At 32.9% G+C, this 72089-nt stretch overlaps 4 protein-coding genes and 1 non-coding gene across 8 annotated transcripts; 2 read left to right on the forward strand and 3 right to left on the reverse strand.

The window, feature by feature from the left end:
• Positions 1–18952: 18952 nt before the first annotated feature.
• Positions 18953–25205, reverse strand: LOC113775124 (delta(14)-sterol reductase). Of its 2 annotated transcripts, XM_027319871.1 has the most exons (13): positions 24919–25203; positions 24672–24789; positions 24465–24535; positions 24332–24388; positions 23953–24044; positions 23050–23097; positions 22394–22514; positions 22259–22305; positions 21133–21214; positions 20050–20126; positions 19838–19957; positions 19352–19426; positions 18953–19270 (listed from the first exon to the last, which is right to left on the reverse strand). In XM_027319871.1, the coding sequence occupies exons 1-13, from the start codon at positions 24964–24966 to the stop codon at positions 19117–19119; spliced, it is 1110 nt and encodes a 369-aa protein (XP_027175672.1). In that variant the 5' UTR covers positions 24967–25203; the 3' UTR covers positions 18953–19116. The 2 variants fall into 2 exon arrangements, with proteins under 2 accessions (XP_027175672.1, XP_027175673.1); XM_027319872.1 differs by lacking the exon at positions 19838–19957 and having other exon boundaries at positions 24919–25205.
• A 1540-nt stretch (positions 25206–26745) lies between these two features.
• LOC113774520 (histone deacetylase HDT1) lies at positions 26746–30418 on the forward strand. Of its 2 annotated transcripts, none has more exons than XM_027319049.1 (10): positions 26746–26896; positions 27828–27898; positions 27979–28196; positions 28329–28351; positions 28443–28487; positions 28579–28784; positions 29437–29505; positions 29603–29693; positions 29820–29940; positions 30027–30418. In XM_027319049.1, exons 1-10 carry the CDS (start codon positions 26884–26886, stop codon positions 30088–30090), a joined length of 921 nt encoding a protein of 306 aa, XP_027174850.1. In that variant the 5' UTR covers positions 26746–26883; the 3' UTR covers positions 30091–30418. The 2 variants fall into 2 exon arrangements, with proteins under 2 accessions (XP_027174850.1, XP_027174851.1); XM_027319050.1 differs by having other exon boundaries at positions 28579–28769.
• Positions 30419–47906: 17488 nt separating this feature from the next.
• On the reverse strand, positions 47907–52313 carry LOC113775101 (splicing factor U2af small subunit B-like). Of its 2 annotated transcripts, none has more exons than XM_027319841.1 (5): positions 51887–52312; positions 51538–51619; positions 50329–50455; positions 49683–50227; positions 47907–48408 (listed from the first exon to the last, which is right to left on the reverse strand). In XM_027319841.1, the coding sequence occupies exons 1-4, from the start codon at positions 52208–52210 to the stop codon at positions 49684–49686; spliced, it is 1077 nt and encodes a 358-aa protein (XP_027175642.1). In that variant the 5' UTR covers positions 52211–52312; the 3' UTR covers positions 47907–48408; position 49683. The 2 variants fall into 2 exon arrangements, with proteins under 2 accessions (XP_027175642.1, XP_027175643.1); XM_027319842.1 differs by lacking the exon at positions 47907–48408 and adding an exon at positions 49103–49320 and having other exon boundaries at positions 51887–52313.
• A 121-nt stretch (positions 52314–52434) lies between these two features.
• Positions 52435–52517, forward strand: TRNAL-UAA. The gene has a single exon. It is a non-coding gene; the product is annotated as a tRNA-Leu (tRNA).
• Positions 52518–62831: 10314 nt separating this feature from the next.
• On the reverse strand, positions 62832–67916 carry LOC113774593 (enolase). Its single transcript, XM_027319154.1, has 17 exons — positions 67709–67916; positions 67280–67343; positions 66655–66719; positions 66522–66569; positions 66262–66348; positions 66107–66187; positions 65777–65878; positions 65614–65694; positions 65042–65116; positions 64888–64950; positions 64722–64799; positions 64056–64250; positions 63874–63924; positions 63694–63782; positions 63548–63599; positions 63400–63456; positions 62832–63216 (listed from the first exon to the last, which is right to left on the reverse strand). The coding sequence occupies exons 1-17, from the start codon at positions 67772–67774 to the stop codon at positions 63136–63138; spliced, it is 1335 nt and encodes a 444-aa protein (XP_027174955.1). The 5' UTR covers positions 67775–67916; the 3' UTR covers positions 62832–63135.
• Between the last annotated feature and the right edge of the window lie 4173 nt (positions 67917–72089).

Genomic DNA, 72089 nt, shown 5'->3' on the forward strand with positions numbered 1-72089 from the left:
CTCCAACAGTGGAACCGGCGGGTGAAGCGGCTTCACCTCGCCTAAACACGTGATTAAACTAATAAAACAGAGTTTCCCCACCTAAGCTTTGAAGATTATAAACAAATTTTTTTAAAAAATAAAACAGAAAAGAAAAAAAGAAAACGCCAGCGCTCGAGAGGGGCGTTATCGACGCCGTTTATGTATTTTACATTAGGTTGATCTCACCCGCCCTATTCTCGCGGTGCTGTTAAGTGACGCTGTTAGTGGTCCCTTTGTTAGTGGCGTACTCCTGCACGTTTTCCCACACAGAGAGTTTGGGATGCACACTGATTTTTTACTGCGTTCGGTGCTGTGAATTGATGAGCCACGTCAGACGGTGCTGGGCTTTGATTACGTACGCGTAACCGGTATTGGGGTGGGGTTAGCGTCTGAGGTTTATCAGTAGTCTTTAGTTGATCGTTTGGGATGACTTGATAGATGGGAGCGAGTTAGCGGTTTCATGGGATTTCTATTCAAAAATCGGTTATTCATCGAACATGGAGGGAAACAGGATCTTTTGCGCCCAACTACGGCTATGGTGGTATTCTGTGGGTCCTATATGGCTCGATTCATATTTTATGATTCATCGTGTTAAATTATTCAATTAGTATTATCATCGTTGTTGTTACTGTTATAGCAACTATTTCATTTTGACGGGAACAAACATATGAATTGCATGTGACTAATGCAACTAAACAAATAGTAAAAAATAAAATAAAATCAAAATTTAGAGTTCATTTGAATTGTTACTTTTTAGAGTTTTTATATTAAAAAAAATATATTATAAAAATTATTTGATATATGTGAGATAAAAATGTGATCGAAAAATAAGTTTACAAAAAATATAAAATTTTTTAGAGAAAACTTGCATTTCAAACAACTTTTTTTTTTTTAGTATCAATAGAAATGTTCAAATTCAAAACTTTTTACTTACACTCATTTTGTACCATCTAACATATCTTTTCGTTTATATTTCAAACAAGACCTTGATTTATTTTTTTTATCTTCGCATTTTCTCAATATACCTTCTCTGATTTCTTTGTTGGATAAATAAATCATAAACACTTGTTGTACAAATTCATTCCTATGAGCAATTAGGAAGATTTTTTGTATAGAGTGGAAGATTATTATAATGAAAAGCTTTGAAAAAAATTGAGGACCGCAAAAATTAGAGAAATTGGATAATATTTAAAAATGGCAGTCTAAGAATCTCGTGTGGCATTTTGGAGAATCTTCATGATTAAGGTTTTGTTTGCCAATTTGGGAAATTGGTCAAAAAAATTGGAAAAAGTAGAAGAAAAAGAGAAAAATGGATTTATTTTTGCTAATTGTTTGGTTTTGAGGGACACATGCAATTTGTGTGACCTTGAGTTTCCTATCAAGTTACTACTATCAAATGTTTTACATTGATCATATATTTAGATTATAGAATAAATCATATATGGTCACACGAGTAAGGGGCAAGACTGCTTGTAACAGTGAGCAACTGTCCTTAAACAATGTAATACCTTATTAACAAATTCTAATTCATTGTTAACTATTTGTACAAATATAAAGTGGGAATTTTGAGTTTTGATGTAAACATTTTTTTTATCATTTTTATTTTTGCCTTCATAGGGTTTAAATTTTATCTTGACTACAACTTATTTTCATTGTAAATACTAGAACATATCTTTCCAATATAACTATTCATATATATACAACAAAATTACTCTCTTAAGAAAAAAAAATCTTAAATGAGCAAAGTCATGTTCATTAATAAAAAATTCTATGTAAAATAAGTTTATATGAGAAACAATTTATTTTTAAATTGCACACATATTAGGTGTGCCTTTTACCACTAGTCATTATACTATTCAAGAGCATTTGTATAGATAATTATTCCCATCTCTTATCCATAACTATATACAAAAAGCATATTGGATACTTTGAAAATAAGCAAGCAAAATGGTAATTTTCCCCTTTTGGCTAAATTATCATTCATGACAACCATAAGTGCATGTCTTTCTAAATATGGTTTCTTTTTTATGCAAGTGTTAATGTGAGTACAAATAAGTCAAACTTAATCAAGTAGTTTGTGAGTTTACTAGGTCAAAACTTGAGTTCAAACTCGCATTGATTGCGTTTGAGTGGTTAAAATTACTTGAAAGTCAAGTTTGAATTTAATATATGAAGTTCTAAAGTTCATTGAATTTAATTGAACTTAATTAAGTTTCACATATATATGTATTTTTTATTTTTTATTTATGAATATGAAATGTTTATTTTGTCCCTTGTGTAAAATTATATAAAAATATAAATTTGTATTTCTTAAACTTGATTAAGCACGAAACAAGTTCAATTGGGTGTAATAAGCATGAACTCGAGTTTGAATTCGAGTAATGTAAAATAAAATCAAACTTGAGCTTGAGTTGAATTTTTAAAAGCTTGATGAGTTTAAGTTCACGCTCAAGTTCAAATTTTTTAATTTGAGTTTGATTCGACTAGATTACACTTCTAAGTGTTAATGTAGTAGGTTATATCTTACATGTCTTAATTGGTAACATCATGCTTATGTCGAACCATTTTATATATGAAAGAAATCCTTACAGGATCTGTGTTAGGGCCAAGGTATAATGTCATCTTCGAAATTGATTATTATCATTTTTGAGTGTGTAAATATACTAATAAATGCTAAATTGTGATGAGAATACCTAGCGCTTTGTTTGGATTCCTCAATTTTTGAAAAATAATTTTTTCATATACAATACTACAGTAATATACAAATAAAAATAATTTTAAAAATATTATATCCACACAATATATCAAAAATAACTCCAAATATATAAAAAAAATACATCACTATCCATCACTCTCTACCACTATGACCACTACTCCATACCTATGACCCTCTCTCTCTCTCTCTGCCCATCTTTCCTCCCTCTGTCCTCCTCCTCCCTCTCCTTCTTCTTTCTTCTTTTTTCTTTCCCTTTCCCCGCCCCTCAATTTCTTTTCCTTCCACTAACTGTAACCTTCCTAGTCATGATCAAATTTGATTGTAATCAGAAATCGCGATCAAGACTGTCGTGGTTAAAGTGGTGGCTAAAGTCGCAGCCACCACCTGCAAGCGGGAGAGGGGTTAGGGAGGAGAAGGGAGAGGAAAGAGAGAGAAGGGAGGAGAAGGAAGGGGAGGAACTAGAGGGAAGGAGGAGAGGAACGGAAAGGAGAGAAAGGGAGGAAAAGGAAGGGGGTGGTGGTGGTGGTGGGTCGTGTAAAATTACAAAAAAATATCTCAAAAAAATTATAAATTATAAATATACTCAAAAATATATTTTAAAAATATTTCTAAGAACAATTCAAAAAACATTTACAGTAAAAATTTTTCATATACACAGCTATAACAAAATTTTTGATAAATACTCCCAAAAACAACTAATCCAAACAGAGCCTAAATTTTTGCTTCTTGCCAACAGTAAAACTTCCTTAATGCTTGAAGTTTTGAACAGAGCCATTATTAGTAATTAGTAGTAGTATTATTTTTGGTGCTGTGATCGTTATTGTTTTTAGAGCATCTAATTTTCATTCTTGAGACTCTAGAAAGGCACCACTAAAGGATTATCGGTTTTCATACTTATGCGGAACATGAAATCCTGGATCTTGAATCTAACAATATATGCTTAACAATGTTGTTCATGAAACCTTTTACATTCTTTAAGTATGACTAAAATTAGTGTAGCTCTCTATTATTATTTCAGTATTTTATTTATTTCTTTATTTTCTAGTAATTTCCATGTTGTTGCTCAAACCGCGACGGTTGATACAAGGCCCCAGAACCGAACGCTTGGTTGGGACTTGGGCGCAAGTTATTGTCAATTTCAGGGTTTTTTCCGTTGTTTTCTTTCCTTAAATATTTTATTTGTTCCGTGCCCATAAATAGGCTGTAGCTCATGGTACTATAATGCTAGATAATTATGAGACTATTATCAATTTGTCAACTTTATTTCTTGAATGAGTTCAAATTTTTCTCTTTTTCCTTTGAAGCCTCTAACGGAAGAAGATCAGATGTGCTTTGCTTTTAAGTTGCTTTTTGTATCATATATTGCTATTACCTGAAAATTAATATTTTAAAGATGCATATTAAGAAAAAAAAAATAGCATTAGTTTTGAGAACAAAACCATGATATTGCATTAGTTTTGAGAACAAAGCCATGACATTGTTCTAGAGAGAAATGCATATAAATATTAGACAACTCAGAAAATGAGATGAACAGAAAAGTGGTTGTTTAGAATTATTACAATAACCAGGGTTATTTGGTTAACCTGGCTCAGTAAAGCAAAAATATCAAGCATGTCTAGCACTAATCAAATCCAGAAATGCGATGAATAAAAAGAAAGGATATCAAAAAGATAGGAAATGATACTTAGCTGGTCTTTTCGGACAATCGGCTACACTGGGAAATAATTCTAAAATTTATACATTTATTTTAAAAAAAATATCTTTTTTTTATAATGATTTAAAAACATTATCGTTACATGGAGGGATATGAATTTAACGTCTTCGACTCTCATATCTACTAATTTGTCGATAAACAACAAAAATATTTTGAGTGTTGACCTTTATTTTTTAAAAAATTTCTTATTGGTGTAACAACTGTCATTCCACTGTCGCCGCCGCCGCCAACCTTATCCAAAAGCCAATGAACAAAAAGTATCAAATTGTTTGTATACTAATAATTGCGGGACACTTCACACTCACACGTGTAATATTTTTGTGATTATATAGGTACGAGCTTTATAATTTAATATTAAAATTATTAACGATAGATATAAAAATTGTAAGTCAAACACTATACTTTTTTGGAGCTACTCCAACATTGTTGGAGACAATTGTCACCCGAAAGCCCACGTTTATTGACTTAATAAGCAAAAAATCTTGACATTTACAATAAAAAAAAAGGTTAATTAAACAATTATACATGTACCTCTGACTTAAAATTCATTAAAATTCTAATATTATGAGAGGACTGAATTGATTGGTAAGAGATGAGAGATTATAAGTAATATGTCTTGAATTTAAATTCTCTCACTAATAAAAAAATTTCAATCTTTGTCCAATATACAATAATGTATCCTGTATCCTGCTTAATCCGTTAAAACACACCGCTACTATCACCCGTTTAACGTAACGTAAGTAGCTGATCCTATATAAAGGGGAAAAAAAAAAAAAAGAGGAAACGATTAGCTGACAGTGTAAGTTAATAGTGTCGGTCACCTGTCCCCACCTGGTTCCTCGTGACTCGAGAAGCACCCGCCCTTTATCTTTTCTTTGACTCTCAATCCAAGGGTGAGTGAAACCGCGAATCTTTTCAGTTTTTTCACCACCCCAAAGTTTACTATTTTATAGCTTTTGGCAGGTATCTAATATCTAGCTTTTGGGGGTCGTCAGTTATGGATGGATGGATGGACGATAATGAAGCAACGCATGGCACCGCGATTTCTATGTGCTATGATGCGGCCTATGAGCCCTTTTCTTGCCACGTGTCTTCCATATGTGTCAGTTACAAACAATCTATTGTCATTTTCAGTCAAGGCAAAATTTATTGAAGTCTTTTGTTTTCTTAGTGTCTGTTTGATAACATAAAAAAGTGCTGAAACTGAATTCATTCAGACATTCAGATGTTTTGGGTGTTTAATAAATAAAAATTTTTCTGCTGAACTTATTAAGTGGTGCTGAATTTGTATGTATTTTTTTCAGCACAAGAATCATAACTGAATGCTTAGGGTCTGTTTGATAACATAAAAAAGTGCTGAATCTGAATTTTTTCAGACATTCAGATGTTTTGAGTGTTTGATAAATGAAAATCTATTTGCTGAATTTGTTAAGCAGTGCTGAACCTATGTGTATTTTTTTCAGCACAAGAATCCTAACTGAATGCTTAATTCTGATAAAAATCAATAGAATTACTTCAACTACCTTATCTTATCTACCAAATCTACCCTTGTTTGTTAATTATGTTCAAAATTCTTATCTAATTAAATAACATAATATTCTCTATCTAATGAATTTTAGTTTCTCTTTTCTCCCTTTTTAATGACTTTCACATCTTCTCCATACTCCTCATATAATATATTTCATCTTTTATATTAATTTGATTTAAAAATAAATATTGTCATTTTCATACCTAACAATTTTAAACTAATTAAATCATAGATTCTATTTCTTTTTTGAATGAAATGATATAAGGGTAAAATTGTCAAATTAAACTTATTAAGCATTCAGCTATAAATATTTATCAAACAGTATAAATAGGTTTAGCATTAAAATTCAGACATTCATATTTTTTTCAGTGTTTAAAATTCAGCAAATTAATTGTTTCAGTATTCAGATTTCAGAATTCAGACTTCAGAATTCAGATTCAGTTTTATCAAACGGAACCTTAATTTGATAAGAATCAAGAGATTTACTTCAACTACTTTATCTTATCTACCAAATCTATCCTTGTTTGTTAATTACATTCAAAATCCTTATCTAATTAAACAATCTGACATTCTATGTCTAATGGCTTTCTACTTCTATTTTCTCTCTATTTAATGACTTTTTTGCAATTTCTCCATGCTCCTCACATCTGTCTACTCTTATCTTTTTCCATCTTTCTACTATTTCATAATTTTGTCATTTTTTTCCTCCCAATTTTTTTTATTGCTACCGTACTCACCGATCTCAAATTCATTATTTCCAATTGATTATTTGTTGTTTTGCGTCAACATTTTTCCATTGAAGTAATTAAATTTCTATATAATTTGGTGTGAATTTAAAACTTGTTTATTGCAGCTTTCTTTTGCTTATATTTGGACTTTTCTTATCAAACTTTGATTTAAAAATATATTTGCACCGATATTTGGACTTTCCATAATATATTTCTTCTTTTATAGTACTTTGATTTAAATATAAATATTTTCATTTTCATACCTAACAATTTTAAGCTAATTAAATCATAGGTTCTATTTCCTTTTTGGATTAAAAGATAGAAGGGCAAAATTGTACAATTTAGCTTATTAAGCATTAAGTTATAAATGTTTATCAAACAGTATAAATATGTTCAGCATTAAGATTCAGATATTCATATATCTCTTTTCAGTGCTTAATATTCAGCAAATTAATTGTTTCAGTATTCAGAATTCAGAATTCAGAGTTCAGAATTCAGATTCAGTTTTATCAAACAGAGCCTTACGGTGAATTCATTTGACTGCGGATAAGGACCGGGGATAATCACAGGAAGTGGCCCTAAGGTTTGATATGTTTTACATTTTACCTCCTAATATTTTATTTTTCTCACTTTATCCCCTCCATCACTCCTACTTAGCAAATGGATTGTTCAAACATTGCAATTGACGAAAACACCTCCCATTTTAATCGCTAAATTTCTAACAAAAATGCCACTTTTCATGTTCTATAAAGAAGTGATTCCCAAAAGTTTTCTTGTATGTTTTGATCATTCGTCACATTAAAAGAATTTCTCTTTTTCATCCGTAACATTTTGCAACTACAACAAGAAAAAAAAAAGGTTTCACGTTTTTTCATGTTCATTTTCTTGCTCTTCGTTTAGATGTTATTCATCACATCATATGGAAGAACCAATCCAAGAAACCTGTAAATGTAATAAAATGGCATGCATCATTAAGAAGATCTTGACATTGAAAATTTTCGAAAGGAGATTTCTTGGATATTTAAATTAAAAATTTTGATTTTTACAATGGACTAATTATTGTTCGATTTGGTACTTTTTAGTAAAATAATTTGAAATATAATTTTTTTTAAGAATCATCATTCATGCGATTACTTCAAATGGATAAATCTGAAACTTTGCGCAAGAGAAAAGAAATATATGCTATATTCGACTTGAACTTGTGAACATTTATATCTACTAGGGGAAAAAGCCCGCGCCACGCGCGGGAGTTTAGTACCTGTAATTAAAGATAGTTAATAATTATTATTTGGTATTTTGTAGTATAAGAATTAAAGTATGACATTTTTATTACGTGATATTAAACAAAAAAATCATAAATTACATATTGAGTCAAAAAATATAATATGCAATGAAATATAATTATAAGATATGATCAACCATTTTGCGTTTAATTTGATAAAATAAAAGATATACTTATATCTGCTCATGCACTTTAGGGATATTAAAATTTGTTATTTAGTTTGAATTTGATCTTGATATGAGGGCAATCCACCACATTATCTTATCATATAAGTGAGATTTGAACAGTTAGCATACTTTAATAAATTATTGCCAGTGGAACTTCAGTTCTTACAAGCCAAATTCTTGAATTTATATTGATTCCAATGACATATCATCATGAAACCTCCACATTGACGAATCAATCAATTATGATTTATTGTATGATTTAGGACATATAGCAAAGCATCTCCTTCTCGATAGGGGTTACAATTACAAAACATCAATTTTTGACCTAGTTGCGAAAATATACAATAACTAACACACTAATCTAGACAAATAATTATCTCAAAAAACATCATAATCCACTCAATTCAAGAATTAAAAGTAATGAAGTACATACTTTTAAGTAGATAGTTAAACATATTGGGAAATCAAATTAAGTGAAAAATGCCTAAATGGAATCATCAATAAAGTAGCAAACAATTTGAAAATTACAGTAACTAATAGTTAAAACAACAAAAGAAGTAGATGCAATCTATAAATGAAAAAAATTATGATGATAAAATTATTTTAAACCAAAAATAACAATTAATAAATATGATCTCCTCCCTATCAAGTCTATCTAACATAGACAATTGAATTAAAACATTAAAAGAAGTATTGCACATACAACTTGCAAGATCACATATTTCTTACAACCAAAAAAGTAGATTAGCTAAAGAAAACATACCTATTGAGAAAGATGCTGCAAAATGGGAAAAAGGAGTAGCTAATATAGCAACATCCGAATTCAATAGACTATATGATTGTAATGGAACAAAGTTATAAGTAAATTAAATGAATTTGAATAGATGGGGATTACTATGACAACGGCCAAGAAACCAAACTTCTCTACTAATCAGCATTAATTGTGTCTTAACATCTATATATCATAAGTTTGCAAATAACTGATGAGAAAGGTTTTAAGAAATTAAGAGACTTGGATATCAATACAATTAAATGATTAGAAGGGTTTTTATGTAATTTTACTAAAACACAAGTTGATTTCAATTGTACCCAATGTTCAATCAAATATCGGTCACATGTTAAACTTACCCCTAGCTTTAAATATCTAAGAGGACATTTAAATAATTATTAAATAACCAAAATAGCTATAATGATTCATATTCAATACTCCAATTGCACTTTAAATACTCTCATATTCCCAAAATGGCCCCATCTTTGCGGTTGAAATCTTTGTCCTAAACTCATTCTTATATAGTATAAGGAATTCATTACTGTATTTTTTTAGAATAGTATTGTCCTTTTGATGTCAACAGTTTGCACCATTAGTAAATGTTTATTTTAACTATCAGTTAAGGAAATAAAGTGTGCGAAATAAAATATTAGGAGATAAACTATAAAATACACCATATCTCTCACTAAAGATAATAATTTAAAATTTAAATATTTAACTATATTTAATTTAAAAGTCAATAACACTTCTTTTACTATTAACGGCGAATTTCACTCGTAGGAATGATACCAAAAAAGAACCGTAAAATCTCTCAAAATTTCAAGCACTATATATATATATATATATTTTTGTAACAAGTTTATTTGCAAACTCGTTTATCCAATATCATTACAATTTACAATTCTTAAAAAGTCCAATCAAAGTTCGAGATGGTGCTTCACAGGTTCTATTTTACACCAATTTACTTTTAAGGTGCAAACAAGTTGGAATGCGACCTAAATAAATTTAGGTAGATTGTAAATTAATTGAAATAGGATATAAAAAATTTTAAAATAACCATTTTATATTGAAATGGTCTGAATTAAATGGTGACGTCCCGAATCCATAAAAATACAGCCAGGTTCTCACCAATGATGCAAGTGCACGTACTTCATAGAACTTCCTTTTATGAATTGCGTATATATTACCATCCTTCTGGCTTTTGACATCAAATAATTGTCTAAATGGCAAGTCCTCTCTCGCTTTTCTTGGTTTTAGTTGCGGTCATTCATCTTTGCGACATCAAATCAATAACCTGCGAATAAGGATTAGGCCCCCAACCAATCCCGTGACGTGGACTCTTATGACAATTATGCAATGCAACGCGATGGTTTGCGGCGCCGCAAATTTAAATTCAAATCTTGCACTTTACAGTTAAAAAATGTAAAGTTAAAAAATATAAATGATATGCAAATGCATACTTTTTTATCCCGGTCGACATTTTTTTTCATTCCTCTATATAACTCATTCGAATTTCTCTCTCTTTTTTTTTTTTTTTTTTTGTAAAGGATGATAGTATAAGTGTAGCTGTTTGTGTAGAAAATTGAAAAGAACCAGAATAGCCCTAAAACAAAAGAGAGAAATTGTAAATAATGGAGAACTCAAACGCATTACAGGTTTATGTTGTAAAGCGTAGGAATAAAATATCATGTAATTGATGATTTAATGAGTATATTCTCTTCTTTTTTTTTTATCGTTAACTCCCACTCTTACTTTTGTTCTAACACCTACATTAGGAGAGAGTCCAAAAGTCAATAGAAATTAAATAGAGAGAGAGGATCCTAACTCTAAATCAAAAGGGATGCGCTGCTACGCTCTTTTCGAATTTTATTGCAAATGCCGAAGTTTAAATTCATAAAAAGTGAAAAGCAATAAAAATTTGAAAAGCATGACGTGGCAGACCATTTTGGCTTTTACCAGAACTGCGGCCTACACTTGATTGGCTCGAACAAATATTGGTCGAGTTCGAAATTGACCCAGATTTGGTCCGCAATAGCATTGAAGACCAAAAAATCGCTGGCTTCGTTTGGATTCCTTGCTTTTGCTTCTGTTTTTGAAAAATTGTTTTTCACATTCCAAATGCTACAGTAAATGTGTATTTCAAAAACAATTCCAAAAACATCATATCCAAACAATATATCAAAAACAACTCCAAATATACATATTTAATATGTATATTTCAATTATGTATACTATATATATTATATTAATATAAATATATTTATTTCAATTATGTATAATATTATATATATTATATCAATTGAAATAAATATTATATATTTATATAAATACATTTATTTATATATATTTATATAAATTTATAAATATATTTATGCAATTTTGTTTTACAGAATATATTAATATATATTAAAGTGTATATTTCAATTACGTATATTATATATAAATTATATTAATATTAATGTAAATTATATATATTATATATTTATAATATTATATATTTATATATTTATTTATACATATTATAAATATTTTGCCGTATTTAAAATATATTTTTATATATTTATATAAATATTATATATTATATAAATTATATATAATATAAATATGTAATTATACATTTATATAAATATTAAATATTAAATAATTTATATATATAATACATTTATGTATATATATTTATGTAATTATACATTTATATATATTTATGTATATTTATAATATACATTTATATTATGTATTATGTATAATATATTACATTTATAATAGATTTATACATTTATATTAATATACATAATATTAATACATTTATACATAATATTAATATATATTTATAATATATTAATTTATACATTTATCTAATATTCATTTATAATTTATAAATTTATAATAATATACAATTATTACATTTATAATTATAATTATATTATGTATTATATATAATATAATACATTTATATATTTATATATAATTATTTAAATATATTTATTTATAAATATTTATAAATGTATTTTAAATGCATAAATGTATATAAATATTTAAACAATAAAAATTATAAATTATAAATAATACTAATTATACGTTTATACATAATATTAATACATTTATACATAATATTAATATTAATATATATTTATAAATTATAAATTATACATTTATACAATATTCATTTATAATATATATATATTAATTTTACATTTATACATTTATAAATATATTTATATTATGTATTATATATAATATAATACATTTATATATTTTTATATAATTATCTAAATATATTTTTTTATAAATATTTATAAATGTATTATAAATGCATAAATATATATAAATATTTAAACAATAAAAATTATAAATTATAAATAATATTAATTATACATTTATACATTTATATTAATACATTTATACATAATATTAATTTATATTTATAAATTATAAATTATAAATTTATATAAATTATTCATTTATACATTTATAAATATATTTATATTATGTATTATATATAATATAATACCTTTATATATTTATTTATAAATATATTATAAATGCATAAATGTATATAAATATAAAAATTATAAAATTATAAATTAAAAAATACACAAAAATATGTTTTAAAAATACCTCTAAAAATAATCCAAAAAACATCTACAGTAATTTTTTAATATAGTTTTTGAAAAATAACCCAAAAAACAACTAATTCAAACGGACTTGTATTTGAAAAACGAAATGCTACAGTACTGTTTTTGAAAAGCAATCCAAAAAACAGCTAATCCAAACGGACCCGTTAGTTTTTCAAATACCCATATTTGGATGGGAGTATTTTTCAAAAATTAGTTTTTTAAATATAATAAAATTTTTTAAAAAGTATTCTAAAAGATAATCTAAAAATTTGTTTAAATTTTTTTAAAATTTTAAAAAATATTTCAAAATATATTCTAGAAACTCTTCTACTTTTAAATATTTCAAAGTATTTTCTAAAAATATTCCAAAATATATTTTAAAAACTCTGTTACAGCAAAATTTTTCAAAAATACCAAAAAAAATAGCTAATCCAAACGGAGCCCGAAAAATTTCCTAACAAAGTAACAAAGAAGAGTTATGGAAACTGGTAAGTGGTAACAGTTTTAACTAATGGAACCACGACTTTCGTGCACAATCGTAGGTAGAAGACACAAAAAGTAAAAAGAGTATGGCTGACTATTACAGTACTTGTTTGCAGCCACACTTTTGTTTCTTTGGTCTTTGCAATTGGTCTACAACGTATTATGCACTTCAACCTACCTTCCTAACGACCGAGAAACCTTTCGTCCCAACACCAACCGTCACTTTGTTTGATAAGGAAAAAAAAAAGGAACAAAATGGAAAACGTTCTCACTTACAGTACAACTGAAAATCCTTACGTTCTTGTTCTGATCTTCTAAGTTCTAACACCGTACGAAGTCGTAGCCTTCTAATTTTTTTTTTCCTGTTTTTTGGGGTCCATGGGAGGGGTTGGAAGCTCATTAGCTGTTTACCAGTGTAGGGATTGCAACATCGGAGGGGTCTGAAAATTGGCATGTTTTGGAGCTTAAAGTTCGTCGGTAAATCGGACATGCTAAACAACGATTTGTGTCAATATCGGTGGTACAGATGAGTTAAAGAAAGAGTGTAGAGGGGACAGATGAACGGTGTTGTGTGGTCCTTCGATGATTTTAGGTCTTGGAAGTCGACTGCTCACCCGTTTCAGGTACGTGTTCGATGATTCTACACTTTTTTTTTTGTCCGTCCATACTGGCAAGTGCTTGTTTCCTTGGTGTTTTACTACTTTGCAATTCATCGAAGTGGTCAAAATTTTTGGGAGCCGTTCTTATTTGACAACTGTAGGTTCATACAAAGATAATAGAGAATTGTCACAATTTTGAAATGAAAAGGACAAGTTAACTAGGAATTTTGCCTGAAATGAACAATTATTTATCGAATAGAAAAAAAGGTTAACTAGGAAATTTGGTCTAAGTAACAACTGCCATCACCTTTGCTCATGTCATGAGTAATCTTCATTACTTTTTTTTCCCCTTAAAAAATCAATTTTTACAAACAACTTGCTTCAGTTTCTATTCTTTTATTTATGTGTTTTAGTGAAAATGCCCCCACATACTAAATCATTCAACTGGAGTTACTGTTGTTATTTTACGGTGTTCAATCGAAGCAAAGCTTTTCCAAAAAAAGTTGCCATCACGAAATTGACTTCAGGATATGCTCCAAAGAAAGAGAGTTGAAATCATGATTTAAATTCATGTTGCAGTGCAAGTTCTTCAAACGACATCATGTTCAAAGCTGCAGATCACATACTGGGATGTTAGCCGGTGCTCTTGTAGTGAGGGTAGAGGTCTCAACCAGACCTTTGGCGATGGCATTTATAGCAATGTGACCTGCAAATTGCTCTTTTAGTGCCAACGCTGTAAGCCATGTCACAAACATGTATGCTCTTAATCTTTTTGCTATTACCACTCTCGACTCTTGAGCGAATGTCAGGTTTCTTGAGGGTTTAGACGTTCTATATTAAATATCTGCTGTTTAAATGGATGGAGGGTGTTTTAGACATAGTAATGTTTCCTTGGTGTATTACTTTGCAATTCATCGAAGAGGTTAATCGGATAAGATTACTTACTTTGCAATTCACGATCATTGTCCGCTCAACTTGAAATTTTGGGAAACTGAAAAACAGAACGGCATACCAACGGGATTCTTGCTTGTAGTTGATTTGGGCCATGTCAGTACCTGTCCAAATCAGGCTCGAAAAAGAGGAAGGCCTTTTGGTGTTTTTTGTTTGGGTCTGTCTAACGAGTGTTTAAATGGGCGCTCGCCGCAAAAGTTTAGTTGAGAGAGTGTTTAAATGTAAGGAGGGGACAACATGCATGAATATATACATTACATTTGAGTGGTGTGGACACCTTGGTCTGTCCGGACTCTTTTAGCCCATTCACTCCTTATCGATAGCAAATACCTCATCTTGGACATCCACAAACGAGGTGATCGATAATCTTACTTTGAAGAGATGTTCTACCTCGTTCATCTCCTTGCCCAAGACTATGGATACATCAGCTATTTGCGTGACTTGTGACTGATGGAGTAATTTGACTATCAGCCACCCTACTATTGGTCAGACCTACATCTGATACCGCTGTCCTATGCTGCCTCATGATGTCAGGCAGGGAGTAGATCTCATCATTCCATCTCTAGGCACAACTACTATAAATACTCATATAATACTCCTAAATGAGGTACGCAATCTAACCCGCACATTCAACCCTCGAATTCTAACTAATTTAAGCATCAGAGTGAAACCGGGGAACAAGATCCCGCCTACTTGATTTTTGGCAGGTGAGCTCGTGCCTTCATGACTCGACTCGTCCGACCTGTAATTCACCTAGTTAAAATGGGAAATTAAGTATAAATTTAAGTGTATTAACTAGTGTCTATTAAATACTTGATAATGAAAAAATTTTCATTTTTCATTTATATGACTAGGAGGACAGTGATGTAATTCGAGGTTTAAAATCTAATACTAATTTGGAGCCCAATAATTGTTGGGTTTTTTTTTTGTTAATTTGGGCACCCATTAAAACACTCCAACCACACCTAAATTATTTTGTAAATATATTCTTGAAAGGTCTGCAGGTTTCACATAAGCTGCGACAAGTTCTACAAGACCTGCATTTGAATCAGTTCGGAAAGAAACCAAGTCCAAAACAATGCGTCGCAAAAAGAAAAAAATAAATAAAATAAAAATGAAAGCATCTAAGCCTACACGAACGCATAATTCTGCATATCCACTGTGTTGTTTCAAACTATACAGTAGCATCTTCATTTTTTTATGACGATTTGTCGAGGATCATTATTCATTACGTACACTGTACTAAGCATGCATGGAGCCAAATGTGGCAAAATAGCGTAAACAGCACAGCATTGACACGGGGATTACACATGCAGGTAGTGGCCGGCACTGGCAGATGGCAAAACTTGGTTTCTTCATCCCACCTCGCCCCTGTGCTATATCCGGACATAATTAAGTATTCCATACGGATCCCATGGTTTTGTCTAGAATTCGCTGATGTTTATCCAGTGATACAGTACTGTGTTTATGCGGTTTTATGATCATGTAACGTTGTCTGATGAATGCTTCTGGTCAATCAAAATCGCATTTTCATGGACACAACCAAAGATTTCCGTTTCTTGATCTTCGTCGTTCATAATCATTGAACACAAAAATGATGATGAATGCATCTGATATTGTCAGGGATATCTAGGGGCCGGGGCACATTATGATTGCACTGTTAAAGTCTTTCGCTTATTAATTACCTCCTGTTCCTTTACCGATGGAATGCAACAAAGTTAGATTCAACTGTTTACAGATGGAACGCAACAAGTTGGATCTGGCTTTCTACAAACCAAAATTTCGAATTAGAGTGTTTGGACCATACCATGCTTGTTCTATTCTTTGCTCGCTACCAGCGCAATGCTATTTTTACTTCACACAGGCGTATTCAAAATTGTGCCCTGCGCAGAAAAAAGAAATTCACTTGACATCTTGGTAGTCAATGAAATGTATCTGAATCTAAATATGCTTTTTCACCCCCAAAAGAATAAAGAATCTAAATATATTTACACGAAGAAATTCTTGGACACGTAATATGCGAAGAACATTAAATATCTTCATCACCAACGGATGTTGGTGCAAGTGAAAGGGGCTTGCATCCCTTAACCCATGAGAATGGAAAAAATGACGTTGGGAGAGCTACCCCTATGAGGCCCGACCCGGCTCGAACAGGATTAATCGCAGACCGTAAAACGGATGTGGACACCTGTGAGTTATACCAAAAAAATAAATAAATAAAATATCTTCATCTGTAACTAATTCATCCTACTACTTGCCCCCAAGAATACTTTTTTTTTTTCAAAAAAAAAAATTTAAGCGGAAGAGGGATGAAATATAAGAAGTGCAGAAGGGGCAAGAGATTTGAATATGTAACTTTTAATTCCTGAATCCTAGAAATATTTGACGAATGAAAGACCAGTCATGGACTTACACCGTCTATTTTATTATTATTTTTTTGAAGGGTGTACACCGTGTAAATTAACGAATTCCATAGAAAATCAGTCAAACTTGCCGCAGTGTATACTTTACTGCTGAAGGCCGTTACAAAAACACCACAAAAACGTTGTCCAAGCGTCCAGCCAGCCCCTCCCCGTTCCCCCACCGTGGGAAGGCCTTTCCCTCCCTACGGCAATCGTTCAGGTAAAACTCTAGTACTAACATTTACTACCCGCTAAATCATTCATAGCCTGATGACATCCATATTTGGCCGGTAAAGCATTCTTTTCCGGCTCATACCTTCAACTATTTAAGCATCCACTGTAAGCAAAACAAGGTTTATGTATGATGAATAATAACGCAGACTCAGAAAGATAGGAAATGGGTCCAATTATAGATCCTCGTGAGATGAGAAAGAATTTGAAACATTTTTTTTCAGTTAAAATATAAATTAAATTGAAGCTAATAGAGCAGTACTATTTCTTTCCATGGTCATATGAGCCATGAGCCATCCAATTCCCGTACGGGAAACTTTCGCAAAGGCTATTGTCTATGTCACGCACCTGCACAAGTTTTTGCAGTTCTTCGGGATAATTGCAGAAACCTCCAGTGAGGTTTCTGACAATTTCATTGAGCTCCCCTAAGATTTGAAAAATTACACTTATCTTCTTTGATTTGATTAATTTTAGTAATAAAACCTTAAAATAATATTGACTTGGACAATTTTTTAAATAAATACCCAAAAATGCCCCTATGGAATGAGTTTTAATTTATTTCCCTATACAGTTATAAGATTATTTAGTATAATTATAAGGAAAATGTACCAAAATTTTCATGTCCATATCTACTATTTGATAAACAACAATGGTAATAATTTTATTACTATGATATGATATTTTTGATGGTATTTTATTATGGATTTATATTTAGAAGATAGAAAAGAAAATATTGAAACAATTTATTTAGAGTTTATAAATTTTTGAAATAGTGAGATTATCATATTTTAGTAATACTTTTGGGTCATTTCTTTTTTATTTATTATTAATTTTAATACCAAAAAATAGAAAACAAAAATCAACAAAAATATTGAATTACATATAAAATTAATTCGTCAAAAAAATTACTAATTCGGCATTTGGTTATAATAGAAATCTAGAGGCAATGACGATAATTCTACAGTTTTATTGGTGAAAAATTTTAAAAAAAAATAAGAAGGAAAAATAATGAAAAATAATTTTAAAACTCATTCTAAAATTTCATTAAAATATTTAAGGGTAAAATTATCATTTTAAATGACAAGGGAGGTATGTATAATTTTTTAAACCTCAAAGGAGTTCAGTGAAATTATTGTCAGAAACCTCCTTATCCCCAATTCTTTTGTCGCATCGGCCCTTTTGCAATTTGCGTCTTCCTTTGCCTTTGCCAGACTTCTTTTCGCTGATTGACAACGACAAGGGCGGGTAAATATGTTGATTTCAGCAGACGTGGGGCAGGATGGCCCGGGCCACGCTGCCAGAACGCTGCGATATCACACAAACTTTCCCCATAGTCACTTGTACAGGGCTTCACAGTAACAAGTAGACAGTCACCAAGAATGGGTACACGCGCTTAGCGTTGACATTGGAAAATGGATATTACCAAAAACCTCAACCACTCCTTAAACTTCGTCCAATGCAAAAGAAGAAGGAAAGGATTGCTTGAGGTTTTTTGGAGGAGTATGAATATCATTTCCTTAAGAAGGCGGGGATATATTTTTATATAATTAACTCACAGTACTACCATATGTTATACGAACTAAGAAGTTAACTAGGAACAAAGTCCTTTCGTTCGCATGAACACCAACCCACATGTATCGCTACTTCTGCGATAGGATAGCTTGAAACTTCAACTTGATTGCTATCATTTACAGCAGCAAAATGTCAAGACAAACTAAGACATAATTTGAGACCACACAACCAATTGTAAAGCTCTAATTCTGTTTCATTAAGCAAAAAGCTCTAATCAAGTGATAGCACAAATTCATGTACAACAACAGGATACTCTTCCCAGACACAGAATTCTACACCAGAACTTGCAATGCCCGATTAAGTCAATACATGCTTCCAGCTTATTGGTAATTTTAGTTAATAAACGTACGGTAATATCCTCCAGGGGACAAGATTACAGTACTCGTTCCAGATTTCTTTGTACTTCTGTGCACACCGGGCTTCATCTCTTCTCTCTCTCCATACAAGCAAAATAAGAAGATACACAGGGTAGAAGTATGGAATTGGGGAACTACAAAAGCATTCATTGATCTGGGAGTTAGTTTCTGACAGCGCATGAACGTGATAAAATAAGAAAAGATAGCTACGTTACCTTATACCACAAGGCAAACTGAATGATAGTGCAACCAATAGATCCCCCAGGTAATTACTGTGCCTTGCAATGCCCCTTCAACAAGATGTTATTAACAAGTAAATATAATTTAGACATCAAAACTCTATCTAGAGAAAAAATGCAGGGAATCTAAAATGTATGCAATGTCTGCTTTCTGAAAGTAATCTGGAATCACCCAGACTCAGTAAGATGGTGTGCTGCTATAATAATAGCCACGCTGCAGAAACACAGGCTGCCATGGCGTTTCTCAGTACTCAAGATATCTTGAGTACTCAGCGTTACTCGAGATAACTAAATTTTAGATTATGAAAGTAAAGAAGCTTTGCTCGGGCCGAAACACCAAAATATGCCATGGCGTTGATTGAGGTTCTACCAAGTAAGAAAATGATAATAGATTATAGTGTGTTCACATATATTAATTTGCTCACAGTAGTTGAATAAGCAAACAAGTCAATTGATGCCTACCAGTAACCTGAAGCTAGCAACTTTCCTCCAATAACTTTTGGAGGCCTACCCCAAATTGGTGCTTTGGGGTCCTTTTTAAAAACATGCTTCTGCTTGTTGGCTCCTCTAAACACAACATAACTTCCAAGAAAAACAGGGAACCAAGCCAAAGGGCAATACAGATTAAAAATAAAAAACTTAGTAAAAACTTCAATAATTCGAAGTTTGTTTACCCAATGAAAAAGACAAGGCAATTTGCAACATTTGCAGCTGTTGTTAGCTCCACTTTGTTATGCAAGAGCCACCAACCCTGTAAAAGAAATTGAAAAGAACTAATTTATCCTACAGTTTGAAAGTTAAAATCAAAGGTACAAAGGCTAACAAATATATCAGAAAGAACATGACGTATGGTAGATGCAACATGAGATCTTAGACTTAGCAATATCAGGAACCTGCAGATGACAGAAGTACGCTAAATTTCTAGATATCGATTTCCCCTCTTCACAGCCAAGAGAATAGATGGATTGTATCCTACCACTTCATTGCCTCAAATTATTACTTGAAACTTATCTGAGAATTCAAAAAGTAAGCTCCTATCTTTTGGCCACTTTGACTCAATAACTGAATTGGAATTCTAGAATGCAACTACATACTAGAGCAAGATGTTAATTCTGACACTTACCCAAAAAAAGGATGTTAATTCTGACTATAACCAATAATGGGCTCCCTGATATATCAGTTACTAATTCCAGTTCAAGAACCAACAATCAGAGACCAATACAAATTGTTCAGAAGTGATGAAATTATGTCCTTGTCCAATGAATCAAATAAAGGTCAGAAGGAGGTAGGTTCTTAAAAGGAGGCAGAAGAAATTTCAGCACATTTAGGGCCATTTAGAATGTTTAGCAACATAGGCACATTCAATAGCGAATTAGCACCAAAAGAACAGGTAGGCAACAACAGTCTAGGACGATCTTTAAATTAAGTTAATTTGTTATTGCAGATATGATGCTGACTAACATTAGATATTAGTTTTACGAGAACTCAAAGTTCCATTCGGCATCTGTAAACAAGTCCAACAAATTGTGTTAAAGTCTCCTAGGACTTTGCTTGCAAGTGTATGTGACCAAATACTGTATATTGACAGGCTCTCTCTCTCACTCACAAGCACACCCCCCGCCCACCCACATAGACCCATATACAGCAGGAACAAACAAAAAAAAAAAAATTGATGAAAGGAAGCAAGAAGAGAATCCTGATTTGTAAGCAAGGGCAGAATCCTTTTTAAATTACAGGCAACAAGCTAGATTACATGCCTGGATACTGAAAGTATATGGAATCCAGACTAGATCTCCAAAAACTAGCATGAATCCCAATCTTTCTGCAATTATGTCCCATCTGCAATGAACAGCCATACCCAAAGCGTATCGCTTAAACAATTTATAAAGTTGAATGTTAAGGCAAAACACTAAATGTGCACTTCATATACAGATATCAAAGCAATAAAATTAAAAAAAAAAATACAGTTTTCATCAAAAGAGTGGTCAAACTAGTGAAATAATCATAAACTAGGCATATATGAACCAGTATTAAGAAGCTTAAGGCTTAAGATTATAGCACTAATAATACCACAAGAACTAAGCCTAAAACACTTTAACATGTAATTCCTTTCTTTTTCCCTTAAAAAAGGGTTATGTGGGATCAAATCCAAAACTCTAGGGATGATGTCAAAATATTGACCAATAACCAAGAAGGAGCTGAGGCCAACTTTAAGATATTTCACAATATGAAAAAGTTGTACTATTTTGTCAAGAAGAGCTCTCACTCTCTCTACTGTTCCTTCACCTAATCTTCCTGAGATATAAACTAAATTCATAAGTCATGACAGACTTATATAACATGTGGGCATTCAAAATTTGTCAAAAGGAGGACTACAGACCAGAAATGAAGTTGGAGCATGGAAACTTTTCATGTAGGTAACTAACGAGATTAGAACAAAAAATTGGGAATTAGTACAGAACCACAAAAGAATTAAAACAAGGATAGCTTCATCAGTCATTATGCCAAACTATGGGAACTATTGGATACCTGGATCTATGCCCCCCACCATAGTGTCTGATACAGGTACCAGACATTTAAGTATGCCATCTTAATTGTACCCATCATAACAATACAGACTGGTGACAATACAGCAAGGTGGGCCTAGATTTATTAGGCAGTACCCACTTCACACCATTTGCATTATCCCATTTGACTAAGCATATGGTATCAGCAATATACACTAATACATCCATAATACATGATTTTTGTAAAAACAGTCCATACCATCTGTCATTGTTTAAGTGCTGGAATTTCTACATGCTTTAGTGAAAGGTTATCTCTTGAAATAGGATGGAAAAGTTGGGAAAACCAAAATGGAAAGGATGATAATTAGCTACTTACGTGGATGTCATGAACTCTTCATAGAAAAAGTAATCAATAATATATAGCTGCAAAGATATGAAGTATTACATAAATTGTGAGATACCATCCATCTTTCTACCCCTTAGGACAAGAAATAATATTCCAGTAACTTACCGTACAAAATATCTGATATAGGATCATTGACTGTGTTAAATTTGAATCCTTGAGAGCTTTTAAGAGAATGGATAGATTGATGAGGAGCCAACCCATCATTCCAGCTCTAACAAAGAAAAATCTGCAAAAGAAAGTTGTAGTTATCACAACAAAGCTCACATTGGTAGTTATCAAATCATGGCATCAAAATTTGAGTGCATTAAACTGTGTAACATGCAAAAGATGGAAAAAAAAATATTTTAAGCAGAGTATCATAGAACGTCATTTCTTTTTTTACATAATCAAATTATTTAGCAAATGATGTAACTCCTAAAGGCAACACTTTAAACACTGAAAAATAATGAAGAAGTCAAACTTGGACAAACAACGTAAAATAGACAGAGCATCTCAGAAGCGAGGAAAAATAGAGCACAAGTCAAATATACATACAATCAAAGGTGTCAAAGCAATGTGTGAAGATTTGAGCATTTACTTGATCAAAACATGTGAAGTAACACATGAAACACTTGAAACATATCTTGAACCATAAACACCAGCATAAGATATGTAATCCCTTATAGTGACAAACAATAAAGCATAGTAAATTATTGTGTCACATCCTGAAGGTCTATCACAGTGATAAAGATTTCAAGAAGTTTCAGGTACAGAGTACATACTTGAGGTCAATGCCGAAGAATTGAGGATTCAGTTGGATCCCAAACCACCTTTTGGATGACATTTGGATACAAAAATAACAAGGTAGATGATTAATCAGAAGGCATTTGTGCGCAGTTGAAATACAACATGAATAAAATGGAGTTTAAAAAGTTATCACAAAACTACAAGAATGCTAATTTTACGATAATGTTTCAGCATCTGTATGAATTAATATTGCAAATCACGATATTTATATAGAAAACAGCCTAGAACAAAGTATTATGCATCATTGGTAGCAATAATTGGGTGAAATAGTAAAAAGAAAAACCTGGAGCTGTAAGCCAAAAGAAATTAAATTCAGTCAGGTGGACAATAAAAATGTAAGCTATTATTGACTAATTCTCTGCTTTTGCAAAAATGTATGCTCTTTGAAGGGTTCTACAAAAATTAGTATAGTCAAGATTTCCCTGTGGACTTATTGCCGAGGCTGAGCAACATGAGATGGTCAGAAGGAAGAACTGGCAGAGTCATTTAACGACATGAAGATTCTTAACCAAACATCTTTAGTCACCTAGGCAGATGCTATTAAGATGGTGCAATTAATGCAAATTTAGTAAATTATAATAAATTGAGTAAGACCAACCCCATCTATTCCTTATCATTTGCGTACATGTCTCTTAGTCTTGGTCAATATAACAACATTTTGTTGGAAAAATTTAGAGCAGTGTAATCCATGGATGTTAAGCAAATTATTGCTACTTGACCTAGATTAAAATACTAGAACACGTTGTTTTCTTCTCAGGCACGATAGCAGCACATCTAATCACTAAAGGAAGCTAATTTAATAAATAGGAGCCTGCAGAGATCAAACGTTATATTGTCCCAGTAAAAATCCACAATCTGACCACAACAGTTTGAGTTACCAGTCATGAATCAAGTTTCCGGTACCGTGAGGCTTCAGAGAAGAGTTCTGATCACTTGACTTACAACCGACCACATACAATAAGAGTGTGACCTGGCATTTACAAGCAAAATAAGGTTAAGAGAACAAGATTAAAAGTTCAGAGAAGTAGTCAGATTTACAACAGATATATATTTTGTCTGAATATATCTTCGTGTGATTAATTCCAATGCCCGAGCTAAGTATATGAACTTAATTGTGAATTCTTGAACCTGAATCCTCAAACATACATCGTTGGTATCATATCAGGTTTGAAATTGTTAATATTTTGAAATCCTACTCAAATTAATATAGATCAATCATGCAACAAAAATTTCCAATGGGCGAAAACTGAAACTTACAAGAACGCTGAACACAAAAGTTGTTGATAAAAGCTCAAGCCCTCGGTCTGCAATTATCTGCAAGACTCGTCAATGAGTTGGAGAGTGTGTAGCTTAACTTGATTTTGTAAATCAAAACGAGAAAATTACTTACAGTAGGCGATACAATATCCAACTGGGTCCCGATTCCAAGAAGGGCAATCAAAACGAGCAGCAATAGCAATCCTGAGCCCACCAACTAAAGGTTATACTACAATGCACTTTTTTTTTTCCCCCCGGGGTGTTGGGGGGGGGGGGGCGGGTGAGGGGGAGGAAAGAGTCTTGGGATTCAATAAATATCAGAGAGAGATGGAGAGGTGACCGTTGCAACGGTAATGGAGGCGAGTCCCATCAGTCAAAGTGACCCCAGGAACAATCTTTCCGGGCAGGATAGATCCAGCAACTGCCAAGTACGTGAAGAACGAGAGCAGCAAACCAACCTATACACAATAAAAAACCAAGAATATTAAATCAATGCAGGTTATGCCTAGCAAGCTGTTTATGCCAGTGATGTATCCTTGAATCACAGTAAACTTGTGCATGAGAGAAGCAGAGATAAGATTACAGACGGAGATGGAGGAGGGAATGAGGGAGTTGACAAGGGGATTGACATCCATCTTATGGGCTTCGGCTGGGGAACGTTGGTTGGTTGATGCGGTTCAGTTCGATTCAGTTCACTTATAAAACTGCGTTTGATTCTCCACTGCTCAGTGAAGTGCTCCTTCTTTTTTTTCTTTCTCAATGTTCCTCTATTTTTTTTTTTTTTTATTGGGGATGGTTGGAAATCATTTGCGTTGTCTTGGCGGATTCTTGCGGGATGCGGAGCTGCGGACGGGAAGGGGAAGCAGGCCCAGCGGCAGCGAGGCTGCACTTTTTCGAGTATGTTTTTGACGACCTTTTGATATATAAGAACTCCTACTGGCCCAAAAACATGTCCACTTCACTTAAAGTCCAAATGTTGTCCTCAAGGCCAGTTTTTAGCTATTTTCAACCCCTAGATTCCTAAGAATGAATTATGTAGGAAAAAGGGGTGACTAGTTCTTTTTTTTTTTTTTTGGATATCTCTTGTAACTCATATCACATCTTCATATAAATTACCACACACATTTGTTTGGATTAACTGTTTTTAGAAGTATTTTTGAAATATTTTACTGTAGCAGTGTATATGAAAAATTTTTACTATAACTTTTTTAAAAATATTTGATATATTATATGAATGAGATGTTTTTTGAGTTGTTTTTATTTATGTATTACTGTAATATTATATTTAAAAAACTTATTTTTGAAAAATAGGTCAATCCAAACGAAATCTATAGAATTTAGAGTTGAATGCTGAGCCCAAGCCCAAAACATCCTTATCAACTTATAATGTTCCTTTTTTTTTTCTTTTTTTTTTTTAAGGTGTGTCCCGCAGGGAGTGGACCCCGCAGACTATTCACCACCCTCAACAACTTGCTGGCAGCAAGGTTCGAACCAGGGACCTGAAGCCCCATCTTCAGCAACCTCAACCACCAGACCAAGCCCCTGAGGGCAACTTATAATGTTCCTTTAAACCAAAAAAGAGAAAAAAAAATTCATTCATTCATTTAGGATCTTTGGAGAAAATTTAAATGCTTATGAGCCAACACAAAGTATTTGTACTTTGTCCAATTGTTAATAATAAAATAAAATAAGTTTTTAACCTTTAGAGAAGACTCTATGCTTCACAAGGGGTAACCCAAAAAAAAAAGTTTGAATTGCAATTAATCTTCCATCCCAATTTTCTGTTCCACCGTCTATCATGTTATCATCTGAACAGCAACCTTTTTTTCATTTTAATTTGAAAGAGTCTCCAAATCTCATTTGTCACCATTTAATGTCCCCGAGAACATGCAAAACGGAATCGTCATTCGAAAAGCCCATTTTAATGGGCTTGTCCCATTGGACCAACCCATTTTGGCGCGGCGTGGATTTGCAAAACGCAATACAAGACAGTCCTCATCTTTACTAGGTCCATGACTGTGTTAGGGGTGAATAATTTTTACGCTTTTTATAATTATATTTTTCATATATATATTTTTTATTTTACATAAATTAAATTATTATAATATATATTTTTTTGATAAAAATTTCAAAAAATAGCAATCCAAGCGCAAATTGCTGGTCTATTTTTTGTATTGATGAATAGAACGAATAAAAGGATACAACTGGAATTAACAGGATTAACAAAATAAATAGCAGCAGCTTGCTAAAAAGGCAAAAAGAAGGAAAAAACAAAAAATGAAATCCGGGCACTGAGTAATTCCTCTTGTCTTGATGGAAAAGCAGTAAAGCACTATAGACATTTTGAATTACCGTAGTCCGCGCAGCATGATATCACGTCTAATCCCGTTCCTCCGCCTCTATATATAATCCCCACCACCACCAACGAATCAACCCTAGGAAATTCCTTTTTGCCTCACTTTCACAAAAACCCTAGCTTCCACTTCTCCCTTAAACCCTAAAGCCTTCTCTCTTCGTCTCGTTTTATCCGTCTCTCGCTTAGCAAATCCGCAATGGAGTTTTGGGGTAACTCTCTTTTTCCCTTCCTCCTTTCATTTCAACTCATATTTCTTATCTATTTTTGGTTTCTTCTTTTTCCCTCTTTTCTGGTGTAATTTTGTTTTCGTTTAACTGCCGCTGACTGCTCACTTATCTACGGCTGATGAAGTAGTTTCTCAGTTGTATTTGCGGTGTTAGGTGGCGGTTTTGATGCTCTGGTTTTGATCGTATAGGCATACATGTATATACGCGCTTGTACGTTATGTAAAGATGAACCGACACATCTTTATATGTTTTTCTTTGGCTGAATTGTCTGAAAATAGACTTTCGTTTCTTACATATAAAATGGAGCATCTTTATCTTTTAATTGCTTATGAAAGGTGGTTGTACTAATTTATACTGAATAATGCGACATTATAGTTTAGTCTTGTATTATATATGTAAAGTTTGTTATTATGGGCGTAAACTTTCGAGAGGGGAGAGACAATTCAAATGTCCACAATTAGCTCTACGCTATAACAGAAATACTGTTTTATTTATGTTACTGACGGTCTTTTATGCTTCCCTCCGTTTCTGAATTGTGTTGAACTCGTACAAGGCGTTTTTGGTATCAATGCACAGTCGAGTTTGACTAGCTGGTGGTTTAATTTGAGTGTGACACACAAGCTTTTCTGTTGGAAAGATAATGCTGCAGTTAAGACCTTTATACGTGGTTGTGTATTCTAGAATTTACACTTGGATGTGTTTTATGGAAAAAATGGAGCACGATTTGATTTTTTTAGAGCGTTATATGGGCTTTGATTTAATGCCCTGTGAATGACAATTTATGGTTTGGTCCTGTCTTGCAGACAGATTGATTTTCTTTTGTAGTTTTGTTTAGTTTTACTATGCATAAGTAATTATTGTTTTTTACGGCAACATAACATGGCCAATCTAACTTGACGTGCTTTTTATCCAGCTGCTGAGGTTAAAGGTGGAGAGCCTTTCAAGGTTGAGCCTGGTGAGGGTATGGTTCTGCATCTTTCACAGGTATAGATTACTAATAACTTCTTGAGATTAATCTTTTGTTTTTGATAATTGAACCTCAATGGATGGATATATTTATGCAGGCTTCTATTGGTGAGGTTAAAAAGGAGAAAGGGAATGAAACCATCTGTCTGTTTGTGAATGTGGATGGACAGAGGCTTGTTCTTGGAACACTTTTCTCTGAGAAACTCCCTCAGCAACAATTTGACTTGGTATTTGACAGAAATTTTGAGTTATCACATAACTGGAAAAGCGGAAGTGTCTACTTCTATGGCTATAGGGCTAACAACCCTTTTGACGAATATCCTTTGCACCTGCTATTTGGGCTATCTTAGTTTTCCTACAAGATGATATTATCACAAATTTTTTCCATTTGACTCTGTTGGATTCTAAATTCCATGTTCTTTTTCCTTGACTCGATTATTTTCGCCACGGAGGATGATGGGGGTGATTTTGGTTAGTATAGTCTTTCCCTTTTTGTATAAAGATTTTATTTTTGTCCATTTTTTGGGTGCTCAATACCTGTACATCTGTATCTTATGTTCAGATTCTGATTCTGAAGAGGAGATTCCACTTACAATTGCAAACAATGGTGTGTAGAAAGTGGTGTTTCTGTTTTATGATCATGAGATACTGAATTTTATAAAATCAGATATATTCCAGTCTGTCATCTCAATTTTCAGGTAAACCCGAGATCAAGGTTAAGGAAGACAAACCTGCTGACAATAAAAAGGCTAAAGCTGAGAAGGATTCTAAGCAAAAGGTGAAGATTGTGGAACCAAATCAGGATCTCCTTAAACGTGATGAAAATGATGATTCCAGTGATGAAGATGATGATTCTAGTGATGAAGATGATGATGCCTCTTTGGATGAGGTATTAAATCTGAAGGTTATCTGTTTATTCTGATGTCATCTGTGGTAGTTTTTGTCTCTATTTGATAGGGCTTTACATTGTAGATCAGTTGACCGTTTTTGGGACATGAGATATTTTATGATTGAGATTGGTGAACAGTTGGTATGTCTTTGTTTTTTTAAATTCTTTAATTGATTATTCCATGATCCCATTTGGCACACGATATATATCTAGGTCACTTGTCATGGGAAGGAAAGTATGGAAAATGATTGCTTGGCTTGGCTTAGTTGCTCCTAACTGGAGCCATTTTAGATTCTTTACATTGATGCATAAAGGGGAAGGCTCATTACTTGTCTTTTTGGCAACATCTTATGTGGTTTGCCTCCTCATGAAATCACCCATGTTATTGTATAGGAAATATGCAGTATTAGTTTTTCAATTAATGTAAGTTTCCATTTTGGCTATAGGAGCTGTAGCATTTTTGGGTTGACAGTTACTAGCTTATTGTTCTACGTGGTTCAATCTCTAGAATCCGTTGGTAGTTGCTCTGATTTTTTGCACTGCCTTGATTTTATTTATTTATTTTTATGATTTGGCCTCTTAGAATTTGTTGGTCTTTGTTTCTCTTGCTTAGAATATGTATGGCAATTGGTCCATCCAATTTATGTAATTTTTGTTCCCTATTCAGGATGAGGATGAGAGTGACACTGATGGAGATGATGAGTCAGATGAAAGCGATGAAGAGACACCAAAGAAGGTAGTAGTCCTTGATATGTAATATTTGAATGTTTTGGGTTAAGGAGCATGGGTATACCAATTAAATATTTTGTTGGGTTTTATCTTTGCTTTTGAAGGTTGAAATCAGCAAGAAGAGAGCTATTGAGTCAGCCGTCAAAACACCTGGTCCTGATAAGAAAGCTAAATTGACAACTCCTCAAAAAACAGGTTTTTTTCTTGCTCTTAGTGCAGTTACGGTTTTAGTTTGTTATTGCACTTGTGCATGTATTACAGAGTGGTCTCTTTTTATGTTCTGGATACCCTTTCTCAAGTACTGTTCCATTACCGGTGTAGATGGCAAGAAGGGTAGTGGGCATGTGGCTACACCTCATCCTGCAAAACAGGCTGGGAAGAACAAAAATCAGCAAACTCCAAAATCTGGAGGTGGGTCGCATAATTGCAAGACATGCAGCAGGTAAACCTTTTTGCTTTGTGACTTGCATTTGGGTAGGCGCTGCTGTTTCTGGTATTAAGAAATTTCACACTTGTAATGCCTAACAGGGCATTTGGCTCTGAAAATGCTCTGGAATCCCACACAAAGGCAAAACACAGTGCTGGAAAGTGAAGTAGGATTCTCAAAATGATGGCCTAAAAGACCTGATGGAATGGAAGAGACTTTTAAACTATTTGTAGGCTGATTCAGCTGATGTAAAGTTGAGAGCTGTTAGCTAGGTTCTGCTTTATTACATGTTATTCTCTGCGGCCTTTGTTTTGGGTTGGGTGTTTTTTTTTTTTGTTTCCCCGCGCACGGCGTTGGGGGGGGGGGGTTGTTTGGGTACCAGTGGCAGATCAAAATGGATTATGGAACTTACATTTTTTACCCCTCGCGATGGTTTTTGGTTTGCTTAATTGAAGTTCCAAATGCCTTGATATTTTGGGCAAAGTTTTATGCATCACTGTTCAATAGTTATATGCTTTCCACTAGCTCTAGTTGCGTGGGTCTCTCTGTGTCTCCCAGAATTTAGAGAATGCCTCCATTGGCAAATACTGCAAGTACTGACTGCATGTTGGATGGCTGGAATTGCCTAAAAGAAGTCCTTGGGTTATTATATCTGCATTTGCAACGTGGAGAGCCATTTGTCCATGTTTTTTTATATCAAAGAAGGATGTCTTAAAGTCACTCGGCACAGTAATTGTGCTCGTCTCAAGTGGTGTTTGATAGTTGTGTTTGTCTCTGTCTTTTAGTAAGGAAATTTTGCTCGTTGGTAAGTTGTCTTGTCTGTGCCTTTGAGGGGCGTATTTGTGCTCGTCTTAGTGGTGTATGTTCGGAGATGGCCAAATCTTCATTCTCGGATGCCCCCAGTCACTGGGCAAGGTTATTGTGCTTGTCCTAATGGTGCTTAATTTAGGCACGGCGGCTTGATTCAGTAAAAGTTTGGTGAATTTTTCCGTAAGTTTTAAATCTAGTTTGGATAAAAAATAAAATAAAACGCTGGTAGGTTATGAGGCAACTGCCATTAGCTCTCATTTCATTCTTTTGGCAAATTCAAATAAGTGAAGCTTTCCCTAAGGATTCAAATCCCGGAAGCTTCATTGCTTTTCCTAACTAGTATTTTGACCCGTGTTATGCACGAGATTATATTTCAAATCAAAATAATATTATATATATTTATATATTGTGGTACAAAATAATATATATATATATACTAAAAATTTTAAAGAAGTGTATGCTTAACATGTTGACAAAATTTTAATTTTTAATGATTTATATGATAGAGGAATTGTGAACGCATTTAAGGAGAGAGTTAGGGTGGGTGGTAAAGTGAGAAGAGTTTTCTAAAAAAAAAATCAATCTAGTAGTATTCGACAAAAAATATTATGTTATACTCATATATCAAAATTTATAATATAAAAAAATAATTATAATCAATTTATTTTCTGCTATTTTTAGAAAAAAAAAATCTTTCTCCTATCTTGTACCGCTAAAATTGTTGACTGCATTTAGATTAGAGTTTTTCATAAACTTTAATGTATATTTTTAAAAAATCTCTGTATTTAGATTAAAGTTTTTCATAAACTTTAACGTATATTTTTAAAAAATCTCTGTAATATATATTTTTTTAGATTTCTCAAAACTATTAAAAATTACCATCATTTCCCTCTTCTCTTATCCGCTAGTTAGTCATCATATGCTTCCTACGACTTTTGTATTTTCTCTCATTGTACCATTCTGTCTATTATTATTATTATTTTTTTGTCATCTCTATCATATCCCTGCAATCCTCTTTCTTCTTCTCTTCCTTCTCCGTCCATCCTTATAACCAACATTTCTTCTTCAACCTTTCTCGCCACTTTTCAACTCCTCACCATTTTCTTCTCGCCATTCTTCCCCCGCACCCAACCTATTTATATCCCTACGACCCAATATCTTTAACTTTACCTATCATATTGAAAATTGATTACAATGGTTGCAATTATTAGTATTTAAAAATAGAGATGAAAAATTGATAATATCTATAATATCTTCAAGTACTACTATCAATATATATATTTTTTAGGGTAAAAAACTCCAGCGGCCATTAAACTATTGTGAGGATCATATTTTGGCCATCAAACTATTTTTCGTCAATAATTAGCCACTGAACAACTTAATCAGTAACCATTTCGTTGATAATGACTCTTAATTTCTAAAATTAGCAGGACACGTGGCAAAGGACAGGGACAATTTTGTCGCCTTTTCAATCTTAATCACTCTATCATCGCCACCCTCATTTTCCATCAGCAAAAAACACTCTAACACTAAAACAGAAGCCTCCCTCGCCGGAATCATGGGGGAATCCTTAGTATAAGCTTTACTCCCTTGCAAAAAAAAATCTCCCAGAGTATTCCAGAACCAATTTTGCCGGATTAGGCGAGAGTTCCAATGCTTTTGGAACTTCTTTCCGGAGTTTATCCGGTTCTCCAATATTAGTTACCATGTATTTCCAAAGCCCTCTGCTAGACATTAATGTACAAAGGCTTTCCAGCTCTGATTGACATGATTTTCCTTTTCCTTTTTTTTTTCTTTTACTGGAGAAGGGTTTGATGGCGGTCGGATAGAGGTAGGCGGAGGAAGGGGAATAATGGGTAAAATTTCACCGGGTAGGGAGGAAAGATTAGATTTTTGGAGGGATAATTGGGAATCAAGAGCGGAATTAATGGAATCGAGGTGAGCTTGGAGGTCGTAATAGCAACTGTTGAAGGCTTCAAGGGCGGCGGACAGATCGCGGAGGTAGGTGATTGAATTGAGAAAAGATGGGACCAACGGAGGAGATGACGGGGTTTGTGATGGTCGAGATGGGAGGGAAGTGATGGTGGTGGGTTGTGGCTCTTGGTTGATAGGGGTGGCAGTTTCTGGTTGCGGAGGTGGTGGATTGGGATCGTGTTCAGCCTTGATAGGCGGAAGAATAGGTGCCGTTATAGCCGGCTGCGCCATGGGAACGATGGTTGATGGCTGTTCACAGGAGTACAAGGATTTGACTAAATAAGTCGAGCAACAAAAAAAGAGCCAATCAGTGGGATTATACATCCCTGTCGTCTCCATCTGCTCAGGGGTCCTCTTAATCCACTTGGGAGTCTGAACCCAGGAGCCTTGGTTGCGCCTCAACTGGCTCAAGTACTGGGCTTTGGCTTTGATAATCCGGCGGGCGTTGTCGTCGGAAAGCTGATTCTTGGGGTTCTTGGACTTGGGTTTTGGCTTATTGACTGAGCAGCGGCAGCAGAAAGTGGTGGCATTTGATTTGCAAATTGTTGGACAAAATTGTCCTTGTCCTTTGCCACGTGTCCTGCTAATTTTAGAAATTAAGAGTCATTATCAACGAAATGGCCACGGATTTACTGATTAAATTGTCCAGTGACCAATTATTGACAAAAAATAGTTTGATGGCCAAAACATGATCCTGACAATAGTTTAATGGCCGCTGGTGTTTTTTGCCCTATTTTTTAACATAGCAAATACATATTTACATATGAAGACAGCAATAAGAATACATAAAATAATTAATGATACCAAAAGTTATCCTTAGTGTTTGGATTTTGCGCTCTTATTCAAATCTAATCAGGGTCAAATTTGGACCAGATATATACAAATTAAGTAGTATTTTAGAGTCGAATGTTCTATATTTTTCTCTTAAACTATAATGTTACTTTTTAAAATTTTTTGGTAGAATTGATGTTGTTATTATCATTATTTTTTTATCAAAAATGAATATTTCAAAAAAAAAAATCCACGTTAAAAGGCCAGTAGTACTTTGTTTTTTATTAAGTGATTTCACAATTTACATTTCATGAATGGTATCATTCTTGATTTTTTAAATCCACGACATTATTTTCTTTTTTGTTTTATATTTAACTAGTTTTGTACCCGTTCGTTGAACGGGAATTTTTGAAAAATAATAAACTATTTAGTCAATCTATATCTATATGTATTGTAGAAGGGGTTTTTAGCAGAGACCCTCTCAATGGCTTCCAAACTTCTCATTCTTTTTTCTAGATTTTTGTATTTATTTTAATACATAAAAAATAGTGGGTTATAACCAACCCTATCACCAATCAAATTTAAAATTTAAAACATTCTCACTATCTACTTCATATTATCACTTATAGTTTGTTATTTATACTTTAAATCCTTTTTACTCTTTAATTAAAGACAAATGCTCATTCGTATGCTATTTTAATACAATGTTACATTTTTATAATTAAGAAATATTTGTCACCACACTAACCCTATAACCACTCCTACAAATGAGCTTTGCCAATTACAATCACGTTTCAAAAAAATCACAAATGTACAACTAAATGTAAAGTTGAGGGGGCAAAGTGCAGCTAAATTTAAAGTTAAGAGGCTTACTATATTTAACCCTAAAAAAAAATTCCAAGAACGTAACAAGTAGTGAGTTATAGATTTTTGTATTTATTTTAATACATAAAAAGTATTGATTTATAACCAACCCTATCACTAGTCAAATTTAAAATTTAAAATTTTTTCATAATCTATTTCATAAACCGTTTATAGTTTGTTGTTTATATTTTAACTCTTTTTTACTCCTTAATTAAAGACAAATGCTTATTCACATGCTATTTTAATACAATTTTAATTCGGAAGCATATGACATGATCAAAAAAAAGCAAAACCAATTAGAACTAGATTTTGGCCAAAAAAAAAAAAAATTAGGCCCAGATGTTACTGGCACGTTGCCGTAACTTGTGATACCAATTAGAACTATTTAGCGCTTTTTTCTTTTGCAAGGAGTTAGGACACTGTAAAACTTATTTAGACAAACTTTGTCTCATCAGTGATTTGAGTATCAAGTTATTGAATATACTACAAATCCTATAATATCAGTCTATTACAAAAAATAATATTTTACTAGCGTGTGGTATTTGCGTACAAAATTTCAGAGGTAAATCAAATGCTTTTACTTATATTCTATATAATTTGAATAGTTTTTTAACGAATATAACCATACTATGTAGGACCATCACTTTGTACAATTGGAGCTAGCAAATTGTATATCAATCACAATTTAAATTTTGCTCGATACATGCGCAGTTGGTGAGTTCCATCAGTAACACTACATCAAACTTTTAATGTTGTTTCATACTCTTATCAACATGTGTTTCAAAAAATTGTAGGTTTGAAAAAGATACATGTGCTCAAAAGTTAGTTACGTGGTTGAGATCAAACAATTTTATAACATCACAAGCATTGTTGATAGCAAATTCAAAGAGAATATGGATATCCGAATATACAATCATGCATATGGTAAACTTACTCTATTTAATTTAATTATTGCACAAATTTTTTAAATTTATAATCATAACCTATACCTTCTTTCATTCTTACTAGGTTAAATATTTTTGAATACTTGCTTACATTCAGAACATTAACATAGAAAACATGTTCTATAAGTTATTCAAAAATTATGGACAACCATGTAAAGGTCATTTTTCAAAAATAGTGTGTATGCATTGTAATGACATGGTCGATACTGTTGTTAGATAATTAATTTCATGTACCTTTAAGTTCAACAAATTTTTCTGTATTGTATATAACATTTTATTTGTCAAACAGGTACAATGTTAACATACAAATCAGAGATTCCAGTGGTAACATGCATCTCAATCTACAGGACAGACATGCACGATTCATATTTAGTTGTGATGCTTCTTATCTCGGAGAATTACAAAAAAGGTGAAATTTCTTGATATATGTTTATTTTTTATAATGCTATTTATAAACTATGTAAAAAAAAAATACACTAATTTTGAATTTCGCACGTACTTAATTCTCAGGACAATGGTGATAGGTTGTTCAACCAACGAATCAATTCATGCAAAGATCGTGTATTTTCATTTGTAATACGCATTCCACAAAATTTAATAGAATTAATCAAATCACCAATTTTGACTTTCGTACTAAAAGTTGATTCGTGTGAAGAGTGTTCGCACCTTCATACAAGATTATCAAATCGAATCCATAATATTTGTAAGTATTTCATTTTAACAACACTTAATTACATTCATTTTTATTCATATATTATTCATTTTCTAATATAAATTTTTATTACTTTTTTAGAATCTATCTTCTGAAAAAAGATAAATTTTGAATAATATACACATTCTATCATATTTCAAACTATTGTTAGACAGATACTATATTTTAATTGTGTTGGTACAATTTTTTAATCTTTTTTAATTCACCCTTTTATTTTATTTTTTTAATAATATCAGCACATGCGTAGCACGGGTATTCACACTAGTTTTATAAAAATGTCAATATGAAATACAAATTTAATGTATATTTTATTATAACCTTTCTTAATTATATTACTATATGCGCATTGTAATATAAATTTGAACATCTAATTCAGTAAATAATAATTCAAAAATGAAAAAAATAACATTCGACAATACCATAACATTCAAAAACTTGAAAATAAAAAAAAAATGCAGTAAATAGTATTAAATAATATTCTACTTTTCAGAAACTTGTTTTTGTTTTTTCTTCTATTTGAATATTCTCCTTGATTTGTCTGTGAAACCAGCATTTATTAACATTCGACAATACCATAACATTTAAAAACTTGAAAATAAAAAAAAAAGTGCCGTAAATAGTATCAAATAATATTCTACTCTTCAGAAACTTGTTTTTATTTTTTCTTCTGTTTGAATATTCTCCTTGATTTGTCTGTGAAACCAACATTTATTGATTTGTCTGCGTAGCACGGGTATTCACACTAGTTTTATAAAAATGTCAATATGAAATACAAACTTAATGTATATTTTATTATAACCTTTATTAAGTATATTACTATATGCGAATTGTAATATAAATTTGAACATCTAATTCAGTAAATAATAATTCAAAAATGAAAAAAATAACATTCGACAATATCATAACATTCAAAAATTTGAAAATAAATTAAAAAAAGTGCAGTAAATAGTATCAAATAATATTCTACTCTTCAAAAACTTGTTTTTATTTTTTCTTCTGTTTGAATATTCTCCTTGATTTGTCTGTGAAACCAGCATTTATTGATTTTTCATTATCACTGCATGATAGCAAAGTAGGATAACTAAGTATAAAAAAATAAATGATTTATCGCATTCAAGGTTATGTATAACAATACATAAAGATTATAATTTAAGAAAATAAAATAGTATATTAAATCTACCTTCTCATGCAAATCTTTTTATGAGGATTTCTTCCTCTGTGGCTTTTGTTGAACTTTCTGATGAATGATTCATATGAAATGTATTGAAATGTTGTTGATTAGAATAATCTGTTATATTAATTGAGATTTGGGAAGAAGATGCTTCAGATTGGTATTGGTTGTCGGTTCCACCAATTTGATAATGATTTATCAAAATTAAAGGTAAAAATATTATGTGAGATTTAATATGTGAAATATAAGAGAAATTTATTACTAATTCAAGATATATTACTAATCCTATGTGTTCATAAAAAAAAATAGAAAAAAAAACAAAAAAAAACATAATTCGAGATATATTACTAAACTTTTACAATTGAAGATTTATATGCCTTTTTAAAAAAAAAATGTGTATTAAAAGTAGATGTACCTGATAATCAAGAGGAGTGAAAATCCAAAATCGATGCTTTAATGTGCCAACCGCTTGCACTGAAAATACCTAACCATGAATTTGATAATTGAAATCAATATATTAGAGGCTATATGTAGTATAGGCATAAGAAATAAGAATTGATAAGAATATAAAGAGATATTGATAAGAACATTAAAAATAGGTTTATCTTGATTTAAGTTGTTTAAAGTACATAACTTTGGGTAGGAAATAAGAATCCTATAATATTAAGAATTCTTATAGGTAATAAAAGTGAGTTCTCAAGACAGATTTTATCTATCTTGAAAGACCACCTCAACTATATCGAGTCCTTTAAGTGCATGGACTCCTATGGTGTGGGTCCACACACTAAATACTCCCCGCCATCTGGGCAGAGATGTATTGTGAATCTTATAATCTAGCAATGAGTATAACCAGCATGTTTTGATTAACAACGAACGGATTTATAAGAATTTACAAACTCGTGCTCAAATAGGAATTTATATTTGACCGTACGCGTCAAATACTTATAGTTAATTGGATTCAATTAACTTTTTCTTTTCCATAAATTTCGTGCTATGCACTATGTCTTGATAACACACTTAATAATAAAATTTATTAAGAATCCTTTTTCCAACATCAGATATTGACTTATGTTATTAATGGTTCCTTTTGAAATTAGTTACTTTTATACTTCTTGTAGTGATAACAATTCTCATTTACTTCGGTTCCTATGCAGTACACAAATTATTGGCATGAATTTAGAGATATATCTAATAGAGATAGTTATGTCTCTTTTATTTATATCGCATTACTTTCCAGTTCCTTTTTTGGGTATGAAATAAGAATAATATAATATTAAGGAAATCTTATAGGAAATAAGAATTGATATATATCTAAACAAAAAAGGAGCAAGCCACGTAGGAAACTACTTGCCGTCTCGTTAAGTCACGTAGGAAAGAAAAAACATAAAGGGATAAAAATGAGATTACGACTTTATTATATATATATATATGATTTTGCTCTTTTACTTAGGATTATTAAGTTAAAAATAAAATATTATCATTTACTTTTTTACTTTTACTAAATTTGACAATGTTTTCTCTTTATTTACCCTCCCACTAATAAACTTCAAACCAAATTCCTATATAAGTGGAGCAACTTCTTATTTATTTAAATTAGAAAAGCATGGAAGCCACTTCTTACTTAGGAAAATGTTATTTGCACTCCAATTTTTATTATTTGCAATTCGACCATTTGTTTTATCATATAGTCTAATTAATGAAAACTATATGCTCAAAATGATTATTGAAGTGTGCATAATAAAAATGGAGTGTAAATAATCTTACTTATTTAAATTAATAAGAAAGTATGAAAGGATGTTATATTTGTTATCTCTTACGATTTTATAGAAGTTTTAATTGGAGTAGAATCATAAATAACGCAAGGTAATCGGAAACGTGATCGGTTGAAATTCAAATAGGATAACATGCACATCTACCAACAACCAACAATTTGAAATGCAATGATTTTAAAAAGTAACCAACAATTTCAAATGTGAAGAGTAGATGTGGAAGTTAAGAGAAATATATTTTATAAATTAAATTAAATGTGAAATGCTAGAAAAATGGAATTGGTAGTGGGAAGATTTGTGGAGGCTAGTTGCTAAAAATCCCTTCTCAAATTTATATAGATATAGATTTGAAATTTATGTAGATTAATTTCTATAATCATTTGTCAGTAAATATATGTTTAGTTTCTTGATGGTCGATAAAATCAGGAGTTAAAGGTGGGGAGGGACATCCAAATGCGTGTATTTTACTCCCTTTTTTTTTTGTGGTAGAGAAGAAATAACTAATTAAAACTATATAAATTTATCTGGATCTCACAACTCCCAATATCTCCTAATATATCTATCAAAAGGAGTGAGCCTAATCCAACAAGACGTTGGTCACAATTAACAAAGTGATGGCCGAATTTCACTTTTAAATTTGTCCAAAAATTAGCACATTTTTTTCTCTCTCTATAAGTGTGTTATATCAGTACTTGCAAATTCTAGCATAATGATCGACAATCTTTCACCAAGGCATTAGTGTACAGTGGAGCCTCGTGCTTAGACTTCATGATGTGTACAACAAAGTTTAAAGCTGGATTCAACAATGACGTGGCAACAGAATGTTGAACAAATTAAGATGCAGTATCTTAGAAGAAGAAAAAGAAAGGAGCACAAAAGAAAGAAAAGTAAAAAAGAAAGAAAGAAAAACTATGGAAGTGAACTATTTGGCTAATTGCCCTTCAACTTTGTGATTCTGTTGGACTATTGAATGTACTTGAAATGTCACTGGACATTATCTCAATCTTTAATTGTTTTCCTTATCGGAGTGGAGGACGGGGTGAGAAGAGGCTAATAGTATAAGTTGGAGATTTGAATTTGTATATAGGTGAATTTTGTATTTAACGTTAAAACTTTGCAAACTTTCTTTTGAGAGATGTACATAGTAAATAGTTTAAAACAGCTTTAGTATGTTTCTTCTATGTTTTTTAAGTGTATTTGTATGTTTATTTTGTAGGTTTAAAAGTTAAGCCAAAAGTGACTTTTTCAAAGTTGACGGGCATTAAGAAAAATGAAGAAGTTAACTCCTCAATTTGCATTTTATTTGTTTATGATTCATGAAATGGGGTTGGGTGCTACGTTTGGATCATTTTAAATTTATTTGAAGTGTTAAACTTTGTTAAAAAGTGATTTAAATCATATTTCGAAAAATAAGGAAGTTGTGCAAAAAATGACTAAGGTGCATAAATCTGCACTTTAGTACAAACCTCAGGGATCCGGGAGGGGATCTGCTAGGTTATCTCACGGATCCTAAGGGTTTGTCTTTAAAAAACTTGTTCGAAATTGTTCTTCATTTTTTCATTTTCATTCCTCAAGAACCCGCACCAACACACAACACACTTTAATAAATTTTTATTTTTAACCATTTTTCTTCTTTTAAATCAAAATACAAACACCTCAAACATCCCTTGAAATAACTTTCACTGATTAAAATCATCCAAAAAATTTTCAACTTTTGGATTGAATCTCTTGAACATAGGGTTTTTAATTTTGAAATTCAATCATTTGGGAGTCATTTTGAGTGAAATTTTTGAGGGTTTAAACATTATTTGCATCAACAAACATCACTTGAGGTAAGTTTTTTTAAATGTAATTTGGTAATTTGAATGTTACCATTTGAACATTTCTTGAATTTTTTAGAAATTTTCAAATAGTAAAATTGTGATGTTATTTGTTGATATTTATGAGTTCCATTATGCTTATTTACCATCTCTAAACATGTTTATATAATCAAAAGTGGGAATGCACTGATCTATGCAATATTTCAATTATATATATATTCCTATATTATGCTCAAAATGGTAATTGATTTTGAAATGCTATTAAGCATAATTAGATGATTCAAATAGTTGAAATATTACTTGTTTATGATGCTTCCATGTATACATTTATTATACGATGACATTTTATGATGCTTACTTGTTTATGATGTTTATGACCTTTGTCATAACTTTTACATTAATTGAACATTTATAGTTTGTTTTAGGTACTAATGGTTTCAAGCGAACCTCATAAAAATTTGTAGAATTGCGGACAATAGATTGTAAACTTCATATTATCGCCATTTCAATCACTATAATAGAGGAGTATTACTTTTTTTATTTTGATTTTTTTCTTACACATTGAGAATAATTTTTTAAATTTGCCCAAAATTTTTTTAAATTTTGTCAATTTCATCTGAAGGGTAAAAGTTCCAAACTATTAGTAACTCAAAATTTTTTTATTTTTTGAAGTGAATATATGTGACTATAGAAATTCATTTCTTATTTAATTTGGAATATGTTATTATGTGATTATAATTTATGTTTTAAAGAATGTATATCTCTTAAAGTGAAGAAAATTGTGCCTAAATTTTGTTTGTTTGATGAAATTTTTTCTCTTTATTTGATTTTGTAAGTTAAGTGATTAAACATGATCAATAAATATAATACTCATCCTACGATTATTCTTTTGTGAAAATGTTTATTTATTATCTTTACTTTAGAGAAAAATTTTAAAAAAGAAGAAGAATAAGAGTTTTTCTATTTTAATGGTTCTTGTAGTTAGTAACAAAAACTTTTTATCTAAAAATATCGACTTTCGCTTAAAAATAATACTTGAATTAATAGTATACAAAATAATTCAAGAATATGAAGTGTTGTGTAATCGAAAATATTTATTTAAAAATATTGACTCTCGCGTCAAAGGACAATTTTATTACTTGAGTAAGTATTTGATATGTATATGAATAAATCTTTAGATTGAAAAAAAAATGATCATGGGATTAGGAGGTTACTTAAGATTTTGCTGTAGACTAAATATAAAAAAAAATCATATTAATCAAAATAATGCACAGTTTAAATATATAATAATCAGATTAATCAGATCCCGAAAATATCGGTCAGTATAATCCGATCAAGAGAATATCGGACTGTTTTAACATTAAACATTAAAAAAATCAGATTAATAGAAATTATTAGATATATGACCTACATTGTTGGAATTATTGTCTATCCTTGCCGTATTTTTTTGGCAATTTCGAGCAATAGCACATCATAGGTATCATATATCCGCCCTTGTTTGGCTACGATGTATGAGTCTAGGCTACAATTTATTCTCTTCGTGATGATTCTGTATTTTTCCTTCCCATCCTCACATTCCAGGGCTTTATCCAGCACGTGCAGAAAACACCTTTCTCCTTCCATTGTAACTTTCACTACCACATCAAAATCAGCCTTAACTGGAACATCGATATAGAATAGGAAATCTCTCGGTCGACGAGATCGCTCCTGAAGAAGCCATGGTGGAGCGACTCTTCAACGTTGACCCATCGAAAACTGAAAAAATTCTGGCCTAGTGGCCGAAATCTCGCTGAAAAATGTTTTCAAGAGTTTCTATGGTCGAATTTTACTACAAACATGATCCTTGCAGCCTCAGGGGCTTGTTTAAATATCAAACAAGTTCATTAAGCACCAAAAATTATGAGAAAACAAGATCTAAAATTTCAACCCATGAAACTCATATAATGGCTTGAAAAATTACATGTAAAACGTTAAACCAACCAAGAGAGGAGGTTAGAATTATTTACAGAGATTTACCTAAGTCGAGACAGGAGAGAAAATTCCCCGTAAAAGGCGCAAATCCTCGTGAAAAATCAAGAACAAGATTGCTGCAGTTGTGCTAGGGTTGATTTTTAGTCAAATTTGATACTAAATTTGGTGGCCTTATAGCTGTTTTCTCACAAAACTTTCAACATAAAATTTCTTCTACTGCATTTATAGAACATCCAAAAAAAAAAAGAAATGATCAAGCCATGAACAGAGTTTCTCGATCAGCCCTGGTTCAAAATCTACAGAAAAATTTCTTTTCTTGCATCTCTCTCTCTCTCTTTCAGCCGCCACTCCCAATTGTTTTTTTTCTTCCTCCCTTTCTAAAACCTCTGTCATTAGTATTTATATGGAATCAAAACCCTAAAAACTAGAATAAGGGCTGGGATGAAATTTTTAGAAAAGTGATGAGGTGTTGCTTTTTAAACCTTTTGATCAATGTGATTAGTTGTCCAAAGATAAGATTTCGGAAGGGTGAGCTGTCTTTTATACTAACTAATCTTTAGGGAAAAGAAAGAAAACAAAAAGAAAAAGAAAAGAAATTTTACGAAGAAGGAAAGCCTTTTGCTGCTGTTTCATTAACCTTTGGGTTTGCAGTTTTGGGCCTTTTATTTTTATTTCATTGGTACCTAATTATTTCGTGCAATTGCGGGGTTTGTGCTATAGCACTAGCAGTTGAGTTATGTAACTATTAAATTGCAATTCTATGTTTCTGGTGACAATATAAATAATAAACAAGCGGGTCATCCTGATAAGACAAGAAATAATCAAGCGGAGCCATCCCTTTCAAAAAGAAGAAAGAAATATTAAAAAAAATTAAAAAGTTTGATAAAGATATCAGTAAAGTGTACCGATTATCGGCTTGACGAATTTGGGCTTTAAAACGTCAGCTCAACGCTTTGGTTTATATTTGAGCCCAACTCAAAAAATTTGTGGAGATCAAGGCCCAGTCAACTAGTCCAGAATGATTATAGCAATAAATTAATGAACAATTATATCTCCCTTGAAATCTAAATGGCACCTTCTACAATTGGGACTAGGCTCCCTTTCATTGCATTGGAGAGAATTTCTCTGCATTTCACCCCAATAAAATCAGTTTAAAGATTATTTTAAAAGATAAACACCGTTCATAATATATTTCGTCACTTGTATTAGATATGCATAAAATTTTGGGTGAAATGGACCAAGTTTTGTCCTCTAATTAATCATTACAAAATTTGTTACAATTTTAATTCTTTTTCACTATTTAAATGTTTTTGTGAATTGAATGTCAAAATATTTGCAAATGAAAATCATTTTTAGTATATTTATCTAGGAATCAGAACACTAATAATGACACAATTAAATGAATTTATAGAGTTATAAAATTACATATATAAATAAGTGGGAAATATAATAGAGAGAAAACTAATGGAGAGAATCGTAATTGCCAAAATTGTGCTAAGGTGGAAGTGTCTCTTTTTTTTTTTTTCCCCATCTGTTCTGAACAATAATAAATTGTAAAAAATATAATCACCATACGAGACTCAAACAATGATTGTGTTGGTCGCATTTTGGTAGTACTCTATTTACACAAGAGAGTAATCTAAATTTATTTAGCCTATAGTTCTAATTGTAAATGTATAGAATTGTAAATCCCCTATCCTCAAATTCCTCTCTGTCCCTTCAAGGATTTGCTGCCGCGTAACTATAGAATAAGAATCCCGAAATTATCACTTTTCTACTCATTTCAAAATAATAATGGGAGTACACCTTCATGACGCAATGTAAAATAAAACATAGATAATAGGAATCACAACCCAAGCAAAATTCCTCCATTCTTCACGTTCTCATGTAAATCAATCAAGCTTTTGATTATTCACGAATCTCTTTGTATGTCAAAGGATTCTGCCTTTGTGTGATTAGCGGTTAAAAAAAAAAGCTTGCCCTCCATTATTCTAAACAACTCTTCCCCTAAAGATTATGAAAAAAAATAATAATTTGTAGTTTCTAATTAAATCTAACTAGAAAGATTGTGGGAATATAGTCAACACAATTCATAGTGTATTATTTGGATAGGGTATTATTTGAAATATATTTGGTGACATTACCATTACAATTTCCAATTTATTTGTTTGGATAGGGTATTATTTGGAATAATTACTGTAGCACTTTTTGTGATGTGATATATGTGAGATAAAAAGGTAATTGATAAGATAAAAAGATATATTGAAAATTGTAATGGTGATGTCACCAAATATATTTGGCCAAATAATCTACTGTCCAAACAAATATTTTGCTGAAAAAGTTTGCTTTATTAACTTGGTATCTCTTGAAATCGAGGCCATAAAAATTATGGATACCCAAGGGTAAAAAAACAACTTAGCTGTATATATGACAAAGTATAGATTATGGAGGCGTTATAGCAAAATTACAATTAGGATATGATGATCATTAAAATGAGTCACGTAATTAATTGACACAAAACAACGATGTGGCTGGCAATTCTTTAAGGGACAGAAGATTTGAAGCGACATGAATTATTTCCAATGCGTTTCTACGCATCAAAGCGTCATCGAGGCTGGAAAAGGGGGGGGGGGGTGCGTGACTGAAAGATGTACCTTACATAGGCCAGAGAGAGAGAGAGTGCGCACAACTAGGGGTGGCAATTTTCGACACGACCTGAAAACACGACACGAACCTAACACGAAATTAATGGGTTTGGGTTGAGGTTTCGGGAATTCGGGTCAGAATCGGGTTGGACCCGATGAACCCGAAAAAGAAAACAGGTCGATTTCAGGTCAACCCGTGGTGACCCGATATGACCCGTTTACGAATTAAAAATAATTTAATAAACATAAAAATAATTTTATCTAACTAAACTAAGTTATTCTTTTTTTCAAAGGCATTAATTACTTAATCCTAAATGAATTTATTTAATTTGTGTGAAGTTGAAATTATTATATTTGGACAAATAATATATTATATTATTTTTTACTTTTATACTATTTTAATTTATTTTATATTTGTTTGGGATAAAACACTTTTACGGTGTTTTATTTATTTTAGATTTGGTTTGAAATTATTTATTTAAATTTTTATTACTTGATTATGTAATTAGTTTTGTGAGAAATTGATTATTAGAAATTACAGTGATAAATTAATAAATTAAAATTAAGTTTCGGGTCATTTCAGGTCGACTTGTCAACCCGTCAACCTGACATTTTCGAGTTCGGGTCAGCATACCTGACCCGCCACGGGTTGCGCGGGTCGGGTTCGGGTCAACAAATTTTCTGACGGGTTGACCCGAACCCGACCCGCGAACCTGATTTGGACCCGAATTGCCACCCCTACGCACAACTGAAAGATGTGCCTTGCATGGATGAAAAATTGCTCCAGGTGAAGGGCTTTATTAAATAATACAACAAATTATTTACTGAATTGGACAATTAGAATATCAGGGAAAGAAAGTACACGATACCTGTCTTAAAATCAGTCACTGTCATTGTCCACGGTCAAGTCTAAGAATCGCAAGTGCTTTTTTCTCAGATCAATCTCCATTCTGGAAGCTTAATGCAATTTTTTGAGCAGATTTCAGTGCCAAAGTAATTGCTATATAAATCAAGGTTGTGCATGTTTGAGACCCCAAATGTTTCGTCTCTGATGCAATTTTGAGGCATATACTTGTAATTGCTATACAAGCTTCAAAATAAATCTGAAACTTTAACAAGATGACAGCACGAATTTGATTCAATTTGCATACAATCTAATGTGGTAGGTGATCCTGAATTTTTGTAGCACACGAGGGCCGGATCTAAACTAGTTGGAACAGGATTTCGCGCCCAATGTATCTTGAATTTTTGAGACGCTTCTAAACTCAATATTCACCTACTCAATAACGTTTGACCAAACTTTAAAAGTATAGTAAAATCTTATCAAATTTTAAGGGACTTAGAGCAATTAATCCCCCACTTAAATGAGTTAGAAAGATATAATAGTAGTTTTGTAATTGGCAAAAACTTTTTCTATTAGAAAAGTAAAATTTTATCCTTTTTAGCTTTTTTGAGCGAAAAGTTGATTGCTCCATTGTTCCCAAAAGCTTTGTATAATTATACATTAAGCTAAAATTTTGTCAAGTGTTATTGACAAAATGTGAAGTGATGATGGAAGGGTTTAATGGGAACAGAATTTCCACCTTAGAAGGTTTAATCGTGACTTAAATCTTAATTTTTAATGGCTGGATTGACACTTTGATCTGCTTTAAAGGGCCATATTAAAATTTACCCTAACCGATAGGATTTAGCCAAGAGGTGAAATTACACAGAAGCCACCAGACTTGGAGCATATTACCAGTCAACTACAATCCAACTTTCACTCACCAGCCTCGCACCCCTTTTTTTTTTTGTCGATACAATAGACTTGTATAGGAGGGATCTGGAGAGTGAACCACCTACCGGCCCAGACAAATGCGCACTCCTTTGAAAAAGTGGCTTGCCACATTTCGTGACCAATGGTGAGAGGCAAGATTTGATCCCTGACCTCCCACCCTACCAACTTTCGTGGTTATCTCGGTGGTCACCAGCCTCACACTCCACTACATCTCTTAACGCGAATGACTAAATACTGCTCACATTGTGCACACTATCAATACTACAGGTACTAATATTATGGCAAGAAACTTGATACCCCCTTCAACACAATCTCGAATTTGAATTTTGTGGATGAAGAAAAGAATGTCGAGAGAATCAACCCAGAAAGAGAGTAGACAACGCTCAACTCCAAATTAGTCGAGACAAATGCGATCACCGGACACCGGACAATATAATTTATAGCAAGATGTACATGACAAATCGACATTCTACTGTACCAAACTCAGATTCACACTTTTATATTTGTAGTTTATATCTTACATGGTCATCTATCTAAATCATAAAGATGGTCGCTAATGAACAAAAACAAAATAAAAATACAACAGAAGCAGCTTGCACGCGAGCACAGCCGTTCCTAAAAAACAAGATGTAAAATATCAAGTTCCAAAATTAACCAAATGCTCTTAGCATTAAGGAAGGAGGGCGTCTCAGCAGTGACACAGTTCAAAGGGCCACACCAATTTCTAATAATGGTAATCTAGTTAACCAGATGAACCCGCATATAACATACACTACTGATATTTCAAACAAAACAAATAGAACAAATGTAAGCGGTTGACAAATATCTTATATCCATACATATAGCAGTACACGTCTACACAAACAGCTATTTGGACGACTGGAAAGGTGTTACACAGAAGAATCGCATTCGTGCAAGCAAATCACCTTATACTTCACCGTTTCAGCTATTTGGTTGACTAAAACGGAGTCGTACGGAAGAATCACACGACCGCGAGTAAATCACCTAATAACCATCAATTTACATCCTTGAGCTGAAAGCAAGCCCGCTTACTACCATCACCAAGGATATTTGTATAGACCACTGACTTGAATCAAGAACATTCCTAAAAAATGCTTAATGATACAGCAAGGATCATGTTTTAGTTTGTTTCAAAAAAAAAAAAAAAAACAACAATCTCATGGTGTGGATTGATATTGCTTCACTTGAAATGCTTCTAGTCTGCATAACTTGCTTCCTAGACAGGAAAAACGACCTGCAAGCAAAAATCTCAGTAAGCCAGATTCAGATAAGGCAGGGGCTTCGCAAGAAAGGATATCTGTACCTGCAAAATTTGTCTAGCGCTTAGCATGCAAAAACAGTACTTGCTATTCTAGCAGGTAGGGGCCATAAACATAGTTTTTTGCACCTGATGTCATTAACACAATAAATCTGACAAACCGTCCCAAAACATAAAAGGTTTAGATATCCTTCGCAAAAACAGTTGTTTGAAAGGAAAATCAGATCACGTCATGTCATAGCCAGGAACCCAATGCAAACATACCACTTTGGTGTAAACTACTATTGGGCGACCAGAAAAGGAAGAGATGTACCACTTTCTTATTCAATCAAAGCATTATTAAGGTTGTGTGGACAGGCATAAAGCACTGCAACCACTGAGTGAAAGAATGAGAACTAAGAAACAAATAGTGCAGCCATTCTGACACAGTTTAAGTAGGATGAACTGTGGAGTAATACCATGTAAAGCTACAGCTAGTCACCTGCCCAAGATACAAAAGGTTATGTCCTATATAAGATTTGGTCCTAAAATTTGCTTAAGCAGGATAAAGATTAGACAGAGGAAAGTGATCTTTAAAAGATCACAATCAGTAAACACATGCTGCTGCTCCCTGCCCCCTTCTTCTCTCCCCCCCCCCCAACCCCCCACCAAAAAAACAAAAAATCTTTTTCTGTAATGATACTGAAAAATGGGGAAACTTCAAGGGTAATGGCACACCCGCTCATGTTCTAAAGTGGATTTCCTTTATAACTGGTACAAACATGAACTGCTCATGTTCTAAGGTGGACTTCCCTTATAACCGGGACAAACATGTCTTGGTCTTGAATATATAATTGGAGGGAGGAAGAAATTTTGCTTTCAGAGAAAATCATAGCGCAGCGAACCTGCCTGCACGGTGAAAAATGAGCAGTAAGCCACTTTCGAAGACTGGGTTATCTTTGCAATTACTTCCAGATTGTTGCCGCAAAAATTTCAGTTAGGAATGCACACAATTAAGATTGCACCTATGAATAACCAAAAATGCTTTTTTACAAGATACTATTACCCTTGATAATGGCAAAACAGTATAATATATTGTTGCTTTCAAGAAACATAAGCATTCACAAGTTTTTCAGATGATGGGGAAAGTGCATCATCAAGACCAACTTAACAAAAAGGCTGTTCTCTCAAGAAGCCCCTAAGCCGAGTACGTGTGAAAATAAAAGGCCAGAAAGTCTCAAGACATGCTGCATGAGAAATTATTAACTTACATCAGTAACCATGATTTCCATCTTCCTCTTGATGCTGCTGATATTCATCATTGGATGAATGTTCCGTCTTCCCACCACCACCACTGCCATTATTGGTGATAAAACTGCTGCTACCTTTTGCAGATTCTGCCTGCTCCTTTTCTCTGTTCCATTGCTCAATCATTGCCCTTCTCTCTGCACTGCCTTCTCTAGTTGGGCTCCTATTTCTCCTCTCCCCAGGACTGCTGTTATAACTTTTAGTGAAACCCCCCTCCTGTTCCCTTTCCTTGTTCCATAGTTCAATCATTGCCCTTCTCTCAAAGCTTCCCTCCCTAATAGGACTCCGATTTCTCCTTCCCCCAGGGCTTTTGCTTCGTCCACCCCTTCGGCCAGGACTCCTACTTCTAGGCCTCCTGCTCCTTTCATGGGAGAGATGATCACCTCTTCTAGGAAAACCACGACCACCCCGCGAACGCTCCCCATAGTTGAACTGACGCTGAGGACTAGCACTTCTACTTCGACTGCGCCTCCTCTTACTCCTCCCAAATAACTGGCGTCTCAATTCTCTTCGACACAAAGAAGCAAAAGGATCAAATGGATCAATGGTGAGAATACTGGGTAATAAGGCAGAAGCCACGTTTTAAAATGAACCAAATGACAAACTCACCTGCTTATCTTCTTCAGATGCATAAAATTGCAGTAGCCACCTCGATTGCAAACATTTTCCTCATACTGCCTACAAGTAGCCTCACGGAAATCCGTCACTGGGGAGAAGTCCACGATTATTGGACGGCCTAAAATTTCAAAACACCTATTAGCTGTTAAATAAGAAGACAACCACCTAGCACTTTTGGTTAAAGAACTCAAAACACTGTTCCAGAAGACTACTTCTTTGGTGGTAATAGCAAGCATAATTTTTTGCAATTCTGCAAAAAAATGCTAATCCTAGAAATAAAGTTTGAAATCAAGATGTACAATGCATATGATTCCACCCAAAAAGCAGAACTACTGGCAAGGAATCAAATACTAAAAACGTGGTATACATAGCTTAAGATACTAACTTTAATCTGTGATGCATCTGTCATTCTCTAACAATATCGACCACTTGAATCATTTCTGACATGGTAACTTAATTATGGTATTCTGAACATATAAATTTGAAACCGAGTAAACCATTTAGAGAAAAAATTGAAACCCAATAAACTTATGCACTTAAGCTAGAAGTCATACATCAAAACTTTATGGAGCACAAAATTTGCAAAAGATGCCAAGAGCTACTAGGTACTCAAAAGCCAGATGTAGGCAGTATCTTTCCCAGCAAGGAGGAGAAGCACCATCCATAGCTTCTCCAATATCTTTTCTAGGAGCAAGGAGATATTATATCCCTTTATGTGCGGAACTGTTTTGGCATTTACTAATTCTTGCGGTTCCACCTGAATTCAAAGCTAAAATTTGATTCTGTCAGCAACCAAGTAGAACCGAGATTGAACACTACACCTCTTCTGAGTAAGAAATGCCAAAAACATTCCTCGGTGATTTGAAGCTGAGTTTTTAGCTCCAAATTCATTTGGAGGGTGTTACACACCTAAAGGTATTCCTAAGAGAGATCCTAAGTAGCTTCCCCTCAACCAATCCTAAATTTCCGGATAAAGAAGTAAGTTTCTTCCATTCAAAAACCTCCACATATCCAGGTAAAACTGCCGAGCAGATGTACAGTATATTGTAAAACAAAACAAATCAAATCTCCATTCATAATGATCAAAGAAGGAAGAAATCCTCAAAAACAGTCACCTCCGGCTTGGCCACCACAAAAGCAACAACTATTCTGTCAAAACAATAATGATAAAAAGAAAATGACTAAGAAAGGAAGACTCGCCTGCGTAGAATCGCCCACTGAGGTTCTGAAGCGCGGCGGCCGCATGATCTTCCTCTCTAAACTGCACATATACATTGCCCACCTAAAGCAAAATCACCGAATTCGTTAACCCAGAATACAAAAAATTCCATCCACCAGCAGTTCATAAAGAACTAGGAATCTGAAGTTAAGGGTTATATCACAAAAACCCTAACATTTAAAAAAACAAAAAAAAAATACACACACACACACACGAGAGAGATTTGATAGTCCTACACTCTAATTAAGCACGAAACAATGATTTTTTTTTGGGGTTTTTTTTGTTTGTTTGTGTGTGTGTGTGTTGGGGGGGAAGGGGGGGGGGGTTTACCATGTGGTCCGCCAAATTATCGCAGATATTGAGGTTTTGAATCTCCCCGTACTTGCTGAGCTCTTCGAATAAATCTTCGTAGAAATCTTCGAAATGGTGTTGGATTTTTTTAGGGTCGAGGGGCTGGCCTTGAGGGTCAACACCAGGGGTGATCATATCGGGCCTCTGGTACATGTTGGAGAGCAAGAGAGTAGGACTAATGCTGGGCTTGGTGTGGAGTCGGGAGCAACGGTCGCCGTGGCGGCAGGCTCCGATCTTGAAGTAAAAGGGGCAGTTTACCCTGTCTTTTTCTGTTCCAAATATCGAGGCTAAGTGCTCCGCCATTGCCACTTACTAATAGTACGAGGAAGCAAAAGGGTTTATGTTTCTCGAGTCGGGATTTCCCAATTTTCTTTCGGTCTTGATGGCTTTATGAATCTCCTTGGTAGCTGTTGCTTCTGCCTTCAGGACCGTGCTGTAATTTTCTGTTTGGGCCGCGTGAGGTGAAAAGCAAAGTTAGGTCTTAAAGCTAAAGTTATAAGGAAATAAAAGCTCACCATATCCAACTGGCTGGTTTGCCCGAGAGGTTAAGGGGGAAGACTTAAGATCTTCTGCACATAAGTGCGCATGGGTTCGAGCCCCATAGCCAGCATTGTTTCTCATTTTGTTTTAAGTTCTTCTGCATTGTTTCTTTTTACTCTTTTAAGTTCTTTTTATACTTCTACATTTTTTAGTTTTGGAAGAGAAAAGGACTTGTGTGGTTAACGGACCTATCACCTATCTAATTAAAAGCAACTAGTATCAACCAGGTTGTTCTCCTTTTTCTGGCCTTTTAGAGTATGTTGACATAGATTTGGGAGAGCCAGCACCCATCTATTCGATTAATCTACCTTTACGAACTTGAAAAGATTCACCGCTGATAAATTGCTGAAATTAGTCATGAGCTGTTGAAAGGACAAAATATCAGAATAGGGTTGATATTTAGAAACACTTAAAAGCAAGATATATTTATTTTTTTCAAGTTGACTCTGATGGAATAAATCTGTTCCATGGCATGATGCAAAATTATATTTTTCTTTTGGATCAGAATTTATGTATTACTTTCTATCATTTGAAGTACCACGTTACCACTCTGTTTGGATTGTAAATTATTTGAGATATTTTTACTGTAGCACTTTTTGTGATGTGATGTATGTGAGATAAAAAGGTAATTGGAAAAATAAAAAGGTGTGTTGGAAATTGTAATGATGATGTAAGTAAATAAATTTTGGCAAATAATTCTTAATCCAAACAAAACAACAATTGTATCTGGTTACCAGCTTGAAATTCGGACAGGATCCAGAGTCTTTTACATTTGAATACATATTAAAAAATCAGCCAAATTTCCTTGAACAAAAATGGTAGTGGTGCCCCCTTGTCTCCAAGTTCGGCAGGTGGAAAAGGGCATTTTTCAAGCGATATCTTTCTCATTGCTGTTTTCTAGTTTTGCTTGGTACTCCTACTTTCGTTTTTTTTTTATTCAAGGTCAAATTTCAACCCTTTTACGGGAAATGAGAAAAAAAATATTAGATTTTGAGGGTGAAATCAAGAATTTTTTTTGGAAAGTTTCGAGAGGAGCTCCAACCTTTATAAATAAATCTATACATGGCAGCTTATCAAAAGCCTCCTCGCTCATCGTTTGATCAGTGCAGGTGAACGATGACGGTGACACTTGTACTTCGGTGGCTACTAAAGAAGAAGTTGAGGGGCAAAAATCGCAAGAACTACACATCAATGCATGAACGTGAGCAAAAGAAGCGTGTTCTGAGGGGATTTATTTTTTCTGTGAACGTGGGTGATGAGGATGAAAAGTATGTAATACCCAGTTGAAAGTTCGTCTTCCTTGAGGTTGCAAGATTTGCTCGATGAATATAACATTTTTTAAAACCAAACTAGACCGGCCAAATCAACCAGTGGAATTGCGAATCAATTGTGATATTGGTCTGGTCACTAGTAAATCTGAAAAAGCAATTAAATAAGTCAAATCCAACTAAAAACCAATCTAACTAGTACAAAAGCTCGACTTTTGAACCAGTTCATGGTAAGTTTCTATTTTTAAAAAAAAATTTAAGTCATCCAAATTTCTTAATGATTAAAGGATTTAAAAAAGGTGGAAAAAGTCTTTGAACCAGATTGAACCAATTTGAATTATGAACTGAAAATTCATCCGATTCACTTAATGAAACCTTGCCAAACTATACAGCCTACGACTCTGCCGTGCTACAATGAGGTTCGAAGGAGCATTGAACCTTGTCAAGGCTGAGAAGCATTTGTTGCTGTAGAAAGATACGATTGAGTTGCATAGGCTTGTAGCTTGCAATTTCCATGATCAAGAGAAAGAAATAATAACAACCTGTAAATATTCAAGAATGTATGGAGAAAGTAACGAGTTATAGTCAATTGGGTAAAAGAATCCATTTTCTACAAAAAGTAAGCCAATCCTATAAGTCTTGCTAACAAAAAAATGAAAAATAAACATAAAGGGGGAAAAATAAAACAACTGCTGGTAGTATATTAATGTGCTTTCTAATTTTTTTGTTTCCCTCCACAACGTAGACGTCGTAGAGGCAAGCTTCTCCAGTTAGTTTGTTTTTTATTCTACATTCCAGTTTTGAAGTCACAACTAGAACTGAAGAGGCAAGAAAAAACAGTAACAACTAATCGCGGGGTTGAATAAATTTGCATACACAAATTTGTTCTTTTTACAGTTTGTGGATTGCTTGCGCTACTACAAATTCTGAACGGAGAAATTTTGGGCTCTGTATGAATTGAATGTTTTTCCTACGAATTATTTTTATTTGTAGAACAAATCCCAAAAATAACTCTATAAAACACACACTCAAATATACTAAAAAATAAAAAAATAAAATAAACTTGAAACTACTTTATTGTTCCATAGATCACCAATACCTACCATCGGCCATCATTGTCTATCGTCACCCTCCATTCTTTTCTCACACTCTCTCTTCCTTTTTGCCTCACTTTTTTTCAAACACTTTTGGCTATGAGGTTTTCGTCACTTTTTTTATGGGAACAAACACTTTTTTTTTTTTTTTGAAGAAAAATTCCGTCATAATTCACAGTGAAAAATACCCAAAATTTTCCATAGTCATACAACACAGAAAAGTAGGGTTTTTTCTTGAGAATTTTCATCAGCATTAATGGTTAACATTCACGGTTGAACATTAACCTTATTTTGTGATCTCATTTACACTTTCTTTCCTCTAATAGTGATCTACATGAACTTAAATGCATGAAACATCATAGGCAGATTTTGGTTTTGCCAGAATAGTGCTAGTTGTCAAGACAATCCCACACAAGCTATCCAAAAGAAACTCCAATTTTCACCTTGAAAAACCGTCTCAAGTAAGGAGAAATGGGATAATGATATTTTCTTCTATATTTGGACAATTTTTTTTTGGGTATTTTTGTCTTTTAATTTTTCTAGAAAATCTAATAAGACCGTTTGTGTATTAATTCATCTTGGTTGCAAAAGTTTAATCATTATTTATAAATAAAAAAAAAGCTGTCCAAGTCCTTATGGAAAACTAAAACTAGTTTCCTATTGGATTTAGTTTCCTGATTCAAATACAATTCTTGTATTGAATGATTAAATTTATTTGCATCATAAATCCCTCAAATTTAATTTGTCTCACAAATTAAATCAAAAGTTTAGTAAACTTGTCATTCGAGCTTTTACTTGAATATCTTTTAATCTTTCATTGGAAACTTCTTTTCATGCATGTGTACCATATAATTGTTATCTTTTTACCATACTTATCTCATATTAATTCAGAGTATGGAGTATATGCCAACTCTAATTATTAATGGGTTTGTTTAGATAGTGAATTATTTGCCAAAATTTACTTGATTGCATCATCATTATATTTTTCAATCATTTTTTTATCTTATATACATCACATCAAAAAAAGTGCTACAGTATTTTTAAAAAAATTATACCGAATACTTTACTATCCAGACACACTCAATGATTTCTTTGTTACCAAGATATAGCTCTTGTTGAATGGATACTTAGATACAACTATTCAAGATCTTTCCATTTAGTTAAAATTTCTTGAGTTATATTTTAACAAGTGACCATTAATAAGATAACTCCTCTATTATTAAAGGTGGTAAGTCTTTATGGATTACTCACTATCATTCCATGTTTCGTGCTATATCCAATCACATATGATATGATTACCCAATTATGACATAATAATTAAGAGAGTTAAAGTATAGCAATCCACATTCAAGATACCATAATGATCTTAACATCACTTATACACAGGGGATCTAAAGAATATATCACCGGCACTGAAATAGTTATCTGTAGATATTCTAAACTGATCAATCTAATAATTTAATCATCTTATCAAACATCCATGAAACTAGTTTTAATATTTTCACATAATAATTGAGAGTTATAACTTCTTTCAAAAGAAAGAAACATAGTATGTGCTAATCCATCCATATTAATAGTGTATCATCTATTAATAATTCACCAAAGGGAGAATCAAAATCTCATTTCACCTAAACAAGGGGATAATTCACCAGCTCCATAAATCAATTAATGTTGAGCCAATTGATTTAGAAGATCAAGAAAAAAACGAATAAGAAATTGAATAAGGTAAATGGAAATTCAAATCAAAAGTTTGGGCTCATTTTGACTGGGAGGTAGGTGATGCTGGTATTCATTATGATGTGTACAAATATTGTAGTAAATAAGTACAAAACAGGCAGTGTTCATAAGACAAATGGCTTGCATGATTACCTTAAAAGGAGTGCTAAAAAACCTAAATGAGATATTTTGCAAATGCTACTATTGAGTGGTAATAAAAAAGATGATGGCAAAAAAGAATTGTACAATTATATTTTCGATCAACAACATTCACGCGATGAACTTGTAGCTGCAGTTATATTGCACAAATATCCATTGTCTTTATCATGCAGGCCTTTAGAGATTTGTCAATAGTTTGCAGCCATATTTGAAAATTATTTCAAGAAATATAATCAAAAGGGATATCATCAAGATCTATAAGTTGCAAAAATTAAAAAATTATAATTTCTTGGAGAAATTCAAAAGTAAGGTTGCAATTGTAACTAATATTTGAACTTCCAACAACACAAGAAATTTTTCGTGTCCATTACCGCACATTATATTGATAATTCTTGAACCTCATAGAGTCAAATTTTGAGGTATATTTTTCAAAATTTCAAAACTTAGGCTCCGTTTGGATTGGCTGTTTTTGGAGGTGTTTTTCAAAAACTTTACTGTAATTGTGTATATGAAAAACTTTTACTGTAAATGTTTTTTGGATTGTTTTTAGAGGTATTTTTAAAATATATTTTTGAATATTTTTATAATCTACAATTTTTTGGGATTTTTTTATATTAATATATACTGGCTGTGTTTCTATATATTAATATTTATTTATTTTTATATATAATATTTTTTAATATAAATATAATTTATAAATATAATATGTATATTAATATATATATAAATATATTAATATACATATTATAAAACAAAATTGAAATATATATATTTACATAAATATATATAAAAATATATTTATATAAATATATAAATATATTTTTTAAAAAATATAAATATTTATATATAAATATTAATATTTATTTCAATTGATATAATATATATAATATACATATACATATTAATATAATCTATATATATATATAATATACATAATTGAAATATACATATTATAAAATAAAATTGAAATAAATATATTTATATAAATATATAAATGAATACATTTATATATTTATATAAATATATTTTAAACAAAATATTTATATTTATATATAAATATATTTATTTATTTCAATTGATATAATATATATAATATACATATTAATATACATAATTGAAATAAACATATTAATATTACTATAATTTATATATATATAATATAATATACATAATTGAAATATATATATTAATATAATATTATAAAACAAAATTGAAATAAATATATATAAATAAATACATTTATATATTTATATAAATATATTTTAAACAAAATATTTATATATATAAATATATAATATTTATTTCAATTGATATAATATATAATATACATAATTGAAATATACATATTAATATTAATACAATTTATATATATAATATAATATACATTATTGAAATATACATATTATAAAACAAAATTGAAATAAAAAATATTATATATATAAATAAATAAATATTAACATATATATATATATAATATAAAACGAAATTAAAATCGAAAAATCTGATTTCTGTTTCCAATTTCAAAAACTCCATTGCTGAATTCGTGTGCCCTTGAACCTCCCCTCATGACATGGCACCATCATTGTGTGCAGATAGTGACATGGCATTGGCTCTTCACTTGGACAAGTGTTGTTGAAATGTGTTGCTCTCATGTCTTGATCTCAAAATCACTATAGCGGCATCCATAAGTTGTTACTACTCAACCAAAGGCAACTTGGTAACCATCAAGCATTCTTTTTTTCACACACACACACATACATGTATGTTGCAAACAGAAGCCACCAGACTTGGAGCATTTGCCAGTCCCCATATCATCAATGGCTACGATAGAACCAAACTAATCCAACTTCCACTCACCGGCCTCACACTCCACACTACATCTATTAACGCGAATGACTCAATACCGCTCACATTGTGCGCACTATCAATACTACAGGTACTTATATTATGGCAAGAAACTTGATACCCTCTTCAACGAAGTCGTGAATTTGAATTTTGTGGATGAAGAAAAGAATGTCGGGAGAATCAACCCAGAAAGAGAGTTGACAACGCTCAATCCAAAAAGACTCGGCCAACTCGAGCTCGTTTGTACTCCTATAAACAACCAACCACTGAGTGAAAGAATGAGAGCTTTTCGACTCGAGCCGCTAGCAAGCGGCTCGATTCGTTTGCATCGCTATAAACAACCAACCATTGAGTGAAAGAATGAGAACTCAGAAACAAATAGTGCAGCCATTCTGACACAGTTTAAGTAGAATGAACTGTGGATCTTAAAATCTTCTGACACACAGGGACGGAGCCAGAAATTTATTTTTGGGGGGGCTGAAGTGTATTAAAAAATTTTTTTTGTGACGAAATAAATATATTTAATAAGTAAAATTTAGAATCAATAATTATAAAAATAATAAAAACATATAATTATACATACCCAAAAATTTGTTCTGAATTTTTGGGTATGTAACTTACCCAAATCTACAAATCTACAAAAGAAACAACGAAAACAGAAGGCCTATCAAGATATGTATAGTACTCGGAGGCATAAACCGCTCAAAAAAATAGTTTAAGAATTGCCCATCGCATACTAAAATAGTTTAAAAATTGCCCCTTTCATATGAATTTGATAAGTTCTTGGAAATCTCAAAATGCTCCAAAAAAATACTCTAAACTATCAATAATCTATCAGTCACCCTGCTTATTGATTTCATGATCAGAATTCGAAATAAAATAAAAAACTAAGGCGGTCAAAAAGCGAAATAGCAGGAAAACTTTGATAGTAATTGCAAATTTAATTCTTCTTGAAGTGCAAGGGATGTCATAAGCGTTAAATCAAGAACTTTTCTAAATTCCAGGAAATACATTTACAGCATTCTTTGTTCCAGAACATACATTTAAAACAGCACCAACAACTATTGTTGGCAAGCTTCTTGATCAACAAAAGAAAGCCCACTCCACCATATAGTTCATGACAGCGATGCACAAAAAATACTTTGCCAACAACCAAACATCTGAAATAAAAAAAAAAGGCTATGTTTCCCAGGCTCTATGTTTCCGAGTCTCACAGGCTCTAACAAAGTCCAGAATATATGATGAATAACTACAGAGTTCAGACCTGCTCAAAACATTTTAGGAAAATCCAAGTTATTACATCACCAGCAGGTGAAAACATAAATAACTATTGAAAATTTCAGACAATAATACCAGTATCCTAAGAGACACATAGGAAGAGAAAGGTAGTACCTACCTACCTACCTAGTTACCTACTGCATTTTAGAAGCAAGCATTTGGAATCCCCTATATATAGGGGGTTTTCCGGCGGCTTGGGGGGGGGCTTAAGCCCCCACCAGCCCCCCCTTAAATCCGTGCCTGCTGACACAGCCATTCTGACACAGACTTAAGATCTTCTGCACATAAGTGCGCATGGGTTCGAAGTTTGAACCTCATAGCCAACATTTTTCTCATTTTACTTTTATGTTCTTCTGCATTGTTTCTTTTTTCTCTTAAAGTTCTTGTTATATTTTAATCTTTTACTTTTTTTTTAGTTTTGGAAGAGAAGAGGACATATGTGGAAGAGAAGATGACTTAAAGCAACTAGTATCAACCGGTTGTTCTCCTTTTTCTGGCCTTTTGGAGTCTGTTGACATAGATTTGGGAGAGCCAGCCCCCATCCATTCGATTAATCTACCTTTATGAACTTGAAAAGATTCACAGCTGATAAATGGCTGAAATTTGTCATGAGTTATTGAAAGGACAAATGATCGGAATAGGGTTGATATTTAGAAACAGTTAAAGCAAGATATATTTATTTTTTCAAGTTGACTCTGATGGAATAAATCTGTGCCATGGCATGATGCAAAATTATATTTTTCTTTTGGGTCAGAATTTATCTATTACTTTTTATCATTTGAAGTACCACGTTACCATTTTAGATTTCAACAAGGTCATACTAACAGTGATCCTGTCTGGCACAATATACTTGTATTTAGTTACCAGCTTGAAATTCGGACAGGATCCACAATCTTTACATTTGAATACATATTAAAAAATCAGCCAAATTTCCTTGAACAAAAATGGTAGTGGTGCCCCCTTTTCTCCAAGTTCGGCAGGTGGAAAAGGGCATTTTTCAAGCGATATCTTTCTCATTGCTGTTTCTAGTTTGCTTGGTACTCCTACTTTTGTTTTTTGGTTCAAGGTCAAATTTCAATTCTTGTCATAGGAATGGAGGAAAAACTAGATTTTGAGCGCCGAATCAAGAATCTATGGAAAAGTTTTGAGAGTCGAATCAATTCTTTTCATATATGCTAAAGTTTTGGGAGAATTTATGGGAAAATTTTAGGAAAAACTAGATTTTGAGAGTGGAATCAAGAATAATCTATAGCAACTTATCAAAAGCCTCCTCACTCATCTTTTGATCAGTGTAGGTGAACGATGGCGGTGACACTTGTACTTTAGCGGCTACTAAAGAAGTTGAGGACCAAAAATCGCAAGAACTACACTTCAAGGCATGAATGTGAGCAAAAGAAGCGCGTTCCAAGGGGATTTTTTTTTCCCGTGGACGTGGGTGATGAGTGTGAAAAATAAGTACAACCACTTGAAAGTTTGTCTTCCTTTGAAAACCGAAATAGACCGGCCAAATCAACCAGTGGAATTGCGAATCAATCGTGATATTGGTCTGGTCACTGTAAATCCGAAAATTCAATTAAATAAGTCAAATCCGATCAAAAACTAATCCAACTAGTACAAAGCCCGACTTTTGAACCAGTTCATGGTAAGTTTCTTTTAAAAAAAAAATAAAATTTAAGTCATCCAAGTTTCCTAATGATTAAAAGGATTTAAAAGAAGGGAAAAAATCTTTGAATCGATTTGAATTATGATTCAAAAATTCATCCGATTCACTTAACGATTCAGGTTTTAAAACCTTGCCAAACTATACAGCCTATGACTCTGCCGTGCTCTACAATGAGTTTCGAAGAAGCATTGAACCTTGTCAAGGCTGAGAAGCGTTTGTTGCTCTAGAAAGATACGATTGAGTTGCATAGGCTTGTAGCTTGCAATTTCCATGATCAAGAGAGAGAAATAATAACGAGCTGTACATATTCAAGAATGTATGGAGAAAGTAACGAGTTATATTCAATTGGGTAAACTCGTTAAAGAAGCCTTAGAGCAAGAAATTGTGGAAATTCTCCCTCTGTCTCTATATAATATATATATATATATATATATATATATATATATATTAAGGGGAAGGTGCAAAAGAATGCCAATCCTATAGTCTTGCTAACAAAAAATAAAAAAGAAATATAAAGGGGAAAAAAAAAAACAACTGCTGGCAGCATATTAATGTGCTTTCTAATTTTTTTGTTTGCCTCCACAACATAGAGGCAAGCTTCTCCAGTTAGTTTGTTTTTTATTCTACATTCCAGTCTTTGAAGTCACAACTAGAACTGAAGAGGCAAGAAAAAACAGTAACAACTAATCGCGGGGCTGAATAAATTTTGCATACACAAATTTGTTCTTTTTACAGTTTGTGAATTGCGTGCGCTACTACAAATTCTGAACGGAGAAATTTTGATTTGCCGCAACATGCCTCAAAAACATCCATGCAAAAAGTATTGTTCAATGGACGCCTCGTGACTTTGACTAGCTTTTTCGCTCTCGATCGCAATTTTGGCTCTTACTTCTGTTCTGTTCCCCGTCTCCGAGTCCTACCAAACCAACTCGGGACCCGGGGCGCTGGGAATCACGATAGCTAGCCGGAAGTTTCTGTAAATTACCTCATTCTCAATTAGAGGGTCTTCCACTAACAACTCAGATTTACTTGCCCTAGTCCCTTTTATTAAGAAATCAGAATGAGTTGACTGCTTGTTTCTGCTCAAATTCAAGCATTAGGATCCTACTCCCACGAAAGTTGTGGCAACCATGTTACCCAAAACTTCCAAAATTCACGGCATAACTATTCTTTTCCAATACAAGTACATAGTTCTAGGGGGAAAAAAATCCTACTCAAAACTCTAAACGTTATACGACAATATAAACTTAAAAAGGTCCACTTAATTTTTCCCCTTGAATTGTAAAAACTTCCAAGGGGAAGCCTACATTCACATTTTGTAGGAAAAATGTCCTCGCAGCAAAATCAGTGCCAACAAGTAATTCACACAGATACATCAGTTCATAGAAACTCCTCAAAAATATCTTGAAAAGATTCAGGAAAATATGGCCAAAATCATTACTACAAGTTCACATGATCAGGATTTTCTAATAAAAGGAAAAGCAGCAAAAGGAAGAGTAGATGCTTATCCTCTACAAACTAGCTCTTTGTCAATCACATTAAAACAAAAAGTTTAGCTATGATTATTAATGAACAGGCATCATCGATTTAAGCATGTTCCTATTTGTAGACTTATTCAACCAAGTTTGCTACGATCCCCGCAAAAGGTTCAAGATTAAAGCAAATCTAGTAGGGCTCAACTGGTGCACGGAAGCTTGCTCCAGCATAAATAGCATCTGCACCAAGTTCCTCTTCAATTCTCAAGAGCTGCAGCAATAGCGGGATTTCATTTCAGTGTAGCTCCCAATCTTTTGCTTAAATTTGACATCAAACTTAAATAACCACTAGAAATAAACTTGCATTTATGAAGTGTTATTTCTTCATAACAAAGAGAGCTAATTTGAGAATCAAAAATAGAAGAAAACATGCATGCAAAGCAATGATAATTACCTGGTTATATTTGGCCAGACGCTCTGATCTGCATGGAGCTCCAGTCTTGATTTGACCCTGAAAAGATCAGAGAATACAAATTAGTTAATGCGAACTATAAAAGCATGATAAATGAGACGATATCTTCTACACTCAAATAGAAGATTACCGTTGCCAAACCAACAGAGAGATCAGCAATGAAGGTATCCTCTGTCTCACCACTGCAATCCCAAGAGCACAGTGATTACAAAACCTTTCAAAATTTGGCATAATAGAGCAGAAGAAAGGTAACTCAACAGGTTTCATTTTCTTTACCTGCGATGACTGGCCATCACACCCCAACCAGCCTTCTTGGACATTCTCACAGCTTCAATACTCTCAGTCACAGATCCAATTTGGTTAACCTGTCATTTAAGCAAGCTAAGCAGTTAGTTATGTTCCTGACCAGTACCAATGAATCACAATTTCAGTTATCTTAATAATTCAAACAATTACCTTAAGAAGAAGAGCATTGCAAGTTTTCTCGTTGATTGCCTTTGCAACTCTCTGTAATCAAGTTAGAAATGCTAAAGTAAAGATATGCTAGAACTTGCCAACGCAGACAGGGAGAATAAGCAGCAAAGACCACTCTTATCGGTATCAGATCAGCTGTCTTAGAAAAATATGATTTAGCTAACCTTGGGATTTGTGACCAAAAGATCATCTCCAACAATTTGTACTTTTTCACCGATTTCACAGGTTAACTTAGCGTAATGCTCCCAGTCATCTTGGTCAAAGGGATCTTCAATTGAAACAATAGGGTACTCAGCTACAAACGTCTTGTAAAGATCTTTGAGCTGATCACCTGAGATCTTTTGTGAGCCATCATTATTCTGCAAAGAAAGACCAGAAATAAAAAAATAAATGAAAGATATCAACACCTAGCAATTACATTCTAACGTAAAATAACGATACCAAACAGGATTCATTTCATTCGAAATAAGGTTGATTGCCGAAGAGCCAAATTTTTGTACCAAGCAGGTTCGCAAAACTTAACTGGCAAAAGCAAAGGTGATAACGCAAGTTATATTTTCTTGTACTATCAAAAAGGTTTTGGAATAACACAATGATCCAGTTGCCATCATTTCACTGAAATTTCTGCTCACTATCACCAAACATACTACTAAAGCAGCAAACATACTAAATAAAGAAGAATGACCAAAAAGATATATGTCATGATTGACATTATCCCACCTTTAGAAGACTAGAATTTATGAATCTAGATGTAATTTTATCCTTTGGCTTAGCAATGAATTCAAATGTTTGACATAACAATCTGGGGGGAAAATATGAAAAAGCAATACCTCTTCTTTAAAGTTTAGATCATAAGTCTTGTCTTTACCATAAAACTCAGAAGCAGCCACATCCATCCCAATCACAACCTGTAGCAATTTCAAACTGTTCAAACCGATTTCTGTACCTAATAAATTATGAGAATTGGAACGTATAAACATCCATTCCAATACTTACTTTACCAGTGTAACCAGCTTTAGCAATAGCTGTTTTAAGCAATTCAAGACCTTCCTTGTTCTCCTGAAATTTCAAAGTCACGAAGTTGTAAAATATATGACAACCAAACTGAACAATGAACAGGAAGCATATTAGCAAAAATCCATGGACTAACCTGGATATTAGGAGCAAAGCCACCCTCATCACCAACATTTGTTGCATCTTGGCCATACTTCTTCTTAATTACAGACTGGAGAAAGAGATCAGCAATAAACAAGTATATGTCAAAGCAACAGAAACACATCGAATGCGCTCACAGATATGAGAGAGGATAAAGCATCTTAATTACAACAATTCCAAAGCTGCAGGATACAAATGCCCACATCTTTTCCTTGTGGTTACTCACTGCCATAGTATTATTTCTTCAATACCATTTACAAAGTGCAGTAGTTAACTATTAAGGACCAAAGATACTTGGCTAATAGATCAAGAGGCACCGATCATACATTCTCAAAACCTGAATTGACGACACAATCACCAAATTTCAAAAAAGTTTCACTATAATAACAACAGAAGCTGTTGAAGTCATAAAATGGACGAATTCCCAAAAATGAGATTTAAGCATGAAACCAAATTGTTGCTAGCACTACCACATGTTAGAATATGGCTAGATATTAGAAAATCCAACATGATTGAAGAAACTTTGTCAAGAAAAAGAATAGTTTACTGAAGGAAACATAAATGCACCTTCAAGTTGTGATAGACTTCAACTCCCATCTTCATAGCCTCCTTAAAAGAAGAAGCCCCAACAGGAAGAATCATAAATTCCTGAAACAACAAACTTGTAAGAAAACGCAAAGGTAAATAGCATCCCTGGCACTGGACTATCATTGTGAGACAAAAGATAAACCTGCATAGCAAGTTTATTGCCAGCATGTGATCCACCGTTGATAACATTGAACGCAGGAACTGGCAAGACTAACTTCTTGTTACCAGCCAAGTTAGCAATGTGCTGCATATGGGATTGACAAAACAAGATGCAGCTGTGTCAGGCTTAGTTTGTCTCAGCAAAGATACAGAGAAAGTGTAAGAACAATTACATGAGTGCTTGATACATCAGAATCACAATAAACATATGAGCTAAAGAAAATGTTGATGTTAATTCAATAAAATCAGTGTTCACAGTCCCCACAGAATTGCACCAGGCAAAAGGAATAAAGGAGAACTATATCTAAAATACCTTATAAAGAGGGAGATTTTTCACTGCAGCACCAGCCTTGCATACAGCAAGAGACACTGCCAGGATGGCATTGGCACCAAGCTGAAATCCAAATCGGTTTGTGTCAGAATAATTACTAGAAAAGCTCATAAGAACAGAAGCAGGCAATAAAATACCTTTTGCTTGCACCAACCCCACTCATTTTGGGTACCATCGAGTTGCTGAACCATGAAATTGTCAATACCAGTCTGATCAGTTGGATCCTGTGCAAGCAAAAAGAACTTATCCATCATCAAAAACAGAAACGCTATTCATACCTAATATCACATAATAAGACTTCCATAAATCACTCCTTGGAAAAAGGTCTAGGTAACGACATGAAAACACTTGCAAAGAATAGAGGAACCCTGAGCAGAAGTTTATATGAAAAGCCAACCTTGCCGACGAGTGCTGGGCCAATAATTGAGTTGACATTGTTAACGGCCTGGAAAAAAATAAAGCGTCCATATATCAGTATTTCAATTCACTAGTACACTAGGCAGGGCAGTTACAGTTAAGAGTTAGGTCACCTTTGAGACACCCTTTCCAAGATAGTCTGACCCTCCATCTCTCAATTCAAGAGCTTCATATATTCCTGAAGGCAGAAAAAAGTCACGTAAACAAACATCAGCCACTCAGCCTATTTTTTTTATTCTGTTGATCTTCCATCATTAGCTGTTTTAATATGGTAATATGTTAATCACAATATAGGAACATCTTCTGGATTTACCACTAACACACGTTTTTGCTTCCATGTGAGTTGATGAAGCGAATGAAGGGACCTTACCAAATGCTCAGACTCAATTACATATTTCAATAGCTTTGATTCCTGAACTTAATTATAATCCTTTTTCGACATACAAAAAACTAATCAAAACTAATCGCTAGCATGCAAAACGAACATCCGAACGAAAAAGTTTGTCCACTTTCTAGCCCTAAATATAATATTCAGACAAAGAAGCAAACACAAATTATCCAGGTACTAATTTACACTTCGAACGTATAAATTTTTTTTTTTAATGTATAATACTCAAGCATAGAAGATATCCAGAATCCAAAGATATTAAAAAAAAGGAAAAAAAAAATTACACTACTGGGATCCCACAGAGACAAGCATATAGTCTTAACAGCGATGTGAGAGACAGATCTTCTTACCAGTGGAAGCTCCGCTAGGAACAGCAGCTCTCGCCCACACACCGTTTGACACATGCACATCCACCTATATTGTTCCACATAACAACTATTATCATTGTCCATCACCGACCCGAATCAACCAACTTTAGTTCGAAAATATCGGTTAGGCTTTTTGAATAATAGATAAAGCTTAGCTAAATTTCATTTGATCTTTATCGCCACAAAGCAACACGCAATAGACCAAAAAAAAAAAGAAAACTCGTAACTAATTTCCCCGAAGAAACAATCATACATCAAAGGAAGGAGAAAGACAAAGAAAAGTCAGTCTAGCCGAGCATCGGCAGAATCAAACTCATCCGACGAGACGCCGGAATCCAAAAAACAGATCGGAAAATGGAAAGTAGTACATGACATACAGTTAACAAACAGAAGGTGAAAAAACGAACGAACCTCGACAGTTGGATTGCCACGGCTGTCGAAGATCTGACGAGCCTTGACGGAGACGATTGTTGCCATGTCTTGGTAAGCTAAAGTAAGTGATGATTGGAAGAGGTTTTAGATCTGTGATGACGGAAGAGAGGTCTGGAGAAGCGGTTGAGCAGGGACAGTGGCTTGGGGAGTGGAAATTTGCTTGAGGAGGACCTTGGGCTGGTATTTGTAGAGGGGATTTTGAGTTCTAGAGGGTTATTTACAACCGTTGGATTTACATTTCATGTGATTAATAGTAGGTTAATTGTGGCACAAGACGAGAACTCCCAAAAATTAAAACGGTGCGCCCCGCCCACCTTCCTCCTCTCGTGAACACCGAAAGTACCGCACACACCCCACCGGACCACGCCATCGAGTAGGGTGCAAACGGGCCGAACTCGAGTCGAGTTTTGATTAATCGAGTCGAGCTCGAGTTAATTTTGTGAAACTCGAACTCGAGCTCAAATTCAACGAGTTCAAAATATCAAGTTCGAGCTCGACTCGAATTTGAGTCGAACTTGAGCTTAAAAAATAAAAAAATAATTATAATTATTTTATTTTTAAAAAAATAAAAAAAAAATTATTTATTTTAAAAAATGAATAAAATAATAATTTTTTAACAAATAATAAAATATTAGAGAATATATATGTAATTTTACTATTAAAATAAAAAAATAAAAAATATATAAATAATTGAGCTCGCGAGCCAACGAACTTAATGTTTTTAAATTCGAACTCGACTTCGAGATCGACTTAATTAGCTCGAACTCGATATTGACGAGTCCGAGTCGAGCTCGTATTCGAGCCGCTTGCGATCGGCTCGCGAGCGGCTCAATTCGTGAACACCCTATCATCGAGGCTGTATTTTATTGTTCTTGTTTTTTTCCCTTTCCTTTTTTATAATTTTGGTCTTTTTAATACCCACAACGGGGAATTTTGTTTATATGACGTTTTAGTTGCCGAGCTTGTTTGCAGCCTACATGGGTAAAAATCCCGTTTCTTTTGCATGTAGTTAGTTAATAAGGAAGACCAATACATTAATTAGTTTGGACCAATAAGTTCTTTTATAGCTCAAAATTATATATAAACTAAGGGCTTAAAATAATTTGCACCATCATGTGAAAAGTATTAGTAAGGGGGTTTGTCTCGTGTTGAACCACCATTAAAAAAGACTCTAGATTTTCAGTTGTAAAATAAGTGAGGTTTAATTGAGAGAACCATTAAATGTGGGGGAACAATAAATGTGATTGTGCGTATTACTAGTAGAACTCGTGTGTGTTATACCTATGCTGACAAGCACCATTGAAAGAAGACTCCGGATGGTATGGGTACTCTCATTTTTATTATTCAGACTCCCATTATTATTTCAATCAAATAATTTTTATTTATTAGATTATATAATAAAATAAATAGTGAAAGTGCAAATAATAATAAAAAAAAAAGAGAACAGATAACGTTTGCTTGTTAGTAAATCAAAAAAAGACTAATCTACTTTTACATGCAACACTTTTTGGATTTTTTATTATATTATTTAACATTTCATTTGCCATCCATTATTTATCTTATGGCCATCATTGAATTCTAATGCCAAATTATTAGGAATGTCATTCGGATCATTTTGACTTGAGCTCTAACAAGTTATTCAACTCATATAATTAGTACCACTTTTCGGGTTTCAGGTTATCAATTTCGAATTGATAAATGTAAAATTCATATTTAGCTCACAAAATATTCAGAGCGCAAGTCTAATTCGGAGTTAGTCCAAATTCACTTATTGATCCTTAATTTCTTAATATTATTACTATAACTATTAAGTTCTAAAATTAATTTAACATCTACATGACCACAACATTAAAACTATACACAAATTCGTAACAGTTCATTAAAAAAATATATAAATCAAGAATTTTTCAACAATAATATATCCAATTAGTTTAAAATATATGAAAAATAGTAATAAAACGCAACACAGCAGTCAATATATCTTCAAAGTTCATCAATTTGCGCGTACTAATATCTATTCTAATAAATCTTTTGACGGAAATTTGCTGGTTCGGCTATGTTTCGCAGTAGTATTTCTTTGCAGTTCTTCCAGTGTCAAAGTCCGACCGCGGGGCGGCTATGATTTGAATGACTTGAATGACACTTGGACTATGGAAACAAATGCTTGGGGAAAAAGAAATCTGGTAGGTGCAAAATTAGGGATATGACGAGGAATATTCTCGTAGTTCCAATTTTTCATTCAGAAGAAAAACGAATATTTGACGGACTTTTACTCTGTTTGGATTAGCTATTTTTTGGAATAATTTTTAAAAAATTTTATATTTTTAGATTATATTTTAAAATATTTTAAAAAAATATTTTGAAATATTTAAGAGTAGAAGAGTTTCTAAAATATATTTTGAAATATTTTTTAAAAATTTAAACTAATTTTTAAATTATCTTTTAAAGTACTTTTTAAATATTTTTATTATATTTAAAAAATTAGTTTTTAAAAAACACTCCCCTTCTGCAAATTAACTTTTTGAGTGTTGACCCTGACATCGCCGTTCGTTTCCACAATTCAGCAAATTATTTGTAATCGCCCGCTGTATACGCTAACCAAAGTCAGGAGTACGTGAAGGTGGTAAAAGCGGTGTGCTGTGCAGTGCAGTGCTACCCTATCACCATGATTATGATTCCCTTCGCGCATGGTTTTACATGTCATTCATCAATGAGTTAAGTTTGATACCATAATTTATCTTCTCTTCTATGAATTTATTAGTATTTCATAAGTCAACTTTCCATGTCGGAGTCATAATTGTTATGAACTCTCTTAAGAATAAATTTCAAAGCATAGGATAGCATCCATTTCCTTTGGTTTTTTTTTTTTCCTTTTGGTTTAGGGTCCGTTTGGTTGGACTGAAAATATTTTCCTAGGGAAAATATTTTCCATCGAAGTCATTTTCCTGGAAAATCACTTCCTTCCCCATAATTTTCCATTGTTTGGTTATTAAGTGAAAATATTTTCCAAATTCCTTTTTTCATAATTTTCCGGTGTTTGGTTTGTCACTGAAAATATTTTCTGATATATTTGTTGATATGTTGCAAATATTTTTTTTACTCTCAAAACATTTATTTCATTACAAGTTAATTTTAGTTTCTATCCATTATAATCAAATTATCATTTCTATAAAATATCTATTCATATTATACCATGAATTCTTAAATGGAATTATTAATGGAATCTTGGATTTATTCATAATTGTTAATTCTTGCTGCCGACCAATGGAGCTTTCGATTAGCAAAGTCCAAGGCCAATTACCAATAAACCACCTTAATATGTACAGCAGCTCAGTACAGAGACAGAGACTGCTGGTGCTAGGCCAAAAATTTAGCATCATGCAGCCTTGTGCAAATGTCAATCTACAAAGAGGAGTTGGGTAACCCTTTCGACCTCGAAATTTTCCTTGAATTTCAAGGGGTACACTTGCAACAACATGTGTCCCATCTATAGCCCCTACACAATCCTATTTTGTGATATCAATTAGATATAAAATAATTTCTACTATTTGAGTTAATTAATTTTTATACAAAGAACTAGACTTACAGCAAACCAGGGGTAGTATCTTCGACTATTACGGATCTCTCGTGGAGTCGTACCATTTGGCAATTGTATTAAATCTGGATATAGTTTCAATATGGCATCAAGTACAATGGAAAAATAGCGGTGTATGGTTTCAGTTGACCTATACAAGTACCCCCCAACCACTCGAAACCTCAAATTATAGCCAACTATTTGCAGAAACATTAACAATTGCTCTCTCACTGACATATGAATGGTAGGTTGTAATAATCCTCTAATGGTGAGAGTATTTAGTAATTGGAAAAATGTAGTTTGGTCCATTCTAATTTGGTCTATACAATACGAACTACTTCCATATAATATGCTATCCATGTAATCCTCTCTAGCTCGCTCCATATTAACATGAGGTGGTTTAGGTATAACAACTGGAGTTTTATAGACATCAAGAGCTGCATATCCTGCTGCTAGGACTGAAGTGGCAGCACCAATTACAATAGCATCCTCATCATCATCACTACCGGAATCTATCTATGAAAATTCACGTAGCAGTAGACTATTAGTAGTGTACCAGAAAAAGCTAGAGTAATGCAGGGGTCTCAATTGCAGAGTGATGCAGGGGTCTCAAATGCTCCTCAAAAGAAACTGATTGATCGTTCATGGGATATCTTGGGATTGACCTTTTAATTTAGAAACATATTATATCCTAGAACATTTTGGGCATCCATCAAATGTGGCACCAGATAATAAAGCGAAAAAAATGACATCTACAAAATCAAAATTCATGTCAGAGGATCAAAC

Source organism: Coffea eugenioides, chromosome 6 (genome assembly GCF_003713205.1).
Source record: "Coffea eugenioides isolate CCC68of chromosome 6, Ceug_1.0, whole genome shotgun sequence".
NCBI lineage: Eukaryota > Viridiplantae > Streptophyta > Magnoliopsida > Gentianales > Rubiaceae > Coffea > Coffea eugenioides.

Coding starts and splice junctions, on each gene's coding strand:
- LOC113775124 (XM_027319871.1), bottom strand. CDS start 24,966: ATGGATGTCAATCCCCTTGTCAACTCCCTCATTCCCTCCTCCATCTCC. Junction 24,389..24,464: donor TGGATATTGTATCGCCTACT/GTAAGTAATTTT, acceptor CGAGTCTTGCAG/ATAATTGCAGACCGAGGGCT. Junction 22,306..22,393: donor TATATCAGATATTTTGTACG/GTAAGTTACTGG, acceptor ATATCTTTGCAG/CTATATATTATTGATTACTT.
- LOC113774520 (XM_027319049.1), top strand. Junction 28,352..28,442: donor GGATGATGGGGGTGATTTTG/GTTAGTATAGTC, acceptor TCTTATGTTCAG/ATTCTGATTCTGAAGAGGAG. Junction 29,941..30,026: donor AATTGCAAGACATGCAGCAG/GTAAACCTTTTT, acceptor AATGCCTAACAG/GGCATTTGGCTCTGAAAATG.
- LOC113775101 (XM_027319841.1), bottom strand. CDS start 52,210: ATGGCGGAGCACTTAGCCTCGATATTTGGAACAGAAAAAGACAGGGTA. Junction 50,456..51,537: donor CAGTGGGCGATTCTACGCAG/GCGAGTCTTCCT, acceptor TTGAAATTTTAG/GCCGTCCAATAATCGTGGAC. Junction 50,228..50,328: donor CATCTGAAGAAGATAAGCAG/GTGAGTTTGTCA, acceptor TTTGTGTCGAAG/AGAATTGAGACGCCAGTTAT.
- LOC113774593 (XM_027319154.1), bottom strand. CDS start 67,774: ATGGCAACAATCGTCTCCGTCAAGGCTCGTCAGATCTTCGACAGCCGT. Junction 66,720..67,279: donor TCCTAGCGGAGCTTCCACTG/GTAAGAAGATCT, acceptor TTCTGCCTTCAG/GAATATATGAAGCTCTTGAA. Junction 63,783..63,873: donor GCAATGCTCTTCTTCTTAAG/GTAATTGTTTGA, acceptor CTTAAATGACAG/GTTAACCAAATTGGATCTGT.